The 72,089-nt window shown below is 37.6% G+C and overlaps 5 protein-coding genes across 5 annotated transcripts; 3 read left to right on the forward strand and 2 right to left on the reverse strand.

Moving 5' to 3' along the window:
* The first annotated feature begins 24,513 nt into the window (after positions 1-24,513).
* LOC104247267 (phytosulfokines 3) lies at positions 24,514-25,984 on the forward strand. Its single transcript, XM_009803223.2, has 2 exons — positions 24,514-25,071; positions 25,732-25,984. Exons 1-2 carry the CDS (start codon positions 24,970-24,972, stop codon positions 25,861-25,863), a joined length of 234 nt encoding a protein of 77 aa, XP_009801525.1. The 5' UTR covers positions 24,514-24,969; the 3' UTR covers positions 25,864-25,984.
* Positions 25,985-29,856: 3,872 nt separating this feature from the next.
* LOC104247266 (protein PHLOEM PROTEIN 2-LIKE A10) lies at positions 29,857-31,845 on the reverse strand. The gene is made up of 2 exons (XM_009803221.2): positions 31,612-31,845; positions 29,857-31,276 (listed from the first exon to the last, which is right to left on the reverse strand). Exon 2 carries the CDS (start codon positions 31,250-31,252, stop codon positions 29,969-29,971), a length of 1,284 nt encoding a protein of 427 aa, XP_009801523.1. The 5' UTR covers positions 31,253-31,276; positions 31,612-31,845; the 3' UTR covers positions 29,857-29,968.
* Positions 31,846-33,585: 1,740 nt separating this feature from the next.
* Positions 33,586-34,638, forward strand: LOC104247269 (uncharacterized). The gene is made up of 2 exons (XM_070173704.1): positions 33,586-34,249; positions 34,517-34,638. Exons 1-2 carry the CDS (start codon positions 33,586-33,588, stop codon positions 34,636-34,638), a joined length of 786 nt encoding a protein of 261 aa, XP_070029805.1.
* Positions 34,639-36,012: 1,374 nt separating this feature from the next.
* On the forward strand, positions 36,013-36,558 carry LOC138890327 (uncharacterized). The gene has a single exon (XM_070173705.1). It carries the CDS (start codon positions 36,013-36,015, stop codon positions 36,556-36,558), a length of 546 nt encoding a protein of 181 aa, XP_070029806.1.
* Positions 36,559-42,455: 5,897 nt separating this feature from the next.
* On the reverse strand, positions 42,456-48,297 carry LOC104247265 (uncharacterized). The gene is made up of 3 exons (XM_009803220.2): positions 47,580-48,297; positions 43,859-44,046; positions 42,456-43,572 (listed from the first exon to the last, which is right to left on the reverse strand). The coding sequence occupies exons 1-3, from the start codon at positions 48,178-48,180 to the stop codon at positions 43,036-43,038; spliced, it is 1,326 nt and encodes a 441-aa protein (XP_009801522.1). The 5' UTR covers positions 48,181-48,297; the 3' UTR covers positions 42,456-43,035.
* Between the last annotated feature and the right edge of the window lie 23,792 nt (positions 48,298-72,089).

Below are 72,089 nucleotides of genomic sequence, written 5' to 3' on the forward strand. Positions count from 1 at the left end.
GGACATTGTCCCATATTGGAGGAAGAAAAGGATTTTGATGGGTATATATACAATTGCTCTTCTTCTAGCTCTTAAAGAGGTAAGAACAAGGCAAGCCTCGCGCGTTGTCGCTGTTTCCCGCAATATTTCAGTTTCACACATGTTCCAATAGCTATGGTTGTTTTTGAAAGGTTGCAAACCTTTTCAGAAATAGCGTCAAATGGTCTATAAATATTTCTTGAATCCCAGAATCTTTACTTACGAAATTTTCTGATCTTCTTCTTCTGCATATAAAAATTCCAGTGTGTTTTTTAGCCTTTGAGTGGTTCGTTGTTCATCGGTTTTTTTGGTACCAACACTCCGGTGAGTTAAATCATTCTATCCTGGGAGGATATATTCCAGCACCTCGGGCACTTGAGGGGAATAATTTCCTTAAGGACACACTGTGTATTCAGTGGGTTCGATTTATTCCTATATTATTTTCCAGAATTTATTTTGTCGTTCTATTTCTACTAACTTTCTGTTTCTGTTTTCATAAAGTTTATTATTTATTGTTTATTACAACAATACAGTTTGGATAACAATCTTATGGAAATTATTTTATTATATATTGTATTCTCTTTGTGGAGATTAAAACCTGTGTGATTTTCTACTCCTTCTGAATTTTACTGTTCTGATTTGAAGATATAAAAACTTCATCAGAATATTAAAATTCAGAAAATGATTTGAAGAACATAAAAACTTCATCGTTTTCTATAAAACAGTATATAAAAACTTCGATTTTTATTTATTATATGTACGATTTATTGTTAATTATTACTGTTCTGGTTTTACCATTAATTGAACTATTCTGTTGTTGATAGTGAGAAATGGTAATTGATAACGGAAATTCTTCTTCGACTGTTGTGGCAACGACGATAGACTCGTCAAGCCGGACTGCAGTTCCACCGGCCGAGAAACCAGGGAAATTTTTTGGAGCCAACTTCAAAGGATGGCAACAAAGGGTGTGCTTCTGGCTTACCACACTTGGTATGCCGAAATTCACTAGTGAAGAACCTCCAATGCCTGCTGCGGACATGCCGGACAACGAGAAATTCATGATTGTTGAGGCGTGGTGTAACGACCCGGCTGGTCGTTTTAAGAATTAACACTCTGATCCCTTATTAACTGCTTTCCCCGTATTTTTTCTGCTATTTTAATTTGCCGGGATGTTTTGCTTTAAATTTCGGAGTATTTTAGGACACTTAGTCCCTAAAAGAGAGCTTAAGCTTTAGAATTTGGACCGTAGTCGGAGCAGTGTGAAGATGGCCTCGGAATGGAATTCTGTCGGTTCCGTTAGCTCCGTTGGGTAATTTCGGGCTTAGGGGCATGTTCGAATTGTGTATTGGAGGTCCGTAGCTTATTTAGGCTTGAAATGCTGAAAGTTGAATTTTTTAAGTTTCCGGTACGATAGTGAGATTTTGATATCGGGGTCGGAATGGATTTTGGAAGTTGGAGTAGCTCCGTAGTGTTGAATGTGACATTCTTGCAAAATTTCAGGTCATTCAAACGAGGTTTGATAGACTTTTTGATCGAAAGCGTAATTTGAGAGTTTTTAGAGTTCTTAGGCTTGAATCCGATGTTAAATTGGTGTTTTGATATTGTTTTGAGCATTCCAATGTTTGGAACAAGTTTGAATGATGTTTTAGGATTGGTTGGTATGTTTGGTTGAGGTCCCCGGGGCCTCGGGTGTGTTTCGGATGCTCGACGGACCATTTTTGGACTTGGAAAAGGATCAGATTTTTCTAGTTTTCGGTTGCAGACTTTCCTTCATCGCGATCGCGTGAGGAGGCTCGCAATCGCGAAGGCTTAGATGAGGCAGAGGGGATTTTTATTCTACGCGATCGCGGGAAGGGAGTGCGAACGCGTAGTATTGGTAGAAGTTGAATCACGAACGCATGGGCTACGCCGTGTTCGCGAAGAGGAAGAAGTGAGGCAACTGAGGAGTGGAAGTTGCTCTTTACGATCGCGTAGAGCTGAGCAGTGCAAGCATCGCGTTCGCGTAGGGAGTATCGCGTTCGCATAGGGTTAATTTGGGGGTCAGTGATGTTTCTCTTCGCGATCGCGTGGGAGTTTCCGCGATCGCGATTAAGGTCGCGTCTGAGCAAAACATAAAGTTCAAAATCGAGGGTTTTGAATTCATATCACAAAATTGAATTGGGAGCTCGGTAGGAGACGAATTTTGGAGGGAGTTTGCGGGTAATGATTCTTAACTCCTTTTTACTTATAACACATTAATCTAAACATGAATTCATCATCTAATTTCGGATATGGGGTGAGAAATTGGGAAAATTTGGAAAAGTTCTTAGACCTAATTTTCTAGTTTTGATTGGGGAGTTGACATCGGATTTGGATAAATTTGGTATGCTTAGACTCGTGAGTGAATGAGGGTTCATAATCCGTAACTTTTACCCGATTCTGAGACGTGGGCCGGGGGACGTTTTGGGCAATTTTCTTAATTTCGCGTGTTAGCTTCGAATTAATTAGTGAAATTAGTTACTTGAAGTTATATTTATATTATGCGATTAATTTGAATAGATTTGGGCTATTTGGAGTCGGGTACTCGTGGCAAGAGCGTAGTTTCGGGTTGATTTTTTAGCCGGTTCGAGGTAAGTGGCTTGCCTAACCTTGTGTGGGGGAACTCCCTTAGGATTTGGTGTTGTTGATATATGAAATGCCTTGTACGTTAGGTGACGAGTGAGTACATGTGCTAATTGTTGAAAATCATATTTTCATTACGTAATATTTTCTTCCCTGTTTATACTACTTGCAATTTAAGCCTATTGTTAGCTAGGAAAGCATGTCTAATTGACTTAATTATTTTACTTGCTCAAACTGCTTTATTTGAACTCCGTACAACATGCTTGGTTAGAAATACCTATTTACCTTGATATGAAATTTGGACTTAACTGAATATTTTTCGTATGGCTGGTGTGTGTTAACTTTGAGACTACGGGACGGTATCCCGGGAGATCTCCCGACATGTTTACTTTGGGACTACGGATTTGTATTCCAGTAGATCCTCCTGCACATTTATATTGGAACTACGGGATTGCACCCGATAGATTCCCCCAGTACTGGGTATTTACATTTGGGACTACGGATCGAGATTCCGGTAGCTCCCCGTGCACTATGAGTTGGATTATGGAACGACACCCGGGAGATCCACTGGATATTTACATTTGGGGACTATAGGACGGTATCCTGGGAGATACCCGGTTGTTATCTCTGTGTTGAGTTATACTCCTTCTATGATTATTTGCTCTGTTGTAGTTGTTGCTACTCTTATTACCTTGTGTTACTCTACTATTGCTTCTTTTCCTTATATATTATTGTGTATGACTGGTAGGGCCCTGACCTTCCTCGTCACTACTCGACCGAGGTTAGGTTTGACACTTACTGGGTACTGTTGTGGTGTACTCATGCCATTTTCTGCACATGTTTTCCCCGTGCGTAGATCTAGGTTCTTCGACTCGGCCCTACTATCCTTGAGGCGAGGCGATTCTTCAGAGACTTTGAGGTATATCTGCCGTGTCCGTAGACAGATGAGTCCCTCTCCATTCTCTCTTGTAATTATAGCCCTTCTGTATTTACTTTTGTTTAAGCATTCTGGAGTTAGACACTTGTTGTTATTCAACAGCTTGTGACTTCATGAGATTTCAGGTTTTGGGAAGTTGTTCAGTTTGAGAGTTATATTATATATGCCAAGCGGAATTTTAAACCTTCATCATGTTTATTCCGCAGTTTTATTAGTTTTATCTTGTCTTTTCCCTTTTTCCGCAATTGTTAGGCTTACCTAGTCACAGAGACTAGGTGTCATCACAATAGTTCACGGAGGGCGAACTGGGGTCGTGACATGTGGAAACAGGCAGATTTTCTTTGCAAAGGTTATATCTTAAGCGCTTTAGAGGATGACTTGTACAATGTCTGAATAGTTCGAAAGAATTATGGGACGAACTTGAGAATAAGCACAAGACTGAAGATGCATGCTTGAAGAAGTTAATGGTTGCCAAGTTTCTAGACTATAAAATGATAGACAGCAAAACTGTTGGAACCCAAGTTCAGGAGCTTCAACTTATTTTTCACGACCTTATTGCTGAAGGTATGGTCGTGAATAAAGCATTTCAAGTGGCTACAATGATTGAAAAATTACCTCCTTTGTGGAGAGATTTCAAGAACTATCTTAAGCAGAAGCGCAAAGAAATGAAGTTGGAAGATCTTGTGATTCGTCTCAAGATTGAGTAAGACAACAAAAACAGCCGAGAAGAAGTCTCATGGAAATTCAATGATCATAGGAGCTAATATCGTTGAGGAGACTGCTCCAAAAAGTAAGAAAGGAAGAGGTCTTCTAGACAGACTAAGGAGCAGAACAAAAAGAAATTCAAGGGCAATTGCTACAATTGTGGAAAAGTTGGTCACAAAGCCCCTGATTGTCTTCTCCCGAAAAAGGATAAGAAGAAGGGACAAGCCAATAAAGTGGAGAAGAATGATGACATTGATGATCTGTGTGCAATGCTTTCGGAATGCAACTTAGTTGGAAATTCGAAGGAGTAGTGGATTGACTCTGGAGCCACTCGACATATTTGTGCTGTCAAATAAGCATTTGCGACTTACTCTAATGCTGGTCCCGAAGAAGAGCTTTCCATGAGAAATAATGCAATAGCCAAGATTGAAAGTTATGGGAAGATATTCCTGAAGATGACTCCGGCAAGGTGTTAACGCTCAACAACATTCTTCATGTTTGTACTATTAGGAAGAATTTAGTTTCTACTTCTTTACTTGTGAAGAATGGATTCAAATATGTATTTGTTTCTGATAAAGTTGTTGTAAGCAAGAATGAAATATATGTTGGAAAAGGATACCTTAGAGAGGGCCTTTTCAAACTCAATGTAATGGTTGTTGACAGTATGAATAAAATTTCAGCTTCGTCTTATTTATTGGAGTAAAATGATTTATGGTATATTCGTTTAGGAGATGTCAATTACAAAACCTTGCGGAATTAATCAATTTAGAAATATTGCCTAAATTCGAGTGTAATAAATTAAAATGTCAAATATATGTTGAATCTAAGTTTGTAAATCATCCTTATAAGTCTGTTGAAAGAAATTCAAGTCCTTTAGACTTAATTCATATTGACATTTGTGATATGAAGTCGACACCGTCTCGAGGTGAAAAAAAGTATTTTATTATTTTTATTGACGATTGCACTCGATATTGTTATGTTTATTTTCTTAATAATAAGGATGAAGCAATTGAAGCATTTAAGAAATACAAGAATGAAGTGGAGAATCAATTGAATAAAAAGATCAAAATAATTAGAAGTAATAGGGGTGGAGAATATGGATCTCTGTTTGTATAAATATGTTCGGAATATGGAATTATCCATCAAACTACTGCACCTTACACACAATCCAATGAAATTGCGGAAAGGAAAAATCGGAAAATAAAGGAAATGATGAACTCTTTATTAATAAGTTTCGGATTACTGTAGAGTTTGTGGGGGGAAGCTATCCTTACAGCTAACCGAATACTCAATAGAGCACCCCATAGCAAAACGCCATCTATTCCATATGAAAAATGGAAAGGAAGAAAGCCCAACTTGAAATATTTCAAAGTGTGAGGGTTTCTAGCAAAGGTTCCTTTACCTAAAAGGGTTAAAATCAGACAAAAAACTGTAGATTGTATTTTTATTGGATATGCTACAACAGTAAACCATGTCGGTTTTTGGTTCATAAATCCGATAATCACGAAATTCATGTTAATACGGTAATGGAATTAGATAATGTTGAATTTTTGGAAAGTATCTATCTGTATAAAATTGAATGCGAGCCATTAAGTGAAAGACCTAAACGACCTCGGGAAAAGAAAAATACTCCAAGTGTAGAAGATCCAAGGCGTAGCAAACGTCAAAGAACATCTACTTCCTTTGGACCAGATTTTGTGATGTTCTTGCTTGAAAATGAGCCTTAAACTTTTAAAACAGCTATGTCATCTTCTGATTCAGCGTTTTGGAAAGAGGAAGTCAATAGTGAGATTCAATCAATTTTGGATAACCATACATGGGAATTGGTTGATCTTCCTCTAGGAAATAAGCCTTTAGGTTCGAAATGGATCTTTAAACGGAAAATGAAAGTTGATGGTACTATTGACAAATATAAAGCAAGACTTGTTATCAAAGGTTATAAACAAAAAGAAGGCCTTGATTACTTTGACACTTACTCTCCAGTAACTAGGATAACATCTACTAGGGTGTTAGTGGCACTAGCGGTCGTGTATGGTCTTAAAATCTATCAAATGGATGTTAAAATAGCTTTCTTAAATAGAGAATTGGAGGAAGAGATTTACATGGAACAACCTGAGGGTTTTGTGGTTCCTGGTAAAGAAAAGAAAGTGTGCAAACTTGTTAAGCCACTTTATGGACTTAAACAAGCACCCAAATAATGGCATGCCAAATTTGACCAAACGATGTTGGCAAGTGGGTTTAAAATCAATGAATGTGACAAATGTGTTTACATTAAAACACTGCAGGTCATGAAGTCATTGTTTGTTTATATGTTAATGATATGTTGATAATGAGTAAAAGTATAGTAGATAGAAATGCTACTAAGCGCATGTTGGCTAGAAAATTCGACATGAAAGACTTGGGAGCCGCTGACGTGATCTTATGAATTAGAATTCATAAGTATCCACAAGGTCTAGCATTATCACAATCTCACTACATTGAAAAAGTACTTGACAAGTTCAAGTATTTGGATTTCAAGATTGCCAAGACTCCAATTGACGTGAGTTATATACTTCAAAAGAATGAAGGTGAAAGTGACTCACAACTGGACTATGCAAGAGTATTGGGAAGTTTGATGTATATCATGATTTGTACGCTATTAGATATAACATGTGCTATTAGCAAACTGAGTCAGTTTACAAGTAATCCCAATCAAATACATTGAATGGCAATGAAATGAGTTTTGGGGTATCTGAAACATACCCAAAATTATACTTTGCATTATAACAAATATCCCTCCATAATTGAGGGATATAGTGATGCAAATTAGATCACCGGATCATCTGAAGTTAAATCACGAGTGGATATGTTTTCACAATTGGGGATGGAGCAGTGTTTTGGAAATCATCCAAATAAACGTGCATCGCCCTTTCTACAATGGAATATGAATTTATAGCTTTAGATAAGACCGGTAAAGAAGCTGAATGGCTCCAGAATTTCTTGGAAGATATTCCATTTTGGCCCAAAACTTTGGCACATATTTGTATACATTGTGACAGTCAAGCGGCAATAGGCAAGGCAGGGAGCGTTATGTATAACAAAAAATCTCGTCATATACGATGGAGACACAATACCGTTAGATAACTACTCTCTAGTGGTATTATCACGATTGACTATGTAAAGTCAAGAGATAACGTGTCGGATCCACTTACAAAAGGCCTATCTAGAGAGGCAGTTGAAAGATCATCAAACAGAATGGGGTTAAGGTCTAGGACAAGTCATCATGGCGGTAACTCCACCTAACAGACTGGAGATCTCAAGAGCTAGGTTCAAAGAGATCAAACAAAATTATTAATGACGGTTCAACATTGTCAAATAACTCAATCCATTCTCGTGATGAAGATAATATTCAAAATCGAGGTAAAGAATTAAAGCTTTTTGATGAGTCAATAAAGCTTCAAGCTTTTTAATGATTTACTAAGTTTGGCAGGATATGAACAGATAGTGTATCTTTAGGATTACACATTTAGGAATCACCTATATGAGTGTGAAGTATAAGCCACTTCAAGGAGAATGAAAGTAAAGACTCATTCTCTAAGCACTCATGAAACCAGGTGGTGTTCATGGCTGGAACGAATACAACCGTGAGAACCATAGATGGTTAAGGATTGATTGTGTGACTTATGTTATCTAGGTACACTACAAAGCTCGACGGTTCAAAGATATCAAATCTACCGATTGACCAAGTATATCCGATATAAGTTTACTACGGAAAGTTTAAAGGAAAATCTACTTATCTAGATGCAATTAATTCTTGCATGTAAAACACACACGCGTCCGTGCATTCCTTTATTTTATAGCCATTCCCCATTAATGTGGGAGATTGTTGGGCTTTAAGCTTGGTGTAACTTAATTTTAAGCTTTGTGTAACTTAAAGAGGGAGAATGGGAAATGGAGGGAAAATGAAATATTAGAGTTTCCCTCCCTGGCAAAGGGACATTGTAACATATTGGAGGAAGAAAAGACTTTTGATGGGTATATATATAATTGCTCTTCTTCTAGCTCTTAAAGAGTTAAGAAGAAGGCAAGCCTCGCGCCGTCGTCGTTGCTCGCTCGCTCGACTCGGCTTCGACTTCGGATTTGGTCAAAGATCGATTGATTAATCTTTTTGGATAAAATTCCTTTCAATTATTTAATTAACTAACAAAAATTCAATCGGAAATAACCCGCAACCCGATCCGGTCTGGTCCGTTTTTTTTTCTGGATTATTTTAAATCCGTTTCCTAACTTTTCCGCAATATTCTCAGCTGTTCCAACAGCTATGGTTGTTCTGAAAGGTTGCAAACCTTTTCAGAAACAATGCCAAATGGGCTATAAATATGCCTTGAATCCCAAAAATTTTACTTACTAAATTTTCTGATTATCTTCTTCTTCTTCTGCACAATATTTTCCATTGTGTTTTACGACCATTGAGTGGTTTGTCGTTCACCAGAGTTTTTGGTACCAATACGCTGGTGAGTTAAATCATTCTATCGTGAGAGGATATATTCCAGCACCTCGGATACTTGATGGGAATAATTTCCGTAAGGATACACACTGTATTCAGTGGGCTCGATTTATTCCTATATTATTTTTCAGAATTTATTTTGTCGTTCTGGTTCTACTAATTTTCTGTTTCTGTTTTTCCAGAAAGTTTACTATTTTATTATTTATTATAGCAATACATATTGGATCACATATCCACCCCACTCCATTTCGGGGACGTTTAATACCAATAATCAATAACACACTAACAGAGTATTATATAATCCTTCTGTAATCATCTCATTAAGGGTAAACTAGAAGTTTAAAGGAAAAAAATTTCTACATATTAAAAGTGGATAGACTAATAGAAAAGTGCATTGCATATATTTGGACAGAGGAGGTACTAATCAGATAAACAAAGACTTACCCCCATTTGTTGAGTTTATCACTAAAGGAAGAAGAATCGGGTTTCTCAAACTGGACACCTTCAAGAGGAACAATATCTTGGCCTACGAAAGTGATTCCATCATCTGAGACGAAACAAGTTGGCCCATTATTTTGATCCACTAGTACTAGTAGTAGTAGTATTAGTTTGATGAGGAGCGCCGGCGCCGGAAGAAGATTCAGCGTTAGCAAGAGTGAGGGGTTTAGGGCGATTTTTTGGGCCGTGAATTGGGTTAGTAGTGGAGACTTTAGTGGGCCGGTGGTGGGAGAAGAGATGAGGAATAGGGTCGGTGAATTTGAGGGAACAACGATGAGTTGCTGATAAAGCTCAGGCGGGAGCTTGGCTTAGAAGGTTCATTGTTTCCACTGCTTCCAATTCATGGCTATCGTTAGATATGACTTCCATTTTTTGAATTAATTGCTAAACTTAGAGAATACAATAAGGATTAATCCAATAAAAATGAAGTAAGAAAAATATCCTAAAACCGTAAAAACAATACGTAGCCGACCTCAACGTGAAGGCCAAAGAAAAGTATTGTGTAACTTATAGTACATTACAATCAATAATATGTATAATGTATAACTTAGTATATACTCTTCCAGTACGGTATTGGTATATCAATAATTAATATTTTTTTAAATACCATACCTAATACCAAATATTTTTAAAACTTAAATCAAATACCATACGAAATACCCAAATACTGAATACCATATACCAAAATTTTTGATTTTGGTATAGTGATTTGTGTATTTACCCCTAAATGGGATATAATATAATTAGATTTGAGAGATATTCACCTTATTAACCACTAGATAATATTTTCTTTTCCAAATTAAGTGATAAAAGGATTAGAAGGCCCCAGTAGATCATAGATAAAAAAGAACATCTATTACTCTATCTGTGCATAAAGACCAATTTTAGAGGAAGTTGAAATATAATTAACAAATATGTCACATTTCTTTTCACGGGCTCATAGAATAAAATAATGAACACATGAAAATAATGGTAAGAATATGGACAACATGAAGAAGCAAATTAGAGTAGAGCTAAGCCTTGGCATGTTTCGAATGCAATTATGAGTCCAAATGTGTAAAAATGCATTATCAGAGGAATTTTTACCTCTTGTAGTAAAGGTTGATACCTTATTTATTTTAAATAAATACCCTTTTAAAAAATTATATTCCATAGCTACTTTTTGATATTTATAGCCAAATATCTATTTATGGTCACCTCCTACCCTTAAGCCATAAAATACACTTTATATTATTTTTCTCTCTCATTCTTTCAGATTTTTCTCTACCCTCTCTCTCTCAACGCCAGTTTTCACCATGAATATGTGATGACCCAAACTTATTTTAAAATGAAATTCTATGTTCCGAAGTCTTAAAAACCTCTTCTAGCATCACCTTGATTTGTGTGCGTAGTCGGAAAGCCTAAATATGAAATTATATGTTCCATTGTCGGGATGTTTGTTTTTATGTTAATGTTCCCTTGCCGGGATGTTTGTTTGATAGTATTGTTCCCTTGCCGGGATGTTGTTGAAATATCATTGTTCCCTTGCCGGGAAGTTATTATGTTGTTTTTGTTCCCTTGTCGGAATTCCTTGTGATTATTGTTGGTTTATAAATGGGAGCAGGTGGTACGCCTACCACAAGATATAATGAAATGGGAGCGGGTGGTACGCCTACCACAGGATACATGAAATGGGAGCAGGTGGTATGCCTACCACGAGATAAATAAAATAGGAGCGGGTGGCACGCTTGCCACAAGATATGAGAAGTGGGATCGGGTTGCACACCTGCAACAAGATGTGAACGGAAAGTGAAATCTGCCTTTGTTTTCCTTATCCTTGTTAGTAGTTGGATTTTGGTTCCTTATAGTTCTCTTGATGTCCTGTTTTACCTGTTATTCCCCGAAGCATGTCTCCCCCTCCCATATTTACTTGTTTGTTTCTGCATTTCTTTTCCGCTGTATATATTTGAATTGCACATGTTTACGTGGCAGTCTGGTCCTAGCCTCGTCACTACTTCGTCGAGGTTAGGCTAGACACTTACCAGCACATGGGGTCGGTTGTGCTGATGCTACACTCTGCACTATGTGCAGATCGCGGAGCAGCTTTTGGACCGTAGCTTGGAGGCTTCCTTCAGTCCACCTGGAGATCCAAGGTAGACCTGCAGACATCCGCAGGCCCTAGCGTCTCTCTCTATCCTTATTTTTCTATTTCATCTTCTTATATTCCAAAACAGTGTATTGTTGTTTTTCTTCAGACCCTGTATGCAGTTAATCCTAGTCTGTTTGTGACAATGTGACACCAGATTTTGGGCGGTTAAGGATTCAGTATTTGTAATAGATACAATTTTCATATATTTTATCGTTGTCTTTCGCTTGAATTTGAATTTTCGCTGTTATCACATTATAGCCTTTTAATTGTTAAATAGAAATAATGGTTAATGAGGTAATTAGATTAAAGGCTTGGCTTGCCTAGCTCACATTAGTAGGCGTCATCATGACTCCTGAGGGTGGGAAATCCGGATCATGGCAAGTTGGTATTAGAGCTCTAGGTTACATGGGTCTCACAGTTCACAGACAAGCTTAGTAGAGTTTGAGGGATCGGTATAGAGACGTCTGTATTTATCCTCTAGAGGCTACAGAGTTAGGAAAAACTTCACATTTATTATTTCCTATCGTGCGATTCGGTTTCTCAATGCTAATTGAATTTCTACTCTGTTCTTTCGCAGATGGCGAGAACACACGCTTCCTCATCCACTGACCAGCAGCCCGAGTCCCTAGCAGCAGCTCCCACAAGGGGTAGAGGGCGAGGCCGAGGCCATGCTAGAGGCCAAGGTAGGGGTAGAGCTCAGGCCTGAGCAGCAGCACCAGTGGCAGAGCCTCAGGTTGATTTTGATGATGAGGTCCAACCCCAGTAGTTCCAGTGGGCCCAACTCAGGTCCTAGAGGGGTTTATTGCTACCCCAGTTCTTCAAGATGCTCTGGTCCGACTAGTGGGCCTTATGGAGAGTGTCACCCGGGCAGGTTTGCTTCCTGTAGCACCAGCCGTCTCTCAGGCTGGAGGAGAAGCCCAGACTCTTGCTACTCGCACTCCCGAGTAAGTAGCTCCCCAGATTTAGACTCCAGGGGTTCAGCCAGTTGGAGCAGTTCAGTCGGGTATGGTAGCTCAGACCGGTGATGGAGTAGCTATGTTTGCCGATGCTTTGTGGAGGTTGGACAGGTTCACCAAGCTTTTCATTACTACTTTCAGCGGTGCATCTACTGAGGATCCCTAGGATTATCTAGATAGCTGCCACGAGGTTCTCAGGAACATGGGTATAGTTGATACCAATGGGGTCGTTTTGCTACTTTTCGCTTGTTTGGATCCGCCAAGACTTGGTGGAGAGATTATTGCTTGGCTAGACTAGCCGGATCACCAGCCTTGACTTGGGAGCAATTTACTCAACTATTTCTGGAGAAGTTTCTCCCCATTACTCAGTGAGAGGCCTATAGGAGGCAGTTTAAGCACCTCCAGCAGGGTTCCATGACGGTTACCCAGTATGAGACCAGATTCATTGACCTAGCTCGGCATGCTCTTGTCATACTTCCCACTGAGAGAGTGAGTGAGGAGGTTTATTAACGGTCTTATTCAGCAGATTCATCTTCAGATGGCTAGGGAGGCTGGGAGTGATATTACTTTCCAAGAGGTGGCCAATGTGTCTAGGATAGTGGAGATGGTTCTATCACAGGGAGGTGGTCATGGGTCAGACAAGAGACCCCATTATTCAGGCAGATTCAGTGGTACCCCGTCTGGAGGTAGGGATTCATATGGTAGAGGCCATCCCCCTAGGCCTTTTCAGTCAGCACTCCAGGTTTCTCACGGTGCTTCAGGTGGTCGTGGTCCTCAGATGCAGTATTTTGATCAGCAGTCCTACAGTGCACCACCAGCTCCTATCAGTGCACCGCCGCTTCAGAGTTTCCAGGGTCGTCAGCCCCAGCAGCCGAGGGCTTGTTTAACTTGTGGCGACACGAGGAACATTGATAGGTATTGCCCTCAAACAGCGAGCAGCATCAGGGTTCCCGTGCCATAGTTCAGGCACCAGTTTTTTCACAGCCCGCCCAGCCAGCTAGAGGTGGGGGTAGAGGTGCTAGAGGTGGAGGTAGAGGTATTAGAGGTGGAGCTCAGGCCGTTAGAGGTGGAGGCCAGCCAGCAGCAGGCCGTCCCTGGATGTAGTATAGGGTAGTGGGGCCCAGCCCCGATGTTATGCTCTTCCAGCCAGGCCCGAGGTTGAGGCTTCAGATGTAGTTATTACAGGTACGATTCTGGTTTGTGATAGAGATGCTTCAATGTTATTTGATCCAGAGTCTATGTACTCATATGTGTCATCTTATTTTGCACCGTATTTGGTCATGCCTAGTGATTCTTTGAGTGATCCTGTTTATGTATCTACACCGGTGAGTGATTCTATTGTGGTAGATCGAGTCCATCGTTCATGTATAGTAATGATTGGGGGCCTTGAGACTCATGTAGATTTGTTGCTTCTAGACATGGTTGATTTTGATGTCATATTGGGGATGGACTGATTGTCACCTTACCACGCTATCTTGGGCTGTCATGCCAAGACTATGACCTTAGTTTTACCAGGTTTGCCTCATTTAGAGTAGAGAGGGACTCCTGGTCATTCGACCCGTAGTGTTATCTCTTATGTGAAGGCTCGACGTATGGTCGAGAAGGGGTGTTTGGCCTATTTGGCATATGTTTGTGATTCTAGTATCGAAGTTCCTTCTATTGATTTTGTGCCTGTTATTCGTGAGTTTCCAGAGATTTTCCCTTCAGACCTGCCGGGTATGCCGCCTGACAGGGATATTGACATTTGCATTAATTTGGCTCCGGGCACTCAGCCATTTCTATCCCGCCGTATCGTATGGCCCCGCCTGAGTTGAAAGAGTTGAAGGAGCAGTTGCAAGACTTGCTTGAGAAGGGTTTCATTAGACTCAGTGTTTCGCCTTGGGGTACGCCGGTGTTGTTTGTTAAGAAGAATGATGGGTCGATGAGAATGTGTATTGATTACCGGCAGTTGAACAAGGTTACAATCAAGAATAAGTATCCATTGTCGTGGATTGATGATTTGTTTGATCAGCTTCAGGGTTCCAAGGTATTTTCGAAGATTGACTTGAGATTTGGCTACCATTAGTTGAGGATTAGGGCATCCGATGTCCCTAAGATAGCTTTCCGCACTCGATACGAGCATTATGGGTTCATGGTTATGTCTTTCAGGTTGACAAATGCCCCAGTAGCTTTTATGGATTTGATGAACCGAGTGTTCAGGCCTTATTTGGATTCATTCGTGATAGTCTTCATTGATGATATTTTGATATATTCCCGCAGTCGGGAGGAGCACGAGAAAAATCTTAGAGTTCTCAAAGTGTGAGTTATGGTTGAGTTCAGTTACATTTCTGGGTTATATTGTATCCGTAGAGGGTATTTAGGTTGATTCGAAGAAGATTAAGGCAGTCAAGAACTGGCCTAGACCAGCATCAGCTACAGAGATTCGGAGTTTCTTGGGATTGGTAGGCTACTATCGTCGGTTTGTGGAGAGGTTTTCATCGATCGCAGCCCCGATGACCAGGTTGACCCAGAAGGGTGCCAGTGCAGATGGTCAGATGAGTGTGAGGCAAGCTTTCAAAAGCTCAAGACAGCTTTGACTACGGCACCGATGTTGGTTTTGCCCACAGGTTCAGGGCCTTATACAGTCTATTGTGCTGCATCTCATATTGGACTTGGTGCAGTGTTGATGTAGGATAGCAAGGTTATTGCCTATGCTTCATGGCAGTAGAAGATTCATGAGAAGAACTATCCGGTTCATGATTTGGAGTTGGCAGCCATTGTTCACGCGTTGAAGATTTGGAGGCATTATCTGTATGGCGTGGCATGTGAGGTGTTCACGGATCACAAGAGTCTTCAGTATTTGTTCAAGCAAAAAGAGTTGAATTTGAGGCTGAGGAGGTGGTTGGAGTTGTTGAAGGATTATGATATCACCATCGTATATCATCCGGGAAAGGCCATTGTGGTGGCCGATGCCTTGAGTAGGAAGTCAGCCAATATGGGCAGTCTTGATTATATTCCGGTCGGTGAGAGGCCGCTTGCTTTGGATGTTCAGGCTTTGGCCAATTAGTTCGTGAGGTTGGATGTTTCTGAGCCCAGTCAGGTGTTAGCTTGCACGGTCGCTCGTTCTTCTTTATTGGAGCGTATCCGTGATCAGTAGTATGATGATCCCCATTTGTGTGTCCTTAGAGACACGGTGCAGCACGGAGGTGCCAAGTAGGTTACCTTAGGTGATGACGGAATTTTGAGATTGCAGGGTCGAGTTTGTGTGCCTAATGTGGATGGGCTCCGAGAGTTGATTTTAGAGGAGGCCCATAGCTCTCGGTACTCTATTCATCCAGGCGCACGAAGATGTATCAAGATTTGCGGCAGCATTACTGGTGGCGGAGAATGAAGAAGGATATTGTTGCATATGTGGCTCGGTGTTTGAATTGTCAGTAGGTTAAGTACGAGCATCAGAAGCCCGGTGGTTCATTTTAGAGGATTGAGCTTCCCGAGTGGAAGTGGGAGCGGATCACTATGGATTTCGTTGTTGGACTCCCGCAGACTCGGAGGAAGTTCGACGCAGTATGGGTCATTGTTGATAGGTTGACCAAGTCAGCGCATTTCATTCCAGTGGAAGTCTCCTGTTCTTCTGGGAGGTTAATTGAGATCTATATTCGGGAGATTGTTCACCTTCATGGTATGCCCGTGTCTATCATTTCGGACCAAGGTACGCAGTTTACCTCATGCTTCTAGAGAGCAGTTCAGCGAGAGTTGGCCATACGGGTTGAGTTGAGCACAGCGTTTCATCCTCAGACGGACGGGCAGTCCGAGCGAACTATTCAAATTTTGGAGAATATGCTCCGAGCTTGTGTCATTGACTTTTGAGGCTCGTAGGATCAGTTTTTACCTTTAGTAGAGTTTGCCTACAACAACAGCTACCAGTCGAGTATCCAGATGGCCCCTTATGAGGCTTTATATGGTAGGCGGTGTCAATCTCCGGTTGGATGGTTTGAGCCGGGAGGGCTCGGTTGTTGGGTACGGATCTGGTTCAGGAGGCCTTGGACAAGGTCAGGATTATTCAGGATAGGCTTCGTACAGCTCAGTCTAGGAAAAAGAGTTATGCCGACCGCAAGGTTCGTGATTTGGCTTTCATGGTCGGTGAGCGGGTATTGCTTCGAGTGTCGTCTATGAAGGGCATGATGAGATTTGGGAAGAATGGCAAGCTTAACCCTAGGTTCATTAGCCCGTTTGAGATTTTTGATCGAGTGGGAGAGGTGGCTTATAGACTTGCGTAGCCGCCGAGCTTAACAACCGTGCATCCAGTATTTTATGTGTCCATGCTTCGGAAGTATCATGGCAATCCACCCCACATGTTAGATTTCAGCACTGCCCAATTGGACAAGGACTTGTCATATGAGGAGGAGCCGGTAGCTATTCTAGACCGGCAGGTTCGTCAGTTGAGATCGAAGAGTTTTCCTTTTGTTCGTGTTCAGTGGAGAGGTCAGCCTCCTGAGGCATCGACGTAGGAGTCCGAGTCCGATATACAGAGCCGTTATCCCCATCTTTTCCCCGACTCAGGTACTTCCTACTTATGTCCTTTCGAGGGCGAACGGTTATTTTAGAGATGGAGAATGTGATGACCCAAGAGGTCATCACTTGTATTAAAATGAAATTCTACGTTCTGAGGTCTTAAAAACTTCTTCTAGCATCACCTCAATTTGTGTGCGTAGACCGGCGCGTAGCCGGAAAGCCTAAATATGAAAATCTGTGAAAATGATATATTTTGACTATAAAATGAATTTATTTGACTTCGATCAACGTTTTGGGTAAACGAACCTGGACTCATGATTTGACGGTCTCAGAGGGTCCGTAGGAAAATATGGGACTTGGGTGTATGCCCGGGATCGAATTCTGAGGTCCCAAACCCGAGAAATGAATTTTTGAAAGAAATTGTTTTCTGGAATTATTTAAAGGAATTTAAAATAAAATTTGATTAGAACATGATGGTATCGGGCCCGTATTTTAGTTCCGGCACCTAATACAGGTCTTATATAGGATATAAGATAAATCTGTGAAGTTTGGTAAGAAATGGAGTCCGTTTGACGTGATTCAGGCCTTAATTGGAAAATTGATGTTTAAGAAGTTTTGATAAATTTCATTGATATTGAGGTGTAATTCGATGTTTCTGGTGTTATTTTGGTGATATGAGTACACAAATAAGTCCGTGGGATATTTTTGAGGTTGTGTGTATACTTGGTTTGGAGCCCCGAGGTCAGGTGAGTTTTGGAAAGGCCACGGAGTGCATTTTGAACTTAGAAAAATTGCAGGATTTTTGCTGCTGTGCCCAGGCCTGCAGGCTTCGCATTTGCGAAGCCTGGCTCAGAAATGCGAGTTCGCAATTGTGAAGGCTAGATCGCAAATGCGAAATCAGCCCAGGACTGATTTGCTCGCAAATGCGAGTACTCCTTCGCAAATGCGAAATCCCCCGTTCAGCCTTGGGTCGCAAATGCGACCCATTCTCCGCAATTCCCAAGTCGCAAATGCGAAGATCCCATTTTCCTTATTTGCGAACCCTGTTTCGCATTTCCCAACATAGCAGAGGTCGGGGTTCGCAATTCCCATACCTGCGACCTGCAACTTTTATACTTAGCCAATTTTAAACTCATTTTTCATATCCTCTCAAAACATAAACACATTAGGGCGATTTTTCAAAAGTTTCTTCTTCTCCAAATCAATTGTAAGTCATTTCTAACTAGATTTACTTTAAATCAATGATTTCATGAGGGAAATTGAGTGTTTTTGGGTAGATCCTAGGTTTTTCAAAAATTAGGAATTTGGACCCCGATTTGAGGTCCAATTTCAAAACAAATTATATAGTTGGGTTCGTGGGGGAATGGGTAATCGGGTTTTGGTTTGAACCTCGGGTTTTGACCATGTGGCCGCGGGGCTGATTTTTGACTTTTGGGCAAAACTTTGGGAAATTCATTTTCATGCATTCAAATTGATTCATTTAGCGTTTATTGTTGTAATCAAGTAACTTGTGACTAGATACGAGCGAATTGGTAGTGGAATCAAGGGGTAAAGCTATAGTTGAATCGTAAATTGTATCCGTGGTATCGAGGTAAGTGTTTGGTCTAACCTTAGCTTGAGAGATTAGGAGTCGTGTCTTATTTGCTACGTGTTAATTGTGGAGTACGATGTATAGGCATGGTGACGAGTATCTATACGTCGGTGTCAGGCATGCCTGTGAGTCTTGTTTTATAATTGCTATGACTCTGTTGTAGTTTATTGTACTTCATAAGTTATTATCAAAATTGTTCCCTTGCCGGGATGTTTGTTTTTATGTTAATGTTCCCTTGTCGGGATGTTTGTTTGATAGTATTGTTCCCTTACCAGGATGTTGTTGAAATATTATTGTTCACTTGCCGGGAAGTTATTATGTTGCTTTTGTTCCCTTGCCGAGATTCCTTGTGATTATTGTTGGTTTGTAAATGGGAGCGGGTGGTACGCCTACCACAAGATATAATGAAATGGAAGTGGGCGGTACGCCTACCACAAGATATAATGAAATGGGAGAGGGTGGTACGCCTACCACAAGATAAATGAAATGGGAGCGGGTGGCATGACTTCCACAAGATATGATAAATGGGATCGGGTTGCACGCATGCAACAAGATGTGAACGGAAAGTGAAATCTGCCTTTGTTTTCCTTATCCTTGTTAGTTGTTGGATTTTGGTTCCTTTTAGTTCTCTTGATGTCTTGTTTTACCTGTTATTCCCCGAAGCATGTCTCCCCCTCCCATATTTACTTATTTGTTTCTGCATTTCTTTTCTGCTGTATATATTTGAATTGCACAGGTTTATGTAGTAGTCTGGTCCTAGCCCCGTCACTACTTCGCCGAGGTTAGGCTAGACACTTACTAGTACATGGGGTCGATTGTACTGATGCTACACTCTACACTATGTGCAGATCTCAGAGCAGCTCTTGGACCGTAGCTTGGGGGCTTCCTTCAGTCCACCCGGTGATCCAAGGTAGACCTGCAGACATCCGCAGGCTCTAGCGTTTCTCTTTATCCCTATTTTTCTATTTCATCTTCTTATATTCTGAAACAGTGTATTGTTGTTTTTCTTCAGACCCTGTATGCAGTTAATCCTAGTTTGTCTGTGACAGTGTGACACTAGATTTTGGGCGGTTAAGGATTCAGTATTTGTAATAGATACAGTTTTCATATATTTTATCGTTATCTTCCGCTTGAATTTGAATTTCCGTTGTTATCACGTTATCGCCTTTTAATTGTTAAATAGAAATAATTGGTTAATGAGGTAATTAGATTAAAGGCTTGGCTTGCCTAGCTCATATTAGTAGGCGCCATCACGACTCCCGAGGGTAGAAAATCCATGTCGTGACAGAATACAACCTCAATTTCCTCTTCGTATCAGCCCAATTTCACAAATTCTTCCTTTTTATTCCAAGATTGCTCAAACCCCAGTTGTTTATACCTTCAAATACAGTGACCCATCAAAGCATTCGTTCTCTTCCGTGGCAAAAACTAACTGGGTTGTGCATTTTTGCACTCAAGGATGAAGACGGAACTTGCTCTGATGACTGAGTTGGAGATGGTCGAGAGAGAAAAGAAGCGACGCCGCGGAGGTGGTGGGAGAAAGTTTGGGAAATTGCTGAAAAATCTTCTTTTATTCTAGAGGTTCGAAATCTGCTATCGATGAGACGACATTAGGGCTGTTCTTGAACAAAGATGACAGAGTTTGGGGCTGAGCAACTTGAAGATTCTGTTAATATATTTTCAATGTATCTCGATGTATTCTATGTATTTCATTGTCTTCTTTTTTCATTGTATTTCAATGTATTCACTGTCTCGCTATATTCCATCAACGTATTCATATTTTTTTTTTAATTAATATAATTTATGTATTTTATGTATTCAGATTTATAATTGTATTTGTTGAGTTATTTTAGGATTCTATCGTGTTAATTGATTCACTTTCTGTTTAAAAATAGCGGAATAGACCATGAATTGCACTATTTACGTTACTGTATTCACAAATACATATCACGAATATAGTCGAATGCAATAATCTCTCTAGGTGCAATCCCCTGTTTCATGTCGTGAATACAGTCGAATACAATAATCTGTATAGCTGTAATCCTGCGTTTCACCCCGAGAAATGCTACTGTATTCATGAATACAGTAGCTTAAATACATCAAATACACTCTAAAAACCTGAAAACATAATTATATGAAGTAATATAGTAAATGGTAGCTACAACTAGCTAATTATAACCACTAAAACATAGTAATTTCTGAAAGTTTCTCTTCATCATAATAGTAATAGCCCTTGATCTCCATGGCCTTAAATAATTAGTCACAACCTGGCCTACACTAGATATGTCCCATTCTTAAAATTAAAGAAAAAATAATAGAATCTCTTATGTTTTGCTCTCTTTTTTCCCATGTTTCAACACAAGTCTTTTGCTTATTATTGCCAGACTTTAGAGTTTAAGAGTAAATTCAAATTATATACTACACTAGCGTTTAATTTGAAACAATCCTACAATAATACGAAGAAGAAGATGCAGTAGCAATGCCATAGAAGAAGAAGAAGAAGAAGAAGAAGAAGCGTAGCAGAAAAATGGAAGGGTATTAAATACATGTATTGACTTATTTAAGAGTGACTAGACTGAGTTTTAAATAACTATTTGACGGACTGAGTTTTAAATGGGGGATTTGCATCTATACCCGCCTTTTGGGTCACGTTTTAACTTGTGCCCGCTTTGCAAAAAAAATTACAAGCGTACCCATTTTTTCGCGTAACTTTAGCATACGGGGCTGAAGCAGCAAATTCAATCACGCAAAACTTCAGCATTCTAGTAGACGGTCATGAAGTAGCAAAGGCAATACGCTGAAGTTTTTTTGTCCTGGATAAGATGGTGAAGTTATTTAGTTCATTTGTAAAAATTTCAGCACTAAAACAGCTGAAGTTTTTTGTCCTGGATTCATTAGTTTTGTCATAAAGCTTTTTCAAAAACTTCAGCAGAAGATACTGAAGTTATTTAGTTCATTTGTAAAAACTTCAGCACTAAATAAGCTGAAGTTTTTTTTGTCCTGGATAAGCTTTTTCAAAAACTTCAGCATAACTTCAGCAAAAAATGCTGAAGTTATTTAGTTCATTTGTAAAAACTCCAGCACTATATAAACTGAAGTTTTTTGGTCCTGGATTCATTAGTTTTGTCATAAAGCTTTTTCAAAAACTTCAGCAAAAGATGCTGAAGTTATTTAGTTCATTTGTAAAAATTCAGCACTACATAAGCTGAAGTTTTTGAAAAAGCTTTCTAGCATACTAGATAAATAATCACCCTATTCTTTCATAGTGTATTACTACTATAAAATAATTATATTGCCAATAGTATCTAAATCATAAATTTTGGACACAATAAACGTGAAAAGAACAGAATTACGTGGAAATATTCACAAATTATTGTTTACTAACTTACGTAATTATTTATAATTTATTTTTAAATAATCTGATAAACACACTTATGACAATCATCCCATGAACTGAAGTTTTATAACAGCACCAACAGCAGCAGAAGAAAGAAGAAGTAGAAGAAAAAGAAGAAAACAAAGGAGGAGGAGAAAGAAGCCTGAAATTGTTTAAAAAGTGGGTACAAGTTAAAACTTTAAAAAAAATAAGTATAGGTTAAATTGGGGTGATCAAATAGGACGTCCCGTGCAATTTTTACGCTTTAAACAACAGTGTTAAATGCGGCTATTTCTGCACTTCAACCGATTATATGGATTTAAAAGATCAAATATGTTGTGTTGATCCATTCTTGGTAAAGCTTTACAAGATGGGCCAATATTCGGTTTTAAACTTAAAGGTTCAACCGATTATATGGATTTAAAAGTTCAAATGTGTTGTGTTGATCCATTCTTGGTAAAGCTTTACAAGATGGGCCAATATTCGGTTTTAAACCCAAAGGTGCAAAAGGGAACATTACTATACATGAAAGAAGAATTAACCTAAATAGCGCTCACTCAACCGACTAAACTAAAAATAGCCATGGAATATAATATATATATATATATATATATGTAATTTATGTATAATATATTTATAACCATGTATAATCTATATATACCTATTAAAAAATGAATAGTGAATTTGACAGGCTATATGTGTAAAGATCCCTACATGAAACTGGAGACAAGTTCAGGCGAGAGAGAGCAAAATAAATAAATAAATAGATAGATAACTTTCCAGGTTTTACACTGTTAAAAGAGAACATGTGTATGTTCCAAAAATTAGGAAGATAAATGCAGGGAAACAGGTTTGGGGAATGATAGGTTGAAGAATGACTCATTCCTAAATTTGAAAATAATTTAGCTTAAATTCTTAATTTTATTCTTAGTGAGAAGCTTTTATAACCACATAAAAATTGTGAACCCTTTTTGAGTTGTTTAGGACCACAAATTCCAAAAAAATTATTTTTTCTTAAACTTCGTGCACAATCAAACAGGTTGCTACAGAGGGAGTACAAGTTTTAAACTAATTTATAATTCGTCGTGTCATAAAAAAATTCCATTGTCATATTTTTCTCCAAGTAAACATGGACTATGATATGCAATTCAAACTGCGTGTCTCTAGACTTTAGATTCTTTTCTGCTTTGAAAACTCATTATGACTTACAAAAACTCTGCCATTCCCCTCCAAGATGTAGCTCGCCGGGTCGGCGTAGCCAACCCCACAAGGGACCTAGTGGCTGAACGCGACCAAGAAGCTCAAAGAGACGGAGCTGAAGCTGCCGCCAAAAGGCAACGCTTCCAAGCCCGTCGCCTCCAAGTCGAGCCACCTGCTCGTCACGACCCCGCTATTGAGACGGCTATTGCCGCCACTGCTGTCAACTTTCCGCTCACGAGAATGTACAACCCTCGTGTATCCACTTACATTCCTTGCTTTGCCACAATCCTGTATTACCTCAATTGCATGGATTTTCTGATGGCTGCCACCAAAAGGTGGACTGACAACTGTTTGGGATGGGTATCCCCCTACTCCCAGATCTACATTTCTGTGCTCTTTTACATTCAAGTAATGAGAGCAATGGAATCCTCGGACACCCTCCGCCTCGGTTCAGACATCTCTCTTTTTCTAAGAGAGTTCCTGATCCTCTACCCCCTGGAGGACCTTAGAGTTCCCGGCCCCCTTGTCTATGGTTTCAAAAACCTATCTTGCTTCTGGCCCAGTGCTGACAATTCCTTCGGGAATGTCTCCCCGCCTCTCCCAGCTGGTCCCAAGACCGAAGATACGCTTTCAACAACGCCTTCGCCAGTCACCTGCCAAACATCAGCCTCCAAATCTCGAAGCTCCGCTCTACCTGAGCCGCTGCTTTGAGAGCTGCCACGACTGAAACTCTGTTTTTCAATGACGTGGACGGCCCCTGCCGCATTGCGACTCTCTTCGGTACTGCCTGTAACCACAGTGCCAACGAGCTGATCAACTTGGCCTCTCCCGGCTTTAGCTTCCAAGCTACCGGTGGCCTCCGGTTATGGCAAGATGCTGCCAACTCCCTCAGCTTCCTCAACCTCCCTGCTAATCTCAACATAACAGAGGATGCTGTCCAGGACTCCTGGATCTCCGCGCTTCGTTTAAAGGAAGATTCTACATGGTTTGGTCCTCTGGCCGCAATGATGTCCAAATACTGCCAGTTTTGGAAAGGCTCCTGCTCCCTAGCTGAATGCTCCCCCAACAGCTCAGCTGCCGGTTCAGTTCGCTGCCTCCTCTCTGGCCACTCCAACCTGTTCCAAGGACCTGTCTGGTCCGCTCAGACTGGAGCCCACACCAACACCCAGTGTGACCACGCTGACGAAGCAGGCCATTACTGTCTGAGATCAACGGCTAACACCCGTTTCACCGCCACCACATCAATAGTCGACCTCCCAAATGCACATTACTATGCTGCTTCCACCTACCAGTTCAACTTAGCTGCCACTGCAGCTGAACAGGCCAACCTTCTTCAAGGACCTTTCTGGACTGTAGTTCCCGACGCGTGGACGAAGATGGACATCTCTGTCTTCCAAGGTGTTCTCACCTCAATCGCTCGAGACTATCACTCGGATGTGCGTATTGATGCTGAACGTGAATAAACCCGTTCCTTTCGCCGTTTTTTCTGCTGCGATCGCCAGAAACCCAGAACTACTGGAGTAGATACTTCACTGTATTCCTTCAGAATTTTTGCGATCTCTTGTTTTGACGTTACTTGTATGTTCTTCTTTTTTGTTTCTGCAAAATTGTAATGAAAATCCAAAAAAAGAAAAAGAAAACCATATAAATATAAGGATTTTTTTTAATGAATTGAATTAGATACTCATCCTCCACCATGAGTGATTCTCTTAATTAGCAATTTAATTCCCATTTCTGGAATGTACAAATTTGGCTAGTTCTACTTGCTAACCAATTTATTTATGGAGTTATTTCGCACCATTCTAACAACCGCTTGGCTTTATCACACGTCAACGATTTAATGGTAATTGATTATCAAAATCCAATCAAATCTTGACATGAGTTAGAAAAAGAAAGCACATTTGCCTATAAATTCTCTTCTAACTTAGCCAAAAAAGAACAACAAAAGAATTCAATCTCTTAGGGGTAAAGAAGAAGAAAACATGTCAAAGTTGTGCACTCTCTTCATTGTGGCATTTCTTCTTTGCCTCACTCTCACATTTGCTGCTCGTCCTGATTCTTCTGTGGCGAAGCCCCAATTTCATGCAAGTCAATCCATCTCTTATATTTTCTTCTTTATTTTATCTATATATCAAGATTCTACTGGTTTATTTTTTATTGACGTGTTCTTGATATTCTGTTTATTGGGTTTTAATGACTCCGTCTATGTGAGTTTCATGAGTATAATCAGTCCTAATCCAGGATAAAAGGAGAATGATTGTGGTAGGTTAATGCGATCAGTGGTGAAACCACTAAAAATTATATACATTATATATTGACATCACTTGGCTTCTTCGCATGTTTACTTCTTTATGTTTTGACTCCTCTTAATGAAAATTCTGGTTCCGCTACTGAACGCGATCAATGTAAAAAAAGCTTTGTAGTAGGTTTGAGTCGTGAAATAAGCCATTGATGCTTGCATCAAAGTAGGTTGCCTACAGTACACCTCTTGGGTGCGGTCCTTCCGCAGACTCTGCGTGAACCCGGGATACTTGTGCACCGCACTATTTTCTTTTTTTTTTGGTAATTATTAGTATGTGTGTATATGTTACTCCTAACAGATTAAGTTATTTACTTTAATTCTTGCGTTACTAATTTAGGTTTATTATAGTCCGTTACACGTTGTGAGTTATTTTAACTCGATGGTGTAAAAAAGAAATTAATGTATGGTGTATTAATTGATTTGTGTTCTGTTTTACGGGCAGGTTGCAAGTGAAGGGAAAATTGAGATAAAGGAAGCAAAATGTGAAGGAGTGGAGGAAGAGGAATGTTTGAAGAGGAGGACAATGGCTGCTCATCTAGATTACATTTATACTCAAAGTAACAAAAATCCATAAATTGGACTTTTTGTGTTTTAACTTTCTAATCCCCCTTTTAGGAACTAACTGTGAAAGGGGGTTGTAATGGCAGTCGATGCTAATAATAAAACTTCTGCCTAGTTCTGTTTTTGGTACTCAATCTTTTGATTTCTTCTTTTTCTCAATAGTTAACATAGGCTACATTTTATAACTGCAAATAAATTCACAAGTTAATTCTCACACAAATAGAATAACGAAAAACTAAAACAACCATAGGGTCTCTAAGAGTTTGCAGTAAGATATAACTCTGATTTATTGTACAATGACTTATAGTTTAACTACTCATTTATATACCTTGAGATTAAAAAGATAAAAAGAAAAGAAATGGAAAAGTAGTTTTGATTTGGACAGGTGGCTTTATTACTCATTCTTCAACTCATCTCGATCCAACTCACTTTAATGTATATCCAAAAACCTTGACAGCTTGCATTATCTGCCGGAAGGGGTGTCAATGGATATTCGAAAACCGACTAAATCGACCGAACCATACCGATTTTTAGGTTTCCTTTTAAGAAATCGTAGGTTTTTATATAAATCTATAACCGCACCGATAATTAGGGTAAGTTTTTTATTTTATAAAAATAAACCGAAAAAATACCGAACCGTACCGAATAAATTTTACATGTGGAAAATATATTTATTTGGTAAATTTATAAAAATAATAATGCACTAAATTTCTTTCGGCCTTGGAATTATGAAAACTATTACAAGCCAACAAGTAATTAAACTCAAAATACTAATTCCTAAAACTTATTATGCTACTTCTACTTAAACTAAGTTATTTCAAGTATCTTTATTAGCACGACACAAAGTATTTTATCGATTATGAGTAGCAAACTACAATGTAATGAATATGTTTCCTTTCATATAATTTAGATTTATCTTTTTGAATATTTTATCTTCTATAGACTTTATTCTTGAGTCCCATCTTGGTGTATCTTTCAACTCGTGTGATTTATATTTTCTTTGTCTTTGTTTTCTTTTACGTTGTTGTAGAATAGTTGATGGATCTATATTCTAGCCATCTTTTTTTTTTATTCATCACCCTTTAAACAGTAAAAATGTCTAGATGAGTTTTGCTAAATCCTATAAAAACGTATGTTATTGCATTCTACTTCTACTAGTGAATTTTACATGATATTTAAAAAAATACCGAACCGTACCGATACCGAAGAGAAACCAACATGATTGGGACGGTTTCGAAAAGTCTAATTTTGGTTATACATAATAGAATAACCGAAAAAATGGTATGGTACAAATTTTATAAAATAATCGTCCGAACCGAACCATTGACACACCTATCTGCCGGAGCAGCCCGGTGCACAAAGTATTCCGTGCTCACGCAGGGATCAAGAAAGGATAGCACCCTAAAGGGGTATTGATATAGACAACTTACCCTAATACAAACATTAATGATTGATTTCACGGCTCGAACCCGCAATCTATAGGTCATACAAAAACAATCTATATGGACATAATTTGCTCCGGAGAAAACATATCCCTCATAAATTCCAGATTCTATCAATGTAGACTTAGAATTTAAAGAAAGTACCTTGTTAGACAAAGGAACACCAAAGATTCTCAATCTAAGACTTTGAAAAGACCAGAGTCTCGGGTCAAAGAGGATGGTCGTTAAAGGAATTTAAACATCTTGTTGTTCACATTCTTTTCATACTTGAGCTGGTTAATTTCATAGTCTAGGAAAGGGAAAGTAGCTGTACGCATCAGTTTTAGTCTTTTTATTCGACAGGTTTGTGCTTGGAAATAATGTTTTTTTTTTTTAATAATATTATGTTCACTTCCCTATCACCTCATCCTCTTCTCAGGATAAGGATCAACAAAGAAGTCAAATGCAGCATATTAACTGGTATTCGGTTATAAGGATTATTATTGAAACTCAAAATAATTTGGGTCATTTCTCGATTTGTACGTGGTTATCCTTGCGCCAAGTCCAATAAGGTTTGTATTGGTCATCCTTGCGCAGATGTCATCCCAATTTTATCGGATGTCCCCGAAGGGTTAATTCGCTTATAAGATTACTCTCTGCTAAGGGAGATGTCAAGTTTCATCTTTTGTCGCTGCAGAAAATATTCTAAGCCAATTGACAAACAACGTATGAGGATGCTTCAAAAACAAAACAGTGAAACAAGTCCCCGCAAAATTAGAGTCGATTGAAACTAGTTGTGTAAATGCGCATAAAAATATTGTTACTGGTATGTACCCTTTGTTGTTGTTGTTTCATGATATGATAATACATTGTGAAAGAATTTGAGCATCCCCCAAAACTTTAGGACGATAGGTAGAGTAGTTCAAACCCTTTATAAGCTACTTTAAATGCCATTAATCTTATTACTCATAGTGAAACATAAAAAATGCCATGAAGAGAAAAGCAATGAGATCTCTTTCTTAGTTTTGCAGCTAGATGTTCAATTTCACCACTCAGATAGTGGGAAAGACTTCATTTGTTCTCCTTCCCATACACTTAACTATATTAACATTATCTTCGTTTCTGAGTTCTCAAAATAAACATAGAGAGAAGATGCGTCCAGCATATTCAAAGTACATGGAATATACTAAACACTGAGGAAAAAAAACATGGAACTTCATGTTACCACTATCAACAGCGCAAGGAACTTGGTAATGCAGGCGAGGGCATTACTTTCAAGCTTGATAAGGAGCACCAGATGCTGTAACTGATGTTGTATTGGAACGTGACCACAAGAAAAAGAGCATCAGTCTTACTGGGGCAATAAAACTTACGTTGGTTCATTCTGCTATGCTCCGGTCCGTTTGGTAAACCAATGAACAGTTTAAAATCTTCTTCTGTTTTTTCTTCTATAAGAGCCCACAGAATCTCATCTGATATGAATTCACATAGTACTGAATGATTGCCCATTAGATCAACTCCATTTAGTTTCCTGATGGACAACAAGAGAGAGAGAGAGAGAGAGAGAGAGAGAGAGAGAATAAACGGCGACAACAGCAATAAAGAAACTAAATGAAGATGAGTTACCACAACCATGTCATGTCCAACAAAATCACAGTGAACAGGGTGTTTGACTTTTACCAATTTCAGCTATGGAGAAAATATTATACCAAACATCTCAACGACAACATTCAGTTCAAATTAGTAAGTTAAGGGAAATGGTAGAACTCATAACTGTATAAAGACCAAAGACTAGAGAGCGGTAAAGTTTAAACTACAACATGAAAGTCATATATAACAATATTCTTCCCTGATTGTGATCAAACGAAATAATTACATCAATAAGAGAAGAGCGTTCACCAGTTCCTTGTCTAAATGAAGGAAGAAATGGTTTTTCATATGTTTGAAAATATCACAATCCAAAATGCTTATTAGGAGACCAGATTGTAGACGGACTTGATGCAGATACAAGATATCTTTTAGATTTAAAGGTTAAAAAGTGTAGCTTTCATGATAGTAATAAAGTAGAAAAGAATGAAGGGTATCATGACAAGCAGAGTAAAACAATAATGAGAGATTAAAGTCATCCATGCAAAACGATATTTGCAATCCTCAACACTATAAACTTACACTGAGCAGTGAGCGCCCTTCCCAAAGAAAAGCAAAAGGAAGGAAAAGAAATCTTGAGACCAAGAACAAGAATGCCAACCATCATCATTCTCCTTTTGAATTTGAAAAGGATAGTTAATTTGTAGTTTTAAGTGCCAACAATAATGACTAACAAGTTCAGTTTTTCACAAAATAGTACTATAAGCACAACAGCGAAATATATTGACCAGATTGTACTATCCAAGATACTGTCCGCATAAATCATTCACATATAAACTGTAAAATAGTAGAAAGTTGAGAGTAACATGAGCATTTATCTCCAATTTTGCATTATTTGAACCGATAATGAAGATCAAATACTTCCAATATCAAGCTAACATGTGCATCTGGAAGATAAAGGAATCTTCCCTACAAAATTCGACAGCATAAAGGGCAAATTGTGAATAAACTGCCCTTTCAATTATAGGTATAACAAATGCATATACATCTTTCCCAGACTATAGAACATATAAGCTTCTAATACATTAGATCAAAGGAGATCAATAACTTTTAGGCAGGCAATAAAGTTTGAGTGCTGCTAAGGATATGTAGAAATAACGCAAGGCATATTGTAAGAATTACAGAAGATTTAGCACTGATGTAACTGACGATATCCAGCCCTCTCTCCACAACTTCTCCATGAGCAACATTAACACTTCTTTTCAAGCTCTCTGATAGCTTCCGAGTGAAAAACTCGACAATGGATCTAACGGTTTCAAATGTCACTCTGCCAGTCACGTCAAGCACAAACCTCCTATTGCTTGGAACCGCCAATGTTGATGACACATTAGTCAGCCATCCATTACTTTGTAGATCTATTGGTTGACTCGTATCTTTAATTTTTCTTGTAGGCACTTGCTCAAAAGCCTTTTCATTTGCTTGAGTTAAATATTCACTTTGATCAACAATAGAACAAGCAGAGTTCGAACTCAAATCAGAATCGGATCTAGAAGCTGTCAACACTTGATGAGACGTCTTCACCAGCGTCTCAACAGCCCCGTTACAAAGGGAAACTAGAAAGTCTTTCACATTAGCTTGATGCTTCGGATTGGTCAACCCAGAAAACATATCATCATACACATTTATATGCATCGTTTTATCAAGATAAACAGCAACAGCAGTGCTCACAAATGTCTGGATACAATCAGCTATCATTACTTTACATCTATCACTACAAACCATATCCACCCATATTGGCACTTCTGATGAATTTGACTTCACATTTGAGACCCCAGATTGGTAATTCCCATTCAACCCCTCCTCCGACCGACTGTCCGAATAGAAACCCAAAACCAAATTCCTAGCAAAGCTACCAACAACAACAGAAACAAACCCAGTACCAGCAGTACTCATCATTCTATCCATGACCTTATCAGCAAGACTTGAACTACCAACCTCCTCAATCTCACCCTTACTTTCATTCCCATATCCCCTCAAAATCCCAACTGTTAAAGCCTGAGAAACTCTAATAACAGAATTACTAAACTCCTCAGATCTTGCAATTTTAGACAACTGTCTCAAACTCCTTGGAATTTCATCAGAATCAGACTGCAAAAACTCCTTTAAATCCTTGGACACAACACCAATTGCTTCAGAAGAATCAGATACCATTTCAGCCATTGTGATAAAAGCTCCCAACAGCTTCATAACCCTTTTCCTTTTCTTTACCACAGAGGGCATGTTATATACTTTATATGCACCATAACTAGAAAACCCAACTAATCCAAGCAGAATTATCCATTTCCTCTTCTTTTGAGCATAGGTCCAACTTTTCTTCACCAACTCAAGATCCATCTAAAGATTGAATCTTTATAATACCTAAAAAATCCCCACTAATAAACTTCAATCACTAGCTCAGAAACCCAAGAAAAATTGTTTTTTTTACACAGTTGAAATTTTCAAGAAAACTTAAACAAAACCCTAGAGCTCAAATTGAAGAAACCCAACAGGGAAAGACTGAAACTTCAGAGGTACCAACAATCGAAAATATGGATATGGGCATGAATTTCAAAGACCGAGGTACCTAGGGTTTCGTCTCTGTTTTCTGACACAATTGAAAAATTAAGGGCCAATAGATGAACAGTAATAATGTAAACAATAAATTTTCAATTAATTTGCTGAAAAAAAATTGAAGGGTCGTTAAGGAAACGAACCTGTGACGTTTATGCAGAAAGGGAATTGGGAGAAAGGGAGTGGCTTGTTTGGATGACCAGGCAATGCTGAGTGGGCTATTTTTGTTTGTTTGTAAGAAACTTATTTGAAATTTAATTCTGTCCAGAAAAAATAATATATAATGAAAAGATGAAGAGAAATTGAGTGGAAATTAAAAATTGATTTGGTAAAAGGGAAAGAGAGAATTTCAGAGGAAAATGAAGGAAACTTTGTTTGGATTTTCGGGATGTGGAATATCCACAGGAGCAGTGTCTTTTTAAAATTTAACTACCCGCCGGCCATATTTGCACGTGCGATCACGTGACTTTGATGTCGTCCTAATCTATGGCTTCGATTCTGGTTTGTTCTTTTAATTCATAAGCAAACTTTTGTAAATGACATAATGGATTCAGGATCTCTTGGATATTTTACAACTAAATCACATAAAAAGAAAAAAATATGATAAAATAAATTGCCACGTGATAGAATTTTTTATTTTTGAGCTGCATTTCACCTGTTATAAAAGATTTCAAAGGACTGAAATTGAAGTGAAAAAGAAGATTATTAGCCCTTAGAATTAGCACTTAAAAAGAAATTTAAAATTTAAGATTAATTTAAATTTAAATTAATTAAATTTAATCTAAATTTTCAGTAGACCCTATTTCCGAGGATCTACCAGAAACAATTTATGCCTTCTTAGAATAAGGTTTGTATACACATTACTTTTTCCAGGCTCTATTTATAATGTTTTGGTGAGGAAGTGTGGTTAAGAATAACATGATATTAGTGGATGCAGATATTTTGAATCTAATATTTGGACGTAAAAATTGAATTTTGGTTGACGTACTAGAATTTAGTTAATAAGTCTTTCGATAACCTAACAAAAAGCTAAAGAATCAATGAACTCCAACAACCTCACCAAGTGATACAGAAATTAGCCGAAGGCGAACTAGCAAAAAAGATATCAAATAAAAGTTTCAGCTCCAAAATTGGAATTGAAAAAGCAATTGATATTGGCCAGATGGTGATTGTACCTGAAACTCAAAGAGCATTGGAAGAAACCACCTACTTTCTAAAGGCTACTTTTTTAGCTATTAGTAGGCAGTTGGAGATATTAATGAAATTCTGTTTTGATGAATATCGGTGGTTGTCTATTCATCTTCCATGCTTTTCATCTCAAATACTTAATAATATATTCAATGACATATTTTGTATGTTAAATGACATATTCCATGGCATATTTTCTTCACTTTTTATGCTTATATAAAGGCTTTGTAATAGATAGAAAAATACACACAATTAAAGAAGAAAATCTCTTCCTTTTCTCTATCTTTATTTTTGTTCATGTTTTACTAAATTGTTTTTTATTTCTTGTTCATGTTTTACTAAATTGCTTTTATTTTATAATACGTTATCAGCACGAAGTCTCTAACCTCAAGGTTGAACTCCACTTCTTACGAGGTATATCTATGATTTACTGTCAAAATTATCAAGCCTAATAATTCTTTAGTTTTTTTTTTTCAGATATACATATAAGTATATTCCGCCAAATGAATACTGGTTCCTTTATTTATTTATTTTTCTTGTGATGTTTCATCATAATATAAACTTGAACATCATTTTTTCTTTTACTCATGAATATAGTACTGACAAAGATCGATGAATAAAAGTGTACATTTTTTGAAAAATAGAAATAATCTTTCTAACACAATGGGAAATAGAAATAATCATGAATCTCATGACGTTATAGTAAATATTCCTAGTAATATTCTCATAGCTAAGAGGAGCTAATAAAATTTCATTATCCAGTACATTGGGAACAACAGAAGTATAGACGAATATACCATTATCATTCATTTTGGATTGGTATTTTTCACCTAAATATCATATAGAATCAGAAGAGTTTAGTGTAATCGTTTCTTTACGCTATTATCCGAATAATTTTTAATTATTTATCTTCTTTGATAGTCTTCACTATGTCGAACTTGTCAAAGCTTGAGTTTGTGGCACTTGATATTTCTGGAAAGAACTATCTATCATGGGTTCTCGATGCTGAGATTCACTTAGCTGCTAAAGGCTTTGGTAACACCATTACTCATGGTAATGAGGCATCAAGCCAGGACAAAGCGAAGACCATGATTTTCCTTTGTCATCATTTGGATGAAGGTTTGAAGGTTGAATATTTAACAGTGAAAGATCCACTTGAATTGTGGATTGGCCATCACCTTAAGGCTACGGTATTGCCAAGAGCTCGATATGAGTGGATGCACTTACAATTGCAAGATTTTAAGACCGTAGGTGAGTATAACTCTGATGTATTTCGAATAACTTCCCAGTTGAAATTATGTGGGGAAGTTATAAATGATGAGGATTTACTAGAAAAGACTCTTACGACTTTTCATGCCTCAAATATGGTATTACGGCAGCAATACCGTGAAAGGGGTTTTAAAAAGTATTCTGAATTGATCTCATGCCTTCTGGTGGCTGAGCAACATAATACCCTTTTGCTGAAAAATCACGAAGTCCGTCCCACAGGGTCAGCTCCGCTTCCTGAAGCGAATATGACAGCTAGACGTGATAAGTCTGGAGAAAGACAGAATAATAATAATGGCCATATGAATGTACGTGGGCATGGAAATGGTAAGAGATGATATAATAGTCGTCATCGTGGTGGTCATGGCAAACGAGAAAATAATATAAGTTCTCAAAACAATCCTTCACGAGGCAAAAGCGGTAACTACCACCGTTGTGGCATGAAAGGTCATTGGAAAATTGAATGTCGTGCACCTGAGCATTTTGTCAGGCTTTATCAAAACTCCTTTAAAAGAAAGGCAAATAATGTTAGAGCATCTTCTGTTAATGCTCCAATGGAGTCACATTTGTCCTTTAAAAATAATTTTGAGGCAGGGCCTTCAAACAAAAATGATGACAATGCCGAGGCAAATCTTGCATTGAATGATGATGATTTTCAAGGCCTCGATGATATTACTCATTTGGAAGTTGAAGACTTCTTTGGAGATCAAAACTAATGTTTGATCATTTTACTGGGGAATGCAATTATGTTGTTATTTTTATTTTCGGTGTTTTTGTCTCGTCTGAAGTTTTTTTTTTTCAAGTAGTACTTAAGTTGTCTTATGTTGTCGTTGGTGATGTTAGTTGTTTCCGTATTTCTCATGATGTATTTTTTTTATGAAGAAATTAAAATTCCTCAATCTTCAATTGGATCCAAGATGAGTAATGAAGATTTATGTCTTTTGGATAGTGCTACAACTCACACAATATTAAGAGAAAATAATTTTTTTTTCTTATTTTGGTTATGAAAAAGGCCTATGTTAATACAATATCCGGTAGTACAAATTGATTGAGGGCTCTGGAAGAGCGGCCTTATTATTACCCGGAGGAACGATATTAACTATTGATAATGCATTGTATTGTAGTAAGTCTCAGAGAAACTTGTTAAGTTTCAAAGCTATTCGCCAAAATGGCTACCATGTTGAGACATCAAACGAATGAAAGGTTGAATACCTTTATGTTACTACAATAAAAGCGGGTAAAAGATATGTGCACGAAAAATTACCCGTATTTTCTTCTGGATTGTACCACACAAACATTGGTGTGGTTGAATCACATGTCATAGTAAACAAAAGGTTTACTACTTCTAATGATTTTATCATTTGGCATGACCGGTTGGGTCATCTCGGTTCTAACATGATGCGCAAAATAATAGAGAATTCAAATGGGCACACATTGAAGAACAAGAAGATTCTTCAATTTAAGGAATTCTCATGTGCTGCTTGTTCTCAAGGAAAATTGGTTATTAAACCAACATCAGCTAAAGTTGGGATTGAATCCCCTGTATTTCTGAAACGTATACAAGGTGATATATGTGGGCCTATACACCCTCCATGTGGACCATTCAAATATTTTATAGTCTTGATAGACGCATCTACAAGATGGTCACATGTGTGCTTATTGTCAACTCGTAATATGGCATTTGCTAGATTGTTGGCCCAAATAATAAGGTTAATAGCACAATTTCCAAATTATGCAATTAAGACAATTCGTCTTGATAATATTGGTGAATTTACATCTCAGGTCTTTATTGACTATTGTATAGCCACTGGAATAAAATTTGAGCATCCGGTTGCTCATGTTCATACTCAAAATGGTCTAGCAGAATCATTGATTAAGCGCCTCCAACTAATAGCTAGACCATTGCTAATGAGGACAAAACTTCCCCTTTCAGTGTGGGGACATGCTGTTTTGCATGCAGCAGCAGGCCAACCAGTTATGATAAAGTCTCCCCATTACAATTGGCTTTTGGTCAGAAGACAAATATTTCCGATCTAAGAATTTTTGGATGTGCAGTATGTGTTCCAGTTGCTCCACCAAAACACACAAAGATGGGTCCCCAAAGAAGGTTGGGTGTATATGTTGGTTATGAATCTCCTTCTATTATTAAATATTTGGAGCCTATGACAGGAGATTTATTTATAGCCAGATTTGTTGATTGTCATTTTGATAGATCAGTTTTTTCAACATTAGGGGGCAAAAATAAACAACTAGAAAAAGAGATAGATTGGAACGTATTATCTCTATCTCATTTAGATCCTCGCACAAATCAATGTGAACAAGAAGTTCAAAAGATCATTTATATGCAAAACTTTGCAAATCAATTGCCAGATGCATTTACTAACCTTCCACAAGTTACTAAATCGCATATTCCAGCTGTAAATGCTACAATTCGAGTTGATGTCCCAGCTGGACAGTATGATGGTGCAATTGAGTCTAGGTCACGCCTTAAACGTGGTAGACCAATTGGTTCCAAGGATAAGAATCTCCGAAAAAAGAAAGGAGCAAATGATCAAGTTGATCATAACATAACAATTGATAAGACCTCACAGGAGGTTCTAGTACCTGAAATGATGAAAATGAAGAGATATCAATAAGTTATGTCTCTACGGGAAAAGGTGGAACCGAAATAACGTTGTTGTTAACAATAATTTTGCATATAATGTTGTAGTTGAAATAATGCAACAAGATGAGGATATTGAGCCAAAATCTGTCAATGAATGTAGACAAAGAAATGATTGGCCAAAATGGAAAAACGCAATTCAAACGGAATTGGCTTCACTCAAAAAACGTGAAGTTTTCAAACTAATAGTCCGAACGCCTGAAGGTGTCAAGCCAGTGGGTTACAAATGGATTTTTGTGCGTAAACGAAATGAGAAAGGTGAAGTCGTAAGATATAAAGCACGACTTGTGGCACAAGGATTTTCGCAAAGGCCTGACATTGATTATATGGAGACATATTCTCCTGTGGTAGATGCAATTACCTTCAGTATCTAATAAATCTGGCAGTCCATGAAAAACTTGATATGCGGTTGATGGATGTTGTCACAGCCTACTTATATGGCTCACTGGACAATGAAATTTTTATGAAAATCCCTGAAGGATTTAAAGTTCCTGAAGCACATAAAAGTTCAAGAGAAACTTGTTCAATAAAGCTTCAGAAATCCTTATACGAATTGAAGCAATCAGGAAGGATGTGGTACAATCGCCTTAGCGAGTATTTGCTAAATGAAGGATACAAAAATGACCCTATTTGCCCTTGTGTCTTTATTAAGAGGTCTGGATCTGAATTTGTCATCATAGTTATGTATGTTGATGACTTGAATATCATTGACACTTCGAAAGAGCTTCCAAAGGCTTTAGAGTGTTTGAAGAAAGAATTTGAAATGAAAGATCTTGGTAAGACAAATTTTGTCTTGGCCTCCAAATTGAGCATGTACCAAATGGATTTTCTGTCAATCAATCAACATACACTGAAAAGGTTTTAAAGCGATTTTACATGGATAATGCACATCCATTGAGTATCGCAATGGTTGTGAGATCGCTTGACATAAATAAAAATTCATTTCGGCCTCAAGAAAATGATGAAGAGCTCGTTAGTGATGAAACTCCATATCTTAGTGCAATTGGGGCACTTATGTATCTTGCCAACAATATTCGACCAGATATTGCTTTTGCAGTGAGCTTATTAGCAAGATCCAGCTCCTCTTCAACAAGAAGACATTGGAATGGTGTTAAGCATATATTTAGATATCTTCGGGGAACCATAGATACGGGATTGTTTTATTCTAATGAATTCAAGTAAAAAATGATTGGCTATGCCGATGCAGGTTATTTGTCTGATCCACATAAAGCCCGATCTCAAACAGGTTATTTATTTACATATGGAGGTACTGCTATATCATGGTGTTCAATGAAACAAACAATAGTTGCCACATCTTCAAATCATGCTGAGATAATAGTCATTCATGAGGCTAGTCGGGAATGTGTTTGGTTGAGATCAATGACTCAGCATATTCAGGAAATGTGTGGTTTTCTTATGAAAACAGATAATCCAACTACACTATATGAAGACAATGATGCATGTATTGCTCAACTGAAAGGAGGATACATCAAAGGAGACAGAACAAAGCACATTTCACCAAAGTTCTTTTATACGCATGATCTTCAACAAAATGGTGAAATTAATGTTCAACAGATTCGTTCATGTGAAAATTTGTCTGATCTGTTCACTAAGACATTACCAACCTCAACATTTGAGAAGTTGAGACAGAAGATTGGAATGCGTCGTTTTCGGGAAATAAAGTGATGTTTTCATGAGGGGGAGTAAAATACGCGCTGTACTTTTTTTCCCTTAGCCTAGGTTTTGTCCCACTGGGTTTTACTGGTAAGGTTTTTAACGAGGCAGCAAATAAAACATATTACAAATATGTGTACTCTTTTTCCCTTACTAAGATTTTTTCCCTACAGGGTTTTTTCTTAGTAAGATTTTAACGAGGCACATTATCTATGGACATCCAAGGGGGAGTGTTGTGATAAATATCACATTATGGTGGACAGAGGCGGATGTAGTGTATAACTTATGGGTTCAACTGAACCCATAACTTTCGATGCGGAGTCAAGATTTGTATGTAAAAATTCACTAAAATTGCAAAAATAGTAGATATGAACCCATATTATAATGGGTTCAATGTTAAAAATATTAAAACTGAACCCATATAATTTAAATCTTGGATCCGCCTCTGATGGTGGATGTCTGCTCTTCTTCCATGATTTTCATCTCAAATGCTTAATGACATATTCAATGACATATTTTGTATGTTCAATGACATATTCCATGACATATTTTCTTCACTTTTTATGCCTATATAAAGGTCTTGTAATAGATAGGAAAATACACACAATTGAAGAAGAAAATCTCTTTCTTTTCTCTATCTTTATTTTTTGTTCATGTTTTACTAAATTGCTTTTATTTCTTGTTCATGTTTTACTAAATTGCTTTTATTTTATAACAAATTTCACATTTTGTTCCCGTAAATTTCTTTTCATCCCAAAATACATCTAAAAAGTAAAATATTGTTTTGACTTTCAAAAAGTGAAGTGCAACAAACTTTTTTAATGTGTAAGTGAAGTACAGTACCTTTTACAGTGAGAATGGCACGTTTGACTAATGCTGTATTTTGTCCTGGGCTCGGGCCTCGCGGTCCCGGGCTTCGTGGTCCTGGGCTCTGGCGATTCCGGGCCTGGCGGTCCCAGTCTTCGTGGGCTCAATGGGTGGAACCGGTCCGTGACGGGCCTAAGCCCACATGGTCCTGTGCTTAACGGGCCGGGCTCGTGGGCTTCGCGGGCCTAGCGGGCTCTTTTTTTTTTAAGACACTTTCTTGTAGTATCATGGCTATATTAAAAATATATATGTAGTATATATGTATATCTAATTATTAAAGTGCTTGACGAAAAGAAAATAACAAAACAATAGTAAAACACTAAATTGTCATGCATAATATATTTTCTTGTAGTATATTATATTGTATCTTATATATATATATTCTCTTATATATTTTCTTGTAGTATATATATTGTATCTTATGTATATATATTCGCATAATATATTGTATCTTATGTATATATATTGTATCTTATGTATATATGTTCGCATAATATATTTTCTTGTAGTATATATATTGTATATTATGTATATATTTTCGCATAATATATTTTCTTGTAGTATATATATTGTATCTTATGTATATATATTCGCATAATATATTTTCTTGTAGTATATATATTGTATATTATGTATATATTGTAGCATAATATATTTTCTTGTAGTATATTATATTGTATCTTATGTATATATATTCTCTTATATATTTTCTTGTAGTATATATATTGTATCTTATGTATATATATTCGCATAATATATTTTCTTGTAGTATATATATTGTATATTATGTATATATTGTAGCATAATATATTTTCTTGTAGTAGTATATATATTGTATATTATGTATATATTTTCGCATAATATATTTTCTTGTAGTATATTATATTGTATCTTATGTATATATATTCTCTTATATATTTTCTTGTAGTATATATATTGTATATTATGTATATATTGTAGCTTATAAATAATTCTAAGTATAGACAAAGAAATATTGCGAAAAGAAGCTCATGGGTAGAAGCAATAAATTTTATTACCAAAAAATGGCATATCTTTCTTAGTCATCCTTCCCCCAATGGAATGAGCACAACAAGGTACTAATACCACCATTAGAAGGAAAAAAAACTAAGGAAGATGTGCCAAAATACAAGTTACATATTATTCTATGTATTATCTCTAACAAATCTCATAAATCCTTCAAGGTTCGGAGGAGGTTGCGTTGGTGGTGGTGGAAAAGAAGCTTGTTCATCACCACTTCCGGGCGAAGCCGAATCCTCCGCAAGTTCCGCTATCATTTCTTCATAAGCTTCATCTATCGCCGGTTGTGCTTCTGCAATTCCAAAGTTTCTTCTTTCCGAGCGGATCCAATCTCTAAACAATACTGATTTTTCCAAGCTATCCCTCATAGACGCTCTATGATCACCTATTTGCAGTCTTGCTTGACTGAAAGCGCTCTCTGATGCAACAGTTGAAGCTTGAAAACTTCAATTCAACAACTTCACAATTTTTCACGAAATTTCAACAATAAATTAAGTAATTGTAGTAGAGAGATTGAGAGAGATTGAGAGATATTGATGAATTGGTGAATAAAAATGAAAGAATGAGGGGGTATTTATAGTTGAGAAATGGGGAAAAGTGTAATTATATAAAGTTTGGGGTTAAAATAAAGTTTGGGGGCCAAATGGCCATTTTTTAAACTTAAAAACGGTCATATTTTCAGCCCAAACGGCTAGATTTTAAATATGGCCGTTGGAGAATTTTAATTTTTTTTTAAAAAAAAAATAGCCGTTGAGCCCGCCAGGACCGGCCCAGGCCCGCCTGCCGGTCCCGGGCTAAACGGTCCCGGGCTCGTGGGCTCAACCTTGAAGACCAGCACGTGACGGGCTCAGCAGGACCACCAAGACCGGCCCACCCAGGACCGGCCCACCAGGCCCGTTAGGACCGCGGGCCCGGTCCGGTCCGGTTCAGGCCCGGCCCACCGAGCAGCCCTACGTTTGACTCATTTTGTATATATTTCCTTGTTTACTGCCCAAAGTGAGACTTTTCTGTACCAACCTGAATTAATCGAAAACCAAAACTTGTACCAAACACCGGACAGAAAACAAAAAGCATATCAACTTTAAAATTTTAGAAAAATCTATGCATATGAAATCCAATTAGCGCATGTCTAATTAGAAACGGAACAACAAATCTTTTTGGTTCTCATAGTACCGCAGGAATAAAAAATGGAAGAAATTCAAAAATAGCTAGATTTACAACTGGTCGTTCAAAAATAGCCCAGTTTCAAAAGTAATCAAAATTTAGCCACTTTTTATGTAAAGATAAATCTAAGTGAAAATACTGTTCAAAACCCGGAAAATACGCCAGTATATTATGCTAGAGTTCCAGCATAAGTATACTTGAACTCCAGCATATTATACTGGAGTTCTAGATGTTGGAGTTCTAGGATAAGTTATGCTGAAACTCTAGCATAATCTGATGAAATTCCAACATAAGTCCACTAGATCTCCAGCATAATATACTGGAGTTCCAGCAAGTATACCGGTCCAGCATAATATACTGGAGTTTGGAGCACCGGTGCTCCAATATATTATATTGGAGCCAGCAAAGTATATCGGTCCAGCATAATATGCTGGAGTTCATACACGGGTGCACCGAACTCCAGTATATTATGCTGGACCGGTCTCTGTTGCAGCAAAATAATGGCTATTTTTCATTGACTTGGTAAACGCTGGCTATTTTTGAATGACCAACCCGAAAATTGGCTATACCGTGCTATTTTTACATTAAAAATTTTGAAAAGAGGTCCATCTTATATTTGATTTTGATCAGAAAAGAGCTAAGAGTTCGATAAAGGTGTAATTACTTTTCGAACTACTGAACAAACTGAAGCAAAAGAGTTGGCTCCGTGCTTTTTTTTATCTTTGTTGTTTCCCATTCTTGTATGCTTGATTCACTTTAAATTTGCCACGGATGTGCTGGTTGACGATTGTTTGTATACTTGCCATAGCTGTGCTGGTTGATGATTCTCTGTATCACACTCATAAGACCTTCATAATTAGTGGTAAAAGTAAAAAATCACCCAGGAACTTTCGATGAGAACATTCAGTATAATGAAAAGCATAATGCGTCTTATATCTTTGCCAATTTTCAGGGATTAAATAGATAAGCAAAAGAGGCATGAGAAAAGTTCCAATTTTGCATTTAGCAATTCCTTCTTATCACTCACAATATACCCTCCTTTAGAGAAAGAACGGCAGGCCTATGTAGTAAATAGCATGCCCGGCTATCTGCAGCTGTAATAGATGCATTTCAAGAAGACAGGAAAGATGAACAAGCCAAACAGGGAAATGTTTCAATATGCAATAACAAAAGTATTCATTTCACAGGGGAGAGATGTCACGCTTCATTATATGACACCCACTATATCTATTGCCATGTTACTGGGCAATGTCAAAGCTGCATATGACATTCATGTATATGTACAAATACACACACAGTTTTGAGATAGCAACCATGCCCTCCCTAGGTCACGATTAAACTTTGACCTCAAAACACAAAAAAGAATGGAGATGGATAAAATGTATGCTGCTTATTGCCTTACTCTATACTGTGCAAGCAACTTGCTATCGGTTTTCTGTGAGGTTCAGACAATGAGAATCTGGGATGACCAACCTCAAAAAGTGAGACCCACAACAACCATGAGAAGCGGAGATTGGACTATTGATACACAATTCATGAAGTGCTGACTTCTGCAAGCCAGAACAGGTTAAGATGCAGTCTAACAAGCCTGAACCATGGAGACATTGAGAGTTAGCATTTTTTGCTAGGAGTCCAGATTACTCAGAGGTCGGCATGCAGGTGGGTTCACCTAAGATAAATAAGAATCTCCAGGTAGCTGAAGATAAACTCACGACGTATTAAGTGCTGTGTTATAATCTATTGACACTGATTTGCGTTTTATGGGCATTATGTAATCAGTATCATCTTCGAGATCACTAAACGAAACATCCTCCCCATTCACAATAGCACTGCCCGAATAACCCTCTAACTCAGAGTTGTCTTTCAGCCAGTCATCCTCATGCTCGTCATAATCAAACATCGGTGGTTTAAAGGATGGACCAGCTAACACCTCCTTTTCAATTATTTTGCTTGGAGGATCCTCTTCAATAACTGCCTTGTCAATAAACTGGATCTCTGTATTTTCAATTGAGTGCTTCTCAGTTTCAGTGTCAGAACTAGTATGGCAGGTTGGGGGTTCAAAAGTGAATGTTCTATGGAGCATAGCATATCTAGAGTGAGCATCTTCAGACGAGTTTGATTCGAAGTCGCCACGAGGTGAATACGTGCTCTCCTTTGCGTGAAATGTATCTATCCCAAACCAATCTGACTCTGGCTTTGTTTTCTTTTGCAGCTCTTGCATCCACATAGCCCTCGCTTCCACAAGCTAAGGAAATGAAAACAACAAAGTTAGTGCACATAGATAGCTCATGTGAAAAGTCTAGAATGTATAAGTTGTATCTCTGGAACTGCTCTCCAGATGAACAATTTAGTTCCCTCCCTCCCCAAGAAAAGAAAATCGTCTTCAGGATTCCAATTCCAAAAGCTGTTTTTTTAGAACGCCAAATATACAAGAATAATAAAGGTAAGAGAGAGGGCTAGCTGAGTTCCCATCAAATTTGTTACTCAATGCAATGATAATGCTGTAAACAGGCAGCATGATATTAACAAACCTGAGGTGTAGACAAAAGCTCAGTGTCATGCTTGTTCAGTCTTGAGTAAAGAAGAATAAAATAGACCATCCAAAAGTAACCCTCACTCATATGAGCAGGGCAAAGTTCAATTCTGAGCGCAGCCAGCCTCGGCGTCAGACGTTCAACTGCATATCCATGCTTCAGTTGGGCATCAGAGAGCTCAAAATCTAAACAAAGGAGAGAAACTCAGTTATTGTGCTTGAAAGATAACTAAAGTAAATCAGGACCTCAAGATCCGATCATCCTCAACATTACCTGAATATTATTATAAAACAGATGCTTTAAAAAGTTGTCTTTTTTTGCTACATGATTACCAAGTATTCCCCGTGTCCCAATTACTGATGCAACACACCAATAATGACATTCAAAAATTTAAGTAATTGACATGTATCCTAACAACTCCTTCCTCATCATATTTTAATTGACAATATTGATTGGATATGGAGTTTAAGATGTTAATTTGTCTTGTATATTCCATATCAAAAATCTGTCTTGTATATTATATTATAATTTGAATAAAATATCAGAGTAATAAAGATTTAGTCTGATAGATAAAACATCATATCAAAGTATTAAAACTTAAAGAGTTAGATGAATTTAAAGTTATAAAAGTTGTATATAATATATTACTAGTAGAATGTCATCAAAAACTTTAAGAGGTCCCAAATAGAAAGAATGTCATATAAATTGGAATGGAGGGAGCAACATTCTACATGATGTTCACAAAACTGGAAACATAAGTTCATTTAACCATACAACTTTAAACTTTTAAGTAATATTTAGGAATAAGTTTTAAATTATCACCTTTACATTTTGTTCCAAAAATACTTATACACTGCACAAGTCAGAAGTTTAATAGTTAAACTGTGTGCTATTGGATACCTAGGAACAAATGAAGGTAAGAAACTATCTACTAAAGGCAGTGATCTTGACAACTTGATCATAGGAAGTGAATTAAAAACTCTGTCCAACCAAAGGCATAACATTTTACTTCATTAATGTTTTTATTCTTTCAAAAAATTGAGTAATCAACTTAAGGACTGCTATATGCTCTTTAAGACGTCATTTAAAAGGCCAACCCTTCATCCAATGATATTAAAGGATAGAATATAAAGAGTAGACCTCAAACCATGCTGCAGACTTGTAATCTTGGATACAACATGCGAGTTCTGTTGTTTCAATTACTTGCAACTTTTGCTTCCAATTAAACAGTTACTCACGCGATGTATATCACAAAGGAAAAAGATTGTTACTCACACGTTCACCATTTTGGTTGACCTACTTCCTATTCTAGTCCACCATAAAAATGACATCTTCCTTTAAATGTTAAAGTCTACAATATTCAATGTGACAGATCAACATGCTTTACAGCTTTATATAATGAATTTGATACGAGACCTTTTTTTCCAACTACTAAAGTGTCCTATTTCTTCTTAACTCAAATATAAAAATTCATCCAAGCCTTCTTCATGAAAATGCTGAACCAATTTGAGTACCATCCAGATGTAAATTTTCATTAAGAACACCCACTATGCACTGAACATTGCCTTCATTTGGGACAAAACTTGTTCTTATTTAAATGATTTATAGGTTTATTTTCTTTCCACGTCTTTTGCTTTCATCTCTTCTTTTATTCTTTTTCTTATGTTGACACCATAAAATGCAGCAGAGAAGTCTCTCTCTCTCTCTCTCTCTCTCTCTCTCTCACACACACACACACACACACACACTCAGTGTGTGTGACAGCAATCATCTCTCCAGACAGCACAAAAAACAGAGGTAATGCTCAGATTTTCGTCTTGCTCTGTTCTTCTCCTCCCTTTGTTCATTGTGCTCACTCTCTTCCTGTTTACTCCCTTTCTAGAAACCTGGTGCTGGAGGTTTATTGCAAGAACTAACTTCAAATGCAAAAATTGCTTTAAGTAAATCAGGGTGGACTTAAATTGAGTGCAATTATTGCTCTTCTAGCTGGATAGATGTTTATGTAAGTTACCAGCAGAGGTCGGATAAAGAAAGTCTCTACAAATGCAAATGTAGATTAAGAAAGTCAATTCTGCAAATCTAAATATGATGCTGGAAGCTACAATTAGATATTGAAAGATATGATGACTTCATAATGTGCTAAAGCCTAAGGGAGAATCTCTGCTGCAGAAATTTGCACTTTATTCAGACCACACACTTCATGCTTTTTCCATGAGACTCATAGCCCGTTTGGCCAAGCTGCAAAAATCAGCTTCTAAGTGTATTTTTCTCAAAAGTGCTTCTCAAAAAAGTGCTTTTGGAGAGAAGCTACTTTTTTCTGCTTCTCCAAAACTGCTTCTGCTTCTCCTCAAAAGCACTTTTTTTCCTTCCAAAAGTTTGGCCAAACACGTCAATTTTTGGCCAAAAGTGTTTTTGGCCAAAAAAAAGCACTTTTGGCCAAAAAGAAGCTTGTCCAAACAAGCTATCAATCCCAAGAACCCTGCCACTGCTGTACTTGGGACTTTTGTTTCATCTATCTCTGTACTTTCTTTGTTTGCTTGTAGCATAACTTCAAGAGTTCCAAGTATTCTCAGGGAAAGCTGGTCAGGGAAGGAGGAGGAAGGGGACTCCTATTTTAGTTCCCCCCCTCCCCTCACATTCTTTTTCTGTTGTTGTTGTTGTTTGGGTGGGTGGGTGGGTGGGGGGGGCAGGGGTGAGCAGAGATCTTGTGGGGATTAAGTCACAGGGTACTTTCTCCTACAACAACAACAACAACAATTATGCTTCAATCCTAAAGATGTTGGGTCAATGAAACCTCACTGATCATGTTCCTCCTCTAAATTCCTCTCGGGCCAAAATTATACAACATTAAAAATGAAATATACTGTATGTTCTCTATATTTACTACAAACATAAGAATTTCTAATCTTCTCCTGTTAATTAGAGAAAGAAAAGCAAACAATTTCGTTTTAACTATTATCTCACATAAAGTGTTTAGAATCAGAGACAGGAATAATCAACTCAGAGACATATGTATAGTTCAAGGTATTAATTAGACTCATAGAGTCATCGTAGACAAAATCTTAGGGAAAAGCAAGGACCAAAACAGCCTACTCACAACACAACAGGAACTTCGCATATAGGTACAAGATGGCATAACTTGAGTCATATGTAACTTTAAAAGCTAAAAGTTCTAGGTTCTAGTTAAAACTGTTCCAAAAAATATCCTTGGCTAAGCTTTCTCACTGATCCAAATGAGTAAGAGCTAATGGTTTAATTTACTTGAACAAAGACAAAATTCAGGCTTCACTTTAACACCTGCAAGTTCTCAATTTTTTTTTTTTTACTTCCTCTAACACAACTAAACTATAAACATTTCTAGGCACCTCGCTGAATTTCGTGATTGGATTTTAGACCAGTCCTCATTAGAACAAACCACAAACTCTTGCAAACAGCAATGCACTTATCAAGTGTGTCTAGAAGTTCAAGTTTACCACATAAAGTTCCATACTTCCAAACTAAAAGTTTTCTATACTCGACACTACTTGCCCATATTCTTCTCAATCAGTGAAACTAACTTGTCTACACTAGGCCATAAATTTCGTTGCCCACATAAATTAGCAATAGGAACTTCATCGTAGCCAAAAAACTAAACAATCAAATGACATTTTAGCCAAACCACAATATCTTTAGCAAAACTCCAATACACCAATATAATCAGAAAGGACGATATACAAACCATCAAATTCCTCTTCATCCGCTAACGGAAAATCCAACCAAGTCTCTGGATGATGAGCTATATTCGTAGCAAAGGCTAAAACTTCCTCCGTCACGCCTACAGCATCACCTTCGCTTTCCTCCACTTCACCATCCGAATTCTCAAAATAACCAGCTCCTTCTCCAACATATTCCGCCTCTTCGTCCTCGGATCCAACAATTGATCCAGATTCTTCAATCCGGTTCCGATCCGAATCGAATAAATCCGAATTTCGAGGCGGTAAAGGAGGAGGTGGAGGAGGAGCGAGAAACGAAGCGACGCCCCATAGTTGGCGCGTTAGGGTTTCTGTGAATTCAGATAAATCTTCCTTAACACCGCGGTTATGATTATCATTATCATCACCGGAATTTTGATCGTTATTATAATTATTGGATCGATCTTCCAAATCGATTTCTTCGTAAGTAGAGGAGTCTTCTTCGTCAACGGCGTGAGAAGTAGTGGATGAGTTGGCAGCACGTGTTACGACGTCGTTTTGGTAATTGTGTTTGAATTCTTCCTCATCTACGTCGTCGTCGTCGTCAAGACGGAGAGTGTTGGCTATGGAACGAGCCAACCATGACATGGCTACGCTTTTATGCTGTATAATGTGATTGGATCGAGGAAGAAGAAAGAATAAAGGAAAAGAGATTGTTTGAATTTTGAAAAAGTTTTTGCAGTAGGTGATGAGGATGCTTGATTTGCTGTTTTTCTTTTTCTTTTCTTTTTTAAAAACAATTTGGTATTTAGGTGACGTGGATTTGGGGCCCATATCTAGTCAATGCAAGGACCTACTCCCTCCGTTTCATATTGGTTAATCTACGCGGTATATATAAATCCCTTAAAACACTCCATCATCCCCGACAATTAGGATTATACATTTCCACCAAACATCTGAATTACATATTCCAAATAAACAACTCTCGAAACCTTTCCTATGACCTTTGGGTGCAAAAGGAGGAAGAATGTGAAAATAAAACATTTATTTTGTACAAGACAATTCCTCTTTATCACTTATTTGTTAAATGAAGTATTTCATCTTTTTTGTTTTTCTCTTACATCTATGTAATCAAAAGAAAAGTTAAAATACGGTAAAAATATTTTATTGTGATAAAATATCTAAACTACAGAAATATTAGAATATACTATTCAAACCAATACACCACAATATTCCAATTAAAATTATAATATTCAAATCAACCATGCTACAATATTCTAATTTTGAATACAATATTCAAACCAAACAGACCACAATTTTCTAATATAATACAATATTCAAACCAAACATACGAAAATATTTTAATGTATGATACATTATCCAAACCAAGCATACCAAATTACAATTGATTAATGAAGAATATATTATTCAAACCAACATACCATTATATTCTAATAAAGAATACAATATTCAAATTCAAATATATCACAATATTTTAATTTGGAATACAATATTCAAATCAAGTATACCATAATATTCTAATTTGGAATATAGTATTCAAACCAAACATATCATAATATTCTAATTTAGAATGTAATAGCCAAATCAAACATACTTTTATTTATATTTATTGTGTATATATTATTTTACTTGAAATATTAGCATTCTTTAATAGGACTATAGGAGTAGTATACACTGATTAGTTTACTGTATTTTTTTTATATTGTATAGAAGAAGATAAACTTCCTTTAACAACAAAGGTGCCCATAGTAAGAAAAATATTTAATGGTTAATCCTTTTTTATTCTTTAATTTTGGTCCAAGTTTGAAACGGATAGAGAAAGATTTTCAGTGAATTTGCATTATATATATAGCTTCCTTTAATTAAGGGGACATATTTATTAGGTAGTTATTATCCATTAATTAAATAGGTATGTGGGGTAATTAATTGATGTGTACTACATGTAACTAGTATTAGTACCCGCGCGATGCGCAGGCACAAATCATATCGAATTGTGATTTGGATTATTTGAATTATGTATAAATAACTTTAAAATATAAACCTTCTAGATAAAATTTATAAATAATTATTAGATATTAATTAAGAAGAAAGACATGAAACCATTTAGCAAATCTCATATTGGATAACCTGTTTTCTTTTTCTATATTTATATAATCTAATAGGTTAATTTTAGTACTTGAATTTCGTTTCGTTATCAATATTAAAAATTACTAACTATGTCATGTGGCAATTTATCTCGTTTAAACATATTAAATTATATTATTTTAATAAAATTCTCAGTATTAGTTTATTTTTTTGTCTAAAGCTTAAATAAGTCTTATTCTTTTAAATTTTACACAATTTTTTTAGTTCTTTGCTTATAATTATTAAATTATTTATTATTTAATATTATTATACTTTCATGTGAGTTTTTCGGCTTACTAATTGACTTAATATTTTGCTTATTATCCTTTTAATAATTATCGATAAGTATTATTTTTTATTCTTGAAATTTAATATATTTTACGCTTTTATCCTCTTACTCGAAACTATTTTATTATTTAAATCTATAAATAATATTTTGAAATATTATTCAATTATTTATTTTATTTTATAAATTAATTTGATATATTCTCACATTATATCTATTGTTTTCTTTATACAGTCTCTTCCCTACTAAGAAATTTTTAATTAATATTTTACATGTAATCAAAATAATATCATATTTGACTTTATGTTGTAACTTTGATTAGTATAAAATATTAATATATAAGTTCCTTGATTATTATATTTCAAATCTATTAAGTTTTTTTATATTTATTTTTTGTATTACATGCAATAAAAAAATCTCTTTTAGTTTCAAGATACAAAATTTGACTTTTAATTTTAGTTAATAAAATTACTTATACTAGTTATTTATTTTATATTTTTTCAATTTTAATTCTTATCTAGTAAGACTTTAATTTTTGGTGGTCATATCCATAGTTTGAGCATTCTCATCGTAAATTTAAGAACTTTTTAATATTAAGCAAAATAGTCTTTTCCTTTCATTTCTAATATTTAATTTTTAATTATTTTTTTTACTTTTGCTATTATGTTATCAAATATATGGTATTATCATAGTTTCATATGGCTTTTAATTAATTTGCCACTTTATTTAGTATTATTATCCATTACTATCCTTTAATATAATATAGATAAATTTAGAAATATTTTAATCTTAAAATAAATATCTATTTTATTTTAAAAATATTGCTTGAATTCTTAAGTTTTTTAAATTTATCAATAGTATTTTTAAGTAATTTATTTCACTTTATTTTATTTTCCAAACTAATTCTTAGCATAAATATTCTCACGCTATTTTTAATTTATTTTTAATATTTTTAAGTTCTTATTTTATCTGTTAGACATAAGTTGTGTGGTATTATCCACAATATCATCTTTCTTATCATAATAGATAAATAACAACTTTCTCATCTCAAATTTAAATAAGTTTTATCATTTTTCTTTATGACAAAAGTTTTGATTAATTTCTCTCTACTTATTCCTTATTTTTTCTATTCTATTATTCAATCTTAATATTATTACATTGTTATGTGGTTTTCATTAGCTTGTTGAATTTAATATCTATTTCTACCACACTCATTTTATTATTAATCATAAAGTTAATTTCTTATTTATTTGAACACATTATATCTAATGATAATATTTTCACTATCATTTTATTTCCCGGTGTATTATTTCTAAAAATAATAAAATTATGAAATGAAAGAAAGCAGATTAAGTGGTTAGTTAATAATTAAATTTGGAAAGCTATCAAAATTTATTTAGTATAAGAATGTGAGTCAATTTTAATTGATTTCTACCATAAATTAAATTTTATCAAATCTAAGTTGTTTTAATCCTTATTAAATTTGTCTAAAAATCTATTTAGATTATATCTTAAAAATACTAAGTAGAAATATTTCTATTTAGATTATTTCTCCATGTACTATTTCTAAGTGACTTTTTTGAATATGCCACTTGGCTTAATGTCATGCCTCACTACATTCCTTTTAATATATATATATATATATATATATATATATATATATATATATAATATATATATATATAATATTTAAGTTTTTTCTTATCTTATAAATAACTTTATACTTTATGTAAGATCATATTTTACTGCTTGAAGTCAATAAAGCTTTAATATCTTAAGTAAGTTTTATTTTATATTTTAATTTATTTCAAAGTATAAATAGTCATAGGTTATCTCAATTGACGACTTTCTATGGTTAATCCTTTTTTATTCTTTAATTTTGGTCCAAGTTTGAAACGGATGGAGAAAGATTTTCAGTGAATTTGCATTATATATATAGCTTCCTTTAATTAAGGGGACATATTTATTAGGTAGTTATTATCCATTAATTAAATAGGTATGTGGGGTAATTAATTGATGTGTACTACATGTAATTTTATAATTTAAGTATAGTGTGTTAAGTGGTCTTGTAAGGGGGTATACGATGTAACTTCCCCTTTCATAGGTACTAGTCATACGATACGCGCGTTGCGCGTGTAACCTATCTAAATGAGTATAAATTTTTTAAAAATTATGTAAATATTATTTTTGAATTAAAATAAAAGTATAAATTTATTTCAACAAAAAATATTGATTTTTTATAGCTAATTTAATAAGGAATATCAATTTATACCTTTCGCTCTCTATGTTTTCTTTTAGCTCTTTTAACTACTACCTTAAATTACTTATAAATAAATGTATCTAATTTATTTTCATTAATTTCAATATATAAATTTATCTTATCTATATTTTACTTTTCGAGTATTGTAATTGGATTTGTAATTTAATATGTGTATAAATTTACAATATGTATTCAACTTATTCAAATAAGCAACTTAAAGTACATTATAGTATTTATTACTTTAAATTGAAATACTATTATTATTTTCAAAACGTAAGCATGCCGTATTAAACTTATTTAACTTATTTATATATGTTTTCATACTCGACCTAGTATGTTGTAAGTTGGTCTACATATTATTAGTAATCTTTAATTTTTGAATACTTAAAATTAAATCTAAATTTTATTAGTAGATTTCTAACACGTTTATATACATTTTGCCTAATACACATAAGAAAAAGTCATAATTACTTTACACAATTTATTTAAGGAAATGATTTATTAGTAAATTTTTATTTGGTTTAAAATTCCTAAAATTTAGGAGTTTCTATATATGTAGTTCAAATAAGGGAAGATTTAGTGAACAAAATTTAGTCGATTTTGAAATCCTAAATATTAGTAGAATAATTACACTACAATTATAACTAATATAAAATCTATTTTTAAAGGGTAAAAAAGGCGAATGACATTTCGCTAAGGGACTTCGTGTTAGGATACGCACGATGCGCGTGTACCTTCTATCGATGCGTGTAAAATTATAAAAAATATAAGCCTTTAATAATAAATTTTTTAAAATATATAAGCTCTTGAATATGATAAATATTGAGCCTACTTAGTCAAAAAAAAAAATAGTGGATGACCTATCTAAGCATGACAACAACCAAGATAATCTTGAAAATTTAGTGTTATTATGTATCTCGTTCTTTTATATTAATTTCGTATCAAAATAGTCGTCTAGGTACCATGTATTCTAGGACAAGTTAACTACAAAGAGAAGAAAAATTATCGATAGATAAATTATGTAGTTAAATAATAAAATTCATCGCTAGCCCTACTTAGTGACAGAATCAGTTATATATTATAAAAAACTCTATTAGCTACAAGATAAATTTAGTCTCTAATTCCTGTTTTATAAAGATAAATTACGTAACAAACTTTCTTAGTAATAATATTAGTTTATTTTACCAAAAATAAAATTCCTTACCCATCTATTTATTTTAACATATTTATTGAGGTAATTTAGTATTTTTGTAAATTAAATTATGATAATTAATTTGTTGTCACAAATTAATGGTTACTATTTTATGCAACAATAATTACTATTTCAAAACCTAATGTCATAGTAAATTTTAGCGAATTTAACAACCAAGCTTCAAAGAAAATACTTATGATTTAAATTTCAAAAACAACAAATAAATCATATGAAAGGAAAATAAAGGCAAAAATGGGCTGATTAAACAAGAACAAAGAAAAAAATACCACATAAAAACGTGAAGTTTCCTTGTTGGAAACCAACAAAAATCTTTCCTCTTAATTTTTTTTTTGGATTTGTTTATGTCTTGATATATTAATCCTTATTAGGAGAAGATATCAAACACTAAATTATATTAGAATTTTGTTTATTTAGAACTCCTACATATAAGGAAAGTTTTTTGATTTTATAATTTTATCCATATAAAATATATTTTCAAAGGGTAAAAAAGGCGAACAATATTTTGTTAAGGACCTTCGTATTTTTAATATAGTATAGATATAGATATGAGGTAGTTTGACTCGGCACGGAGTTTAAGAAAAAAGAAGAAAACTTTTGAAACTTGTGGTGTTAAAAGCTTAAGGGATAAAAAGTTTGTGAGGCCATAATATTTGTGTGATTATAAAAGTTTCTCATTAAGGGTAAATGCGTAAAATGAAAGAGTTTAAAGTTGAATTATTTCCAAATTTAGAAATATGTCTTTTATTTTAGAACAAACTAAAAAGGAAAGTACCTTATTTAATATAAGACGGAGGAAGTGTAATATGAGCTTATCTGGTAGGTGACCTGTAATGGTTCCATGGATCGTTTGGTTATGACGATTTGGGCATGGGCCTCACTCACTGTACCAAAGTTTGCTTGGGAAAATGATACTCTACAACTGCTCAAAATAATAGGGCAAATATTTTAGGAATTTTTACCTGTAGCAAAGGTTGATACCTTATTTATTTTAAATAAATACCCTTTTAAAAAATTATATTTCATAGCTACCTTTTGTTTTTTATAGCCAAATTATTTATGGTCACCTTCTACCCTTAAGCCATAAAATACGCTTTGTATTATTTTTCTCTGTCATTCTTTCAGATTTTCTCCACCCTCTCTCTCTCAACCAACGCCACAAATCACAGTACCTCCGCCTTTCTTCTGACGCAAAACCTCCGCCTTTCTGAAACTCGCTAATATCCACCATTATCTTCCTTTTAAAGCTCCTAACTGATACTCTCCGATTCTTAGAAATCTGAAATCAACGCAAAAATCAGAAAAACAGTAGAAAAGTGAGATATAAAATGCTTGGGGAAGTGAAAAGAGAGACCTCACAAACGGCGATGCCATCAGCATTGTTAGAATCATCAGTTTTGGAAGATTTCTTATGAGGATTGTCGCCTTCTGAAGCGTACAAGATTAAAGAAGTAATCAAGGATGGAGAAAAGAAAGTTCATCTCTGAATTATGGAGACAGAAAAAAGGAGAGAAAAGGCGATAAAATGGATGATTGTATTGAATTCCAGAAAAGACAGAAGCCAAGAAAGAATTCTTGAAATCGGAGGTTCGATGATTTTGGATCTTTTGTATATAATTTTGGAATTTTTACCTCCTGTGGGTTATTCTTGAATAAAGACGACGGAGTTTTGGGTCTGAACAACTTGAAGAGTCTGTTACCTTTTTTTATTGTATTTCAATGTATCTCGCTGTATTCTATGTATTTCATTGTATTCATTGTCTTTTTTTCCATTGTATTTCAATATTTCTTGCTGTATTCCATGTATTTCGTTGCATTCACTGTCTCGGTATATTCCATGAATGTATTCATATATTTTTTTAATTAATATAATTTATGTATTCAGATGTATCTATATATTCAGATTTACAATTGAGCTTGTTGAGTTATATTAGGAGTCTATTATGTTAATTGATTCACTTTCCGTTTAAAAATAGTTGAAAAGACCATGAATTGCGCTATTTATATTACTGCATTCACAAATACATATCGTGAATACAGTCGAATACAATAATATGTTTAGTTGTAATCCCCTATTTCATGCCATGAATACAGTCGAATACAATAATCTGTCTAGCTGTAATCCCCTGTTTCACACCGAGAAATGCTACTATATTCATGATAAAGTAGCTTAAATACATCAAAAATACTCTAAAAACCTGAAAGCATAACTATATGAAGTAATATAGTAAATGGTTGCTACAACTAGTTAACAACCACTAAACAAATAGTGGTTTGTGAAATTTTCTCAATATTTTACCACTCCTCTAAACTTGACACGGATTACTAGTTACAGCCTTAAACTATTCGTGGTCTTAATTTGTCACGACCCTAAACCCAGACCCGGTCGTGATGGCGCCTATCGTGTAGACAAGGCCAGCCGACACAACACCTAATTCATTTTAAACAATTAAAATAACATAATTTAAGTCATTAACATGCTAATAATCCCAAAATAAAAGTGAACTAGTACAATTTGCGGAAACCAACACAACCTCACATCGGGGTGTCACCAGTCATGAGTATCTAAACATGTGTCTAAGAGTCTAAAAGAGTTTATATAGTCTATTATAGAACTAGAAATAGAAATTAAGATAGGAGGGAGAAACACTGGGCTGCGAACGCCGAGCAGCTACCTAGTGGACTCCGAATAGCCTACTTGGAGCAATCAACCCTCACTGGAGGGACCTGAAGCTCCTGAATCTGCACATAGGGTGCATGGAGTAAAGTGAGTACTCCAACTCAGTGAGTAATAACAATAAATGAAGACTGAGCGATAAGAAATCACTTAAAACATATCAACATGCTATAAAGAGGCAGAGTAAAACCAATAAAGTGCAATAAAACAGAGAAATCTTATAAAAACACCTTAGTTCAGTATAAGCTTCTTTAAAACACCTTTTTAACAGTTAATCAAGTAAACGAAAAGCAGCGAAGAAAAGATAAACACATAAAATTCGCCCCTCGGGCAAAATGTCAATAGAATCAGCCCCTCGGGCAATAACATGGAACAACACCAGCCCCTCATGCTGTATCACATATTACATTGGGTACCCGCGCTCACTGGGGGTGTACAGACTCCGGGAGGGGCCCCTTACGGCCAAAACTCAATATCAAGCCATCTCGTGGCATAATCAATAGGCTTTCGGCCTCATATCATACCACCTTGTGGCATACAACTCAGGCCCTCGGCCTCATAATCATAATCAGTACAACACTGTTTTGGCGTGCAGCCCGATCCCATAATAATCCTCACAATATAGGCCCTCGGTCCTACTCAATTAGAAATCTCTAAAAGCTACTCGGCCACAGTAAAACATGATGCTCAACCCAAAATATCATTTAAAGTGTTAAAACAGAGTAAATATGGCTGAGTTATGAAAACAGTAGAATATAACATGACTGAGTACATATATAAAATCAAAACAGTGAGGAAATATCAGTAAAAATCTCCTAAGGGTCCAAAACAGTTGGCACGAGGCCCAAATATGGCGTTCAGCCCAAAACATGATGATAGCAAATAGTTTCCAATCAAATACGCGGTAAAACAGTCATTCGAGATGGACTAAGTCATAATCCCAACGGTGCACGACCCCACACTCGTCATCTAGCGTGCACGTCACCTCAATGTAGCACAGCGATATGAAATCCGGGGTTTCATACCCTCAGGACAGCATTTACAATTATTACTCACCTCTATCCGGTCCGAACTCTAGCCCGCGATGCCTTTGCCTCTCGAATTGGCCTCCGGATGCTCCAAATCTAACCAAAATCAGAGCAAAACCATCAAAATATGCTAAGGGAACAAAGCCCATTTGAAAATATCTAATTTATCCCAAAAATCCCGAAATTGGCCAAACCCGACCCTCGGGCCCATGTTTCGAAATCCGATAAAAATTAAATCGATAGAATTCTCATCCTCTCACGAGTCTACCCATATCAAATTCATCAAAATCCGACCTTAATTGCCCATTCAAATCCCCAAAAGAATTCTCAAACTTTTCTTCCATTTTTCCCAATTTCCACTCTAATTTTTCAAATTAAATGATGAAATTCAAGACTAAATCATGGAATTAGACCAAATATGAATGAAGAATACTTACCCCAATTGCTCCACTGAAAATCTTCTCAAATTTCACATTCTCTCGAGCTCTCCAATGGTTTTTTTTGTGATATTGGACTTAAACCCTCGTTTTTAAGATATAAACTGACTGCACAAGTTTAACCCTTCACTAACGCGATAGCTCCGTCGTGTTCGTGAAGCATGATTGCCTCAGACCTAGAAATCCTTCTACGCGATCGCGATGACCCACTCGCGAATGTGGACCTTTACTAATTCAACCATCGCGAACGCGACAGCCTCCTCGCGAACGCAATGAATACTCAGCTCACCCTTCGCGAATGCGAAGAACAAAATTTGCCATCTCAGAGAACACTCTTCGCGAACACGAAGCCCTTACGCGAAAGCGATGAACAAACCTTTTGCAACACAAACCAGCAAAATCTGCCAACACTCAAAACCAAAGATTGGTACGTTAACCACCCGAAACTCACCCGAGGCCATCGGGACCTCAACCAAACATGCCAACATATTCCATAACATCATTCAAACTTGTTCCAACCTTTGGAACGCTAAAAACAACATCAAAACACCAAGTTCACATCGGATTCAAGCCTAAGAAGTCCAAAAACTTCCAAATTTCGCTTTCGATCAAAAAGTCTATCACACCTCGTCCGAATGACCTAAAATTTTGCACACATGCCACAAAGGACAAAACGGACCTACTCCAACTTCCGGAATTCCATTCCGACCCCTAAATCAAAATCTCACCTATTAACCGGAAAACGCCAAAATTCCAATTTCGCCAATTCAAGCCTAAACCTTTCACGGACCTCCAAAATACATTCCGATCACACTCCTAAGTCCCAAATCACCTAACGGAGCTAACCAAATCATAAAAATTCTAATCCAAGATCATATACAAACAAGTCAAAACTTGGTCAAACCTTTCAAATTTTAAGCTTCAAACGAAGAACTGTTCTTCCAAATTCGTTCTGGTTACCCTGAAAACCAAAACTAACGATTTACGTCAGTTATAATACATCATACGGGACTAGTCATGCCCTAGAACTAGCGAGCAAAGTGCAAAATCTCAAAACAACCGGTCGGGTCGTTACATCCTCCCCCACTTAAACATACGGTCGTCCTTGAATGTGCCCAGAGTTGTTTCGAAAACCATCAAATTGTTGTATAGTCTTACCATGCACATACCCGGGGATGATCCCACGTCATCCTATCTCATATAGGTCCGATGACACAATGAAACCGAAATTTTACAATCCAACCTAACCCATAAACCTTAGAACCACATTTCCACTTCTGAAATCATCTACAAGATCAGAATCTCACATCTATTCTCTGAATAAGCCCAAACAAGCTGTAACAAACCATACCCGTAGACTCAAATGCCATTACATGATATACCACATACTCAAACACTCGCTGTGATAACTTCTAATCACAACAGTTGCCTAGAACAACCAAATACCGATAATACCTCTTATCCAATAAAGCCCCATTCCAACACTTCTGTATACTGTCAATGATAACTGAAACATGCAGTAAGTCATAACCTGTGATGACCCAGCTGGTCGTCTTAAGAATTTATACCCCCGATCCCGATTAATTGCTTTCCCCGAGTTTATTTCTGCTATTTTGATTTGTCGGGATGTTCGGTTTTGAATTTCGGAGAGTTTTGGGAAACTTAGGCCCTAAATGAGAGCTTAAGTGTTGGAAAGTTGACCATAGTTAGAACACTGTGAATACGACCTCAGAATGGAAATCTGATGGTTCCGTTAGTTCCGTTGGGTGATTTCAAGCTTAGGGGCGTGTTCAGATTATGTTTTGGAGGTCCGTAGCTAATTTAGGCTTGAAATGCCGAAAGGTTGAATTTTAAAGTTTTCGGTTCGATAGTGAGATTTTGATCCGAGGGTCAGAATGGAATTCTGGAAGTTGGAATAGCTCCGTAGTGTTGAATATGACATGTGTGCAAAATTTCAGGTCATTCGGACGAGGTTTTATAGACTTTTTTATCGAAAGCGTATTTTTAGAGTTATTGGAATTCTTAGGCTTGAATTCGATGAAAAATAGATGTTTTGATATTGTTTTGAGCGTTCCGAAGATTGGAACAAGTTTAAATGAAGTTCTGGGATATGTTGGTAAGTTTGGTTGAGATCCCGGGGGCCTCGGGATGATTTTAGATGGTTGACGGAAAGATTTTTGGGATTTGGAGTGGCAGCTTCAACTGTTTTACTGTCATAACCGTACCTGGGAGTGTGGGACCGCAGGTGCGGAGCAATAAAAGCGGCGGATCAATCGCAAAAGCGGAAATGGGGAGGTTTAGTAGGAGCCGCAGAAGCGGTACCGCATCTGCGGATGGTGAGTCGCAGATGTGGAATCTGAATTTAAGTGAGGAGTCGCAGATGCGACCAGTGTTCCACAAAAGCAGGACCGCAGATGCAGTAACAACTGGGCAGAAATATGAAATTTTGAGGATTTAGTTTCAAAAGTTGGAAATTCGATTTGGAGCTCGGGAGAGGGCGATTTTGGGAGGAAATTGAAGAGGAGATCAGTGGGTAACAATTATTTAACCCTTTCTAGTTATATTCCATCAATTTATAGTTAGTTTCATTAGTTAATTTCGGATTGGAGATGAAAATTGGGGAAAAGTTGGAAGAAAGTTCTTAGACCTAAAATTCGACTTTTGATTGGGAATTTGACCTTAGATTTGGATAATTTTGGTATGCATGAACTCGTGAGAGTATGAGGATTCTGAAAATATAAATTTTACCCGATTCTGAGAAGTGGGCTCGAGGGGTGTTTTGGTCATTTTACCTAATTTCACATATTAGCTTAGAACTTAATTGTAGAATCAGTTACTTGAAGTGTTATTTACATTATGCAATTGAATTGAATAGATTTGGGCCATTTGGAGTTGAATACTCGTGGCAAGAACGTGGTCTCGGGTTGATTATTGAACCGGTTCGAGATAAATTGCTTGTCTAACCTTGTGTGGGGGACCTTCCCCTTAGGATTTGGTATATTTGATATTTGAAATGCCTTGTACGTGAGGTGACGAGTGCGTACTTGAGCTAATTGTTGAAAATCCGGTTTTCTTTAAGTCATTTCAATTGTGTTCCTTTTCCTGTTTCATTTTACTTGCAATTTAAACCTGCTGTTAACTTAGAAAAAGTATGTCCAATTGACTTAACTGTTTATTTGCTTAAACTGCCTTAATTGAATTATGTGAAGCATGTTAGATTAGAAGTACCTGTTTACTTGATAATTACTTGATACGAAATTGAGCTTAATTGAGTATTCTTGTGTTGCTGCTATGTGTTTTACTTTGGGATTACGGGACGACATCTCGGGAGATCCCCTGTACGTATTTATGATTTGAACTGAGGTGCGGGATACAGAGAGATACCTGGCACGTATATTGAGGATACCAAGAGATCCTCGGGATACCAAGAGATCCCTAGCATATATTGAGGATACCGAGAGATCCTCGGGATACCAAGAGATCCGTAGCATATATTGAGGATACCGAGAGATCCTTGGGATACCAAGAGATCCCTGGCATATATTGAGGGTACTAAGAGATCCTCGGGATACTGAGAGATCCCCGGTTATTTCCTTGTAATTGTTTTTGTCTCTGTTTCAGTTATTGAATTCCTTGTTTTCTTGTATTAAATTCTTAGTGTTAGTTTTCGACTGTACTGCTTATCTTATACTGTCATATCTTATATTTTTATTTTATCTCAGTAGGGCCCTGACCTTCCTCGTCACTATCCGACCGAGGTTAGGCTTGACACGTATTGAGTACCGATGTGGTGTACTCATGCCCTTTCTGCACATATTTTTCATCTGTAGATCCAGGTACCTTGACTCAGACTTACCATCCTTGAGGCGAGGCGACCCTTTGGAGACTTTGAGGTATATCTGCCATGTCCATAGACCGAGGAGTCTCTCTCTATTCTCTCTTGTAGTTACAACTCTTCTGTATTTACTTGTTTTAGACTATTCTGGAGTTAAAGCACTATGTAATATCCTTAGCTTGTGATTCATGGGTTTTCGGGTTTTGGGAGATATATATATTGGATTTGAGAGCTATATTTTGTATGCCGAGCGACACTTTTAAAATGTTGTTTTATTACATTATTTCTGTTTTAAATTGTATTCTTCCGCAAATTGGTTTATCTTCTGCATTTTAGGCTTACCTAGTCGTAGAGACTAGGTGCCATCATAATGGTTCACGGCGGGCAAACCAGGATCAAGACAAGTTGGTATCAGAGCTCTAGGTTCATAGGAGTCATAAATCACAAGCCGATTTATTAGAGTCTCACTGATCGGTACAGAGACATCTATACTTATCTACGAGAGGCTATGTAACTATTAGGAAAATTCCACATCATTTGAATTCCTTGTCGTGCGAGATTTGATGTCACAATTCTAAACTTCTGTCTTCTATTCTCTCACAGATGGTGAGGACACGCGCTACCCGAGATGATCAGGCACCCGCGCCCCCTACGACAGCTGTTAGAGGCTGGGGCCGGGGTAGAGGCCGAGGACACGCAAGTGGTGCAGCCAGAGCACCTGCACGAGCTGCCATCGAGGTACCACCAGCAGTTCCAACTGGAGTATAGGCACCTGATACGCCTACTACTACTACTACTCTAGCACTTTAGGAGACTCTAGCACAGTTCATGAGCATGTACACCACTTTGGGTCAGGCAGGGTTGCTTCCCCTTGTTGCAGCTACATCTCAGGCCGGGGGAGGAGCACAAACTCCCATCGCCCGCACTCCTAAGAAGCAAGTGCATGTTGAGCAGGTCTCTAAGATTATTCATGTACAACCTGTAGTCCGAGATCAGCCCGAGGACAGGGCAATGGTTTCCGAGGACGAGCAGCTGAGGCTTGAGAGGTTCAAGAAGTACAAGCCTCATGTATTCAATGGTCTAGCATCGGATAATGCTCTGGAATTTCTAAATGAGTGTTACCGTATTCTTCGTAACATGGGTATATCAAGATCGAGCAGGGTTTCCTTCACTACTTTCCAGCTTCGAGGAGCCGCCTATGAGTGGTGGCACACATATGAGTTGGAGAGTCCGGATGAGGCTACTTCACTGACTTGGACTTAGTTTTCAGATCTGTTCCTAAGAGAGTATGTTCCTCAGAGCCTCAGGGATGCATGGCGCGCAGAGTTGAGCATTTACGCCAGGGTGCTATGACTGTCTCAGAGTATGATGTCCGTTAAACTAGTTTGGCTAGACATGCACTAGCCTTGGTTTCTACTGTTCGCGAGAGGGTTTGCCAGTTTATTGAGGGTTTTATTCCTAATATCAGGTCTAGCACGACTCCTGAGTTGGAGATGGATATTTCCTATCAGTAGGTGGTGAGAATTACTAGGAGGATTGGGGGTATGCATGCTAGGGAGAGAGAGGAGAGGGAGGCCAAGAGGTCTCGAAAGTCGGGCCATTATTCTGGTGCCCGTGCCCCAGCTGTAGGTCGTCATGGTAGGGATTATATGAGTTGCCTGTTCATTTAGCTCTTCCAGCAGCCAGTAGAATTCCAGCTCCTCCTAGGCTTCAGGAGCCTTATTATGCACCTCTGGTTTCTAGCGCGCCTCCTACACGGGGTGCTTTCAGAGGTCAGTCTAGTAGACCTGGCCCGAGATAGTCATAGCCGCCATGTCCACCCAAAGCTTATTTTGAGTGTGGTGACACACGTGATATGGTGAGGGATTTCCCCGGACTTGGGAGGGGTGCACCTCCGTAGACTTCTCAGCCACAACGTGCCCCGCAGACTTCCGAGGCCATGATTACAGCTCTAGTTGCTACCCCACCTGCTCAGCTAGCTAGAGGTGGAGGTCGGGGAGGTAGAGGTCGCCCTAGAGGGGGAGTCCAGGCCCAATACTATGCCCTTCCTGCCCGTACCGAGGCTGTTGCCTCCAATTCTATCATCACAGGTATTATATTGGGTTGTCACAGAGATGCATCGGTTCTATTCGATTCATGCTCCACTTACTCTTATGTGTCTTCTTATTTTGCTCCGCATTTGGGTATACCTAAAGATTCTTTGAGTTCCTCTATTTATGTTTCTACTCCTGTGAGAGATTCTCTTATTGTGGACCGTATTTATCGGTCATGTTTGGTTGCTCTTTGTGATTTTGAGACTAGAGCCGGTTTATTGTTGCTCAGCATGGTAGATTTTGATATTGTCTTGGGCATGGACTAATTGTCGCCCCATTATGCTATTCTTGATTGTCACACCAAAACCGTGATGCTAGCTATGCCAGGTGTACCGTGTGTTGAGTGGAGGGGTACTTTAGATCACACTCGCAGTAGAGTTTTTTTTTTCTTAAAGCTCAGCATATAGTTAAGAAGGGGTGTGACGCGTATCTAGCTTATGTGAGAGATATCAGTATTGATACCCCTTTAGTTGATTCAGTTCCATTAGTACGAGATTTTCCCGATGTGTTTCCAGCTGATCTTCCGGGCATGCCGCCTGATAGAGATATTGATTTTGGCATTGATCTGTTGTCGGGCACTCAACTCATTTCTATTCCTCCGTATCATATGGATCCTCCTAAGTTGAAGGATCAGTTATAGGAATTGCTTAATAAGGGTTTTATTCGGCCCAGTGTATCACCTTGGGGTACTCCTGTCTTGTTTGTGAAGAAAAAGGATGGTTCTATGCGTATGTGTATTGATTATCGCCAGTTGACCAAGGTTACAGTGAAGAACTGTTATCCTTTGCCTCGTATTGATGATCTGTTTGACCAGCTTCAAGGCGTACAAGTGTTTTCTAAGATTGAATTGCGCTCAATTACCATCAGTTGAAGATTTGGGAGCCATATATCCCGAAGACTGCTTCCAGGACTCGGTATGGTCATTACGAGTTCCTTGTTATGTCATTTGGGCTTCCAATTCCCTAGCAGCCTTTATGCATGCACCGTATGTTCCGGCCATATCTTGACTCGTTCGTTATTGTCTTTATTAATGATATTCTAGTGTATTCCCGGAGTTGGGAAGATCATGAGCAGCACCTGAGGATAGTGCTCCAGACCTTGAGAGATAAGAAGTTATATGCTAAGTTCTCGAAATGTGAGTTTTGGTTGGATTCCGTGGCATTCTTAGGCCACGTGGTGTCGAGTAAGGGTATTCAGGTGGATCCGAAGAAAATAGAGGCCATACAGAGTTGGCCTAGACCATCCTTGGCTATAAAGATCCATAGTTTTCTTGTCTTGGCGGGTTATTACCGTCGTTTTGTTGAGAGGTTTTCATCGATTGCAGCCCCTATGACCAGACTGACCCAGAAGGGTGCTCTGTTCCAGTGGACGGAAGAGTGTGAGGCAAGCTTTTAGAAGCTCAAGATAGCTTTGACTACAACCCCAGTTTTGATATTGCCTACAGGTTCAGGGTCTTACACTGTTTATTGTGATGCCTGGAGGATTGGCCTTGGAGCGGTTTTGATACAGGATGGTAAGGTGATTGGCTACGTGTCCAGACAGTTGAAGGTTCACGAGAAGAATTATCCGGTCCACGACCTAGAGTTAGCTACCATTGTTCACGCCCTGAAGATCTTGTGTCATCATTTGTACGGTGTGCCTTGTGAGATATATACGGATCATCGGAGCTTGCAGCACCTGTTCAAGCAAAAGGATCTAAATTTGCACTAGAGGAGGTGGTTAGAGTTGCTGAAGGATTATGACATCACTAATTTGTATCACCCGGGTAAGGCCAATGTGGTAGCCGATGTCTTGAGTCGCCGGGTAGAGAGCTTGGGGAGTTTGGCTTATTTACTAGCATCGGAGAGGCCTATGGCAATGGATGTTCAGGCCTTAGCCAGCCAGTTTGTGAGATTGGATCTTTCGGAGCCCAATCAGGTTCTAGCTTGCGTGGTTTCTCGGTCTTCTTTCTTTGATCGTATCAGGGAGCGTCAGTACGATGACCCTCATTTGCTTGTCCTCAAGGACAAGGTCCAACATGGTGATGCCAGAGATGTGACTGCTAGTGATGATGGTGTATTGAGGATGCAGGGTCAGATTGGTGTACCCAATGTTGATGGGCTTCAGGAGTTGATTCTAGAGGAGGCCCACAATTCGCGGTATTCTATTCATCTGGGTGCCGCGAATATGTATCAGGATTTGAGGCAACACTATTGATGGAGGCGGATGAAGAAGGATATAGTTGGATTTGTAGATCAGCGCCTCAACTGTCAGCATGTGAAGTATGAGCACCAGAGATTAGGTGGGTTGCTTCAGCAGATAGAGATTCCGGAGTGGAAGTGGGAACAAATCACCATGGACTTTATAGTTGGGCTCCCATGGACTTTGAGAAAATTTGATGCTATTTGGATGATTGTGGATCGGCTGACCAAATCCGCGCACTTCATTCCTGTGTGTACTACCTATTCTTCGGAGCGCCTAGCAGAGATTTATATCCGGTAGATTGTTCGTCTGCATGGTATTCCAGTTTCCATCATTTCAGATAGAGGTACTCAGTTCACATCATGGTTCTGGAGGGCCATTCAGCATGAGTTGGGTACTCGGGTGGAGTTGAGTACAACATTTCACCCCAGACTGATGGACAGTCGGAGCGCACTATTCAGATTCTTGAGGATATGCTCCGTGCGTGTGTTATTGAGTTTAGAGGGTCATGGGATCAGTTCTTGCCATTGGCGGAGTTTGCTTACAACAACAACTATCAGTCCAACATTCAGATGGCACCGTTTGAGGCTTTATATGGTAGGCAGTGTAGATCCCCGGTGGTTTGGTTTGAGTCGGGTGAGGCTAGACTATTAGGCACAAACTTGGTTCAGGATGCTTTGGAGAAGGTCAAGGTGATTCAGGATAGACTCCGTATAGCCCAGTCCAAACATAAGAGTTATATGGACCGGAAGGTTCGTGATGCTTCCTATATCGTTGGAGAGCGGGTTCTACTTCGGGTTTCGCCTATGAAGGGCGTTATGAGGTTTGGGAAGAAAGGGAAGTTGAGTCCGAGGTTTATTGGCCCTTTTGAGATATTGAGGCGTGTTGGGGAGGTTGCTTATGAGCTTGCGTTACCCCTAGCTTGGTAGGAGTTCATCCGATATTTCATGTTTCGATGCTCCGGAGGTATCACGGTGATCCGTCACACGTGTTGGATTTTAGTTCAGTCCAGTTGGACAAGGATCTATCCTATGTTGAGGAGCCAGTAGCAATATTGGACCAACAGGTTAGAAAGATGATATCAAAGAACATTGCATCAGTGAAGGTTTAGTGGCGGGGTCAGCAGGTCGAGGAGGAGACCTGGGAGATCGAGCAGGATATGCACAACTGTTACCCTCATCTTTTCACTAATTTAGGTATGTCTCTATGCTCGTTTGAGGATGGATTAATGTTTAAGTGTAGGAGGATATGACGACCCGGCCAGTTGTCTTAAGAATTTACGCCCTGATCCCCTATTAACTACTTTCCCGAGTTTATTTATGCTTTTTGATTTGCCGGGATATTCGATTTTGAATTTCGGAGAGTTTTGGGATACTTAGTCCCTAAATGAGAGCTTAAGTGTTGGAAAGTTAATCGTAGTTAGAACAGTGTGAAGACGGCCTCGAAATGAAAATCTGATGGTTCCGTTACGTTGGGTGATTTCAGGCTTAGGGGCATGTTCGAATTGTGTTTTGGAGGTCCGTAGCTAATTTAGGCTTTGAAATGCCGAAATGTCAAATTTGAAGTTTCCGGTTCGATAGTGAGATTTTGATCCAATGGTCGGAAAGGAATTTCGGAAGTTGGAGTAGCTCCGTAGTGTTAAATATGACGCATGTGCAAATTTTCAGGTCATTCGGACGAGGTTTGATAGACTTTTTGATAGAAAGAGTATTTTTAGAGTTTTTGGGATTCTTAGGCTTGAATCCAATGAAAAATAGATGTTTTGATGTTGTTTTGAGCGTTCCGAAGGTTGGAGCAAGTTTGAATGAAGTTATGGGATATGTTGGTATGTTTTGTTGACGTCCCGGGGGCCTCAGGATGATTTTGGATGGTAGACGAAAAGATTTTTGGGATTTGGAGTTGCAGCTTCAGCTGTTTTACTGTCATAACCGCACCTACGAGTGTGGGACCGCAGATGCGGAGCCGCAGAAGCGGCGGATCAATCGCAGAAGCGGAAATGGGGAGGTTCAGCAAGAGCCGCAAAAGCGATAGGCTTTCTTCAGGAGCGGTACCGCATTTGCAGATAGTGAGTCGCAAATGTGAAATCTGGTTTTAAGTGAGGAGTCGCAGATGCGACCAGTGTTCCGCAAAAGCGGGACTGCAGAAGCGGTCATAGGACCGCAAATGCGGTAACAGCTGGGCAGAAATATGAAATTTCGAGGGTTTAGTTTCAAAAGTTGGAAATTCGATTTGGAGCTCGGGAGAGGGCGATTTTTGGAGGAAATTGAAGAGGAGATTAGTGGCTAACAATTCTAGTTATATTACATCAATCTATAGTTAGTTTCATCATTTAATTTCAGATTGGAGATGAAAATTGGGGAAAAGTTGGAAGAAAGTTCTTAGACCTAGAATTCGACTTTTGGTTGGGAATTTGACCTTAGATTTGGATAATATTGGTATGCATGAACTCGTGAGAGTATGAGGATTCTGAAAATATAAATCTTACCCGATTACGAGATGTGGGCCCAAGGGGCATTTTGGTCATTTTACTTAATTTTGCGTATTAGCTTAGAATTTAATTGTAGAATCCGTTACTTGAAGTGTTATTTACATTATGTAATTGAATTGAATAGATTTGAGCCATTTGGAGTCGAGTACCTATGAACGTGGTCTCGGGTTCATTATTGAGACGATTCGAGGTAAATGGCTTGTCTAACCTTGTGTGGGGGACCTTCCCCTTAGGATTTGGTATATTTGATGTTTGAATGCCTTGTGCATGAGGTGACGAGTGCATACTTGAGCTAATTGTTGAAAATCTGGTTTTCTTTAAGTCATTTCAATTGTGTTCCTTTTGCTGTTTCATTTTACTTGCAATTTAAACCTGCTGTTAACTTAGAAAAAGCATGTCCAATTGACTTAACTGTTTATTTACTTAAACTGCCTTAATTGAATTATGTGAAGCATGTTAGATTAGAAGTACCTGTTTACTTGATACGAAATTGAGCTTAATTGAGTATTCTTGTGTTGCTGCTTGTGTTTTACTTTGGGACTACGGGACGGCATCCCGAGAGATCCCCTGTACGTATTTATGATTTGAATTGAGGTGCGAGATACAGAGAGATCCCTGGCACGTATATTGAGGATACCAAGAGATCCTCGGGATACCAAGAGATCCCTAGCATATATTGAGGATACCGAGAGATCCTCGGGATACCAAGAGATCCCTGGCATATATTGAGGGTACTAAGAGATCCTCGGGATACTGAGAGAACCCCGGTTATTTCCTTGTGATTGTTTTTGCCTCTGTTTCAGTTATTGAATTCCTTGTTTTCCTGTATTAAATTCTTAGTGTTAGTTTTCGACTGTACTGCTTATCTTATACTATCATATCTTATATTTTTATTTTATCTCAGTAAGGCCCTGACCTTCCTCGTCACTACCCGATCGAGGTTAGGCTTGGCACTTACTGAGTACCGCTGTGGTGTACTCATGCCCTTTCTGAACATGTTTTTCATGTGTAGATCCAGGTACCTTAACTCAGACTTACCATCCTTAAGGTGAGGCGACCCTTTGGAGACTTCGAGGTATATCTGTCGCGTCCGCAGACTGAGGAGTTTCTCTCTATTCTCTCTTGTAGTTACAACCCTTCTGTATTTACTTGTTTTAGACTATTCTGGAGTTAGAGCACTATGGAATATCCTTAGCTTGTGATTCATGTGTTTCTGGGTTTTGGGAGATATATATTGGATTTGAGAGTTATATTTTTTATGCCGAGCGGCATTTTTAAAATGATGTTTTATTACATTATTTCTGTTTTAAATTGTATTCTTCCGCAAATTGTTGATCTTCTGCGTTTTAGGCTTACCTAGTCATAGAGACTAGGTGCCGTCACGATGGTTCACAGAGGGCGAACCGGGGTCGTGACAAGTTGGTATCAGAGCTCTAGGTTCATAGGAGTCATGAATCACAAGCCGGTTTATTAGAGTCTCGCTGATCGGTACGGAGATGTCTGTACTTATCTACGAGAGGCTATGTAACTGTTAGGAAAATTTCACTTCATTTGAATTCCTTGTCGTGCGAGATTTGATGTCACAATTCTAAAATTCTGTCTTCTATTCTCTCACAGATGGTGAGGACACGCGCTACCCGAGATGATCAGGCACCCGCACCTCTACGGCAGCCGTCAGAGGCTAAGGCCGAGGTAGAGGCCGAGGATGCACACGTGGTGCAGCCAGAGCACCTGCCTGAGCTGCCACCGAGGTACCACCACCAGTTTCAGCCGTAGTCCAGGCACCTAATACGCCCACTGCTACTACTACTCCAGCACTTTAGGAGACTCTGACATAGTTCATGAGCATGTACACCACTTTGGGTCAGGCAAGGTTGCTTCCCCTTGCTGCAGCTACATCTCAGGCCGGGGGAGGAGCATAGACTCCCGCCGCCCGCACTCCTGAGCAGCGAGTGCATGTTGAGCAGGTCCCTGAGATTATTCTTGTACAACCTGCAGTCCGAGATCAGCCCGAGAACAAGGCAGCGATTTTCGAGGACGAGCAATTGAGGCTTGAGAAGTTCAAGAAGTACAAGCCTCCTGTATTCAGTGGTCTAGCATCAGATGATGCTCTGGGATTTCTAGATGAGTATTACTATATTCTCCGTACCATAGGTATATCAAGATCGAGCGGGATTTCCTTCACTACTTTCCAGCTTCGAGGAGCCGCCTATGAGTGGTGGCGCACCTATGCGTTAGACAGTCCAGATGAGGCTGCTTCACTAACTTGGACTTACTTTTCAGATCTCTTCTTGAGAGAGTGTGTTCCTCAGAGCCTCAGGGACGCATGGCGTGCAGAGTTTGAGCATTTGCGCCAGGGTGCTATGACTGTCTCAAAGTATGCTGTCTGTTACACTAGTTTGGCTAGGCATGCACCAGCCTTGGTTTCTACTATTCGTGAGAGGGTTCACCGGTTTATTGAGGGGTTTATTCCCAACATCAGGTCTAGCATGGCTCGTGAGTTAGAGATGGATATTTCCTATCAACAGGTGGTGAGCATTGTCGCACCTCCTTTTTCCGCGCCCGAGAGGGTGCAAGGGAGTTTTTCCAATTAAAGGACAATCGAGACGGGATTGGTTTATTTATTTCAGAGTCGCCACTTGGGAGATTTAGGGTGTCCCAAGTCACCAATTTTAATCCCGAATCGAGGAAAAGAATGACTCCATATTACAGTCTGTGTACCAGAAATCCGGATAAGGAATTCTGTTAACCCGGGAGAAGGTGTTAGGCATTCCCGAGTTCCGTGGTTCTAGCACGGTCGCTCAACTGTTATATTCGGCTTGATTATCTGATTTTATACAAATATGAACTTATGTGCAAATTTTATCTTTTAACCGCTTTATTATTATTGTTTTTAAAAGAAATATGAACATCGCTTAAAACACGTCTTTGGACTGCGTTACATGAAATGCACCCACAATCCGGAACACGTTTTATTTGATGTTTTGGGATTTGGATTCGGGTCGCATGAAATGCACACCCAGGCTTAAGAAAGTAAAATATTAAACACGCGCCTAAAGAGACTATCGCGTTATTATTTTGGGGAAGACCGTGAAATTCGCTAAACGGTCCTTCCGAATTCTAATTAAACCATACATTTTGTGAGGGCCCCGCAATCTATACGTTTTATTTGGCGAGACTCGTCTCATTTTTATTTTTAAAGGATAAACCTACAATGACTATATTTTCTATTAAGTTCGTCTCTAAAATAAAAGAAAATCTCTTAATTATTTACATGCTGAAAAACGTAACTTATTAGTTATTAGTTTACGGCTAATGCGAATGGAAAATTGCGATCGAGTTTGTACAAAGAAAAACTGCTTTCATTTTATATTCTGTTATTCAATAATACTAGAACATGAGATTGACCATAATATCAAAACAGATTAATTATTCTCCGTAATTTAAACTAACATTATTAGATGAAGAAAGTATACATATGCAACCTCATTATTCATTAATCATTCAACTACATCTTTATACGAAGAAAGAAAAATTATATTCAACCACAAATCTAAACAGGAGGAATTCAACAGGAACAAAGCCTGATTAATATTTCATTTTTTGCTTCAAGCCGAGATTGTACAAATGTGTACCTGGAAACAGCAGTACAAGAACAAAAGAAGGAGAAGTCAACAGCAGTAATAACACAGCAACAGCAGATTCAGCAACATCGCAAACCAGTACAGTAGGAATAGCAGAAAACCCAGGAGACTATAAACGACTCCAAGTATAGTGAAGAAGTAAAAGGTAGGAAGGTTCTGACTATTTCAGATCTTAAGCGAGGCAATGAAGCAGTAACTATTCTTTTTCAACTTCAAAACTCTCCAAAATGAATTCTGCCCCTGTATATTCAGTGTATCCAGAATGTATATCGG

The sequence above is a fragment of the Nicotiana sylvestris genome, chromosome 4 (genome assembly GCF_000393655.2).
Source record: "Nicotiana sylvestris chromosome 4, ASM39365v2, whole genome shotgun sequence".
Taxonomy (NCBI): Eukaryota; Viridiplantae; Streptophyta; class Magnoliopsida; order Solanales; family Solanaceae; genus Nicotiana; species Nicotiana sylvestris.

What these genes read in the sequence shown, in the direction of transcription:
- LOC138890327 (XM_070173705.1), top strand. Translation starts at nt 36,013, where the DNA reads ATGGGTCCCCAAAGAAGGTTGGGTGTATATGTTGGTTATGAATCTCCT.
- LOC104247265 (XM_009803220.2), bottom strand. Translation starts at nt 48,180, where the DNA reads ATGTCATGGTTGGCTCGTTCCATAGCCAACACTCTCCGTCTTGACGAC. An exon ending in GGATGAAGAGGAATTTGATG is followed by an intron (nt 44,047 to 47,579) that starts GTTTGTATATCG and finishes TCCTTTGTTTAG; the next exon opens with ATTTTGAGCTCTCTGATGCC. An exon ending in AGCTTTTGTCTACACCTCAG is followed by an intron (nt 43,573 to 43,858) that starts GTTTGTTAATAT and finishes TCATTTCCTTAG; the next exon opens with CTTGTGGAAGCGAGGGCTAT.
- LOC104247269 (XM_070173704.1), top strand. Translation starts at nt 33,586, where the DNA reads ATGTCGAACTTGTCAAAGCTTGAGTTTGTGGCACTTGATATTTCTGGA. An exon ending in TGTACGTGGGCATGGAAATG is followed by an intron (nt 34,250 to 34,516) that starts GTAAGAGATGAT and finishes ATTTTGAGGCAG; the next exon opens with GGCCTTCAAACAAAAATGAT.
- LOC104247267 (XM_009803223.2), top strand. Translation starts at nt 24,970, where the DNA reads ATGTCAAAGTTGTGCACTCTCTTCATTGTGGCATTTCTTCTTTGCCTC. An exon ending in TGGCGAAGCCCCAATTTCAT is followed by an intron (nt 25,072 to 25,731) that starts GCAAGTCAATCC and finishes TTTTACGGGCAG; the next exon opens with GTTGCAAGTGAAGGGAAAAT.
- LOC104247266 (XM_009803221.2), bottom strand. Translation starts at nt 31,252, where the DNA reads ATGGATCTTGAGTTGGTGAAGAAAAGTTGGACCTATGCTCAAAAGAAG.